This window comes from Bufo bufo, chromosome 3 (assembly GCF_905171765.1).
Source record: "Bufo bufo chromosome 3, aBufBuf1.1, whole genome shotgun sequence".
NCBI lineage: Eukaryota > Metazoa > Chordata > Amphibia > Anura > Bufonidae > Bufo > Bufo bufo.
In genome coordinates, this window is record NC_053391.1 from 415,352,194 (window position 1) to 415,424,282 (window position 72,089).

Sequence of the window (72,089 nt, forward strand, 5' to 3'; positions counted from 1 at the left end):
AAAGTTAAACTAAAGATATAGCCTTACTTACATGTACCCGGTATTGCTTATTCAGTCATTCATTTTTCAATAAGTGTCCCATTTGTCCGCGCTGCCCCCCGGAATATTTCCCTGGCACGGAGCGCATCCAATCAGCGCGCTCCGCTCTTAGCCAGGGAGAAGACGCTCCAGTTCTCGCGAGATGGCGCCGGATGGATGAAATCTCCAGGGAGCGTCTTCTCCCTGGCTAAGAGCGGAGCGCGCTGATTGGATGCCTTCCGTGCCAGGGAGAATAATGACACGCCCGGGAGAACTTTTGAAGGCCCGCCCAATTGAACCGAATGGCTCATTAGCATACAAGGTGGCAAATATTCCGGGGGGCAGAGCGGACAAATGGGGGCACTCATTGAAAAATGAATGACTGAATAAGCAATACCGGGGGCATGTAAGTAAGGCTATATCTTTAGTTTAACTTTCATTTTCAGGTGAAAGGTCCTCTTTAACAGCTTAAACACCCTTAATGACCAGACCACTTTTTACAATTCTGCACTACACTACTTTCACGGTTTATTGCTCGGTCATACAACTTACCACCCAAATGATTTTTACCTCCTTTTCTCACTAATAGAACTTTCATTTGGTGGTATTTCATTGCTGCTGACATTTTAACTTTTTTTGTTATCAATCGAAATTTACCGAATTTTTTGCAAAAAAATTTCACTTTTCACTTATAAAATTTTTCAAATAAAACTACATTTATATATAAATTTTTCTCTAACTTTATTGTTCTACATGTCTTTGATAAAAAAAAATGCAATCAGTGTATATTTATTGGTTTGCGCAAAAGTTATAGCGTTTACAAACTATGGTACAAAAATGTCAATTTCCGCATTTTGAAGCAGCTCTGACTTTCTGAGCACCTGTCATGTTTCCTGAGGTTCTACAATGCCCAGACAGTAAAAACATCCCACAAATGACCCCATTTCGGAAAGTAGACACCCTAAGGTATTCGCTGATGGGCATAGTGAGTTCATAGAACTTTTTATTTTTTGTCACAAGTTAGCGGAAAATGATGATTTTTTTTATATATTTTTTTTCTTACAAAGTCTCATATTCCACTAACTTGTGACAAAAAATAGAAACTTCCATGAACTCACTATGCCCATCACAAAATACCTTGGGGTGTCTTCTTTCCAAAATGGGGTCACTTGTGGGGTAGTTATACTGCCCTGGCATTTTAGGGGCCCTAATGCGTGAGAAGTAGTTTGACAACTTTGTATAAAAAAAATGGGAAAAGTTGTCTTTTAGAGAGATATTTCTCTCACCCAGCATGGGTATATGTAAAAAGACACCCCAAAACACATTGCCCTACTTCTCCTGAGTATGGCAATACCACATGTGTGACACTTTTTTGCAGTTTAGGTGGGCAAAGGGGTCCAAATTCTAAAGAGCACCTTTAGGATTTCACAGGGCATTTTTAACACATTTGGATTTCAAACTACTTCTCACGCATTAGGGCCCCTAAAATGCCAGGGCAGTATAAATACCCCACAAGTGACCCCATTTTGGAAAGAAGACACCCCAAGGTATTCTGTGAGGGGCATGGTGAGTTCATGGAAGTTTTTATTTTTTGTCACAGGTTAGTGGAATATGAGACTTTGTAAGAAAAAAATAAAATAAAAAAGAAATCATCATTTTCCGCTAACTTGTGCCAAAAAAAAAAAAATTCTAGGAACTCGCCATGCCCCTCACGGAATATCTTGGGGTGTCTTCTTTCCAAAATAGGGTCACTTGTGGGGTATTTATACTGCCCTGGCATTTTAGGGGCCCTAATGCGTGAGAAGTAGTTTGAAATCCAAATGTGTTAAAAATTCCCTGTGAAATCCTAAGGGTGCTTTTTAGAATTTGGGCCCCTTTGCCCACCTAGGCTGCAAAAAAGTGTCACACATGTGGTATCTCCGTGCTCAAAATAAGTAGGGCAATGTGTTTTGGGGTGTATTTTTACATATACCCATGCTGGGTGAGAGAAATCTCTCTCTAAAAGACAACTTTTCCCATTTTTTTTATACAAAGTTGTCATTTGACAGAGATATTTATCTCACCCAGCATGGGTATATGTAAAAATACACCACAAAACACATTGCCCTACTTCTCCTGAGTACGGTGATACCACATGTGTGAGACTTTTTTGCAGTCTAGGTGGGCAAAGGGGCCCAAATTCCTTTTAGGAGGGCATTTTTAGACATTTGGATCCCAGACTTCTTCTCACACTTTAGGGCCCCTAAAATGCCAGGGCAGTATAAATACCCCAAATGTGACCCCATTTTGGAAAGAAGACACCCCAAGGTATTCCATGAGGGGCATGGCGAGTTCATAGAAGATTTTTTTTTTTGGCACAAGTTAGCGGAAATTTATTTTTTTTTGTTTTTTTTCTCACAAAGTCTCCCTTTCCGCTAACTTGGCACAAAAATTTAAATCTTTCATGGACTCAATATGCCCCTCAGCAAATACCTTGGGGTGTCTTTCCAAAATGGGGTCATTTGTGGGGTGTTTGCACTGCCCTGGCATTTGAGGGTCTCCACAATGATTACATGTATGGCCAGCATTAAGAGTTTCTGCTATTCTCCTTATATTGAGCATACGGGTAATGATTTTTTATTTTTTTCGTTCAGCCTCTAAAAATGAACGGCACAGATTTCTTCATTCGCATCGATCAATGTGGATGAAAAAATCTCTGCCAAAAAAAAAGAGGAGGGGAAAGGCGTCTGCCAGGACATAGGAGCTCCGCCCAACATCCAAACCCACTTAGCTCGTATGCCCTGGCAAACCCGATTTCTCCATTCACATCAATCGATGTGGATGAATAAATCATTGGCAGGATTTTTTTTATTTTTTTTTATATACAAAGTGTTTGCCAAAGCATATGAACACCGCCCCTCAGCTCATATGCCTCGGCAAACGTATCTTTTTTACTGAAGAGGAGAAATCTCTGATCACTGATCACTTTTTTCCCTTTCACTAGGTGATTGACAGGGGCGATCAAGGGATGATCAAGGGGTCAATTGGGGTGATGGGGGGTGATCTGGGGGCTAAGTGTACTGTTTGGTGTACTCACTGTGATGTGTGCTCCTCTGCTGTGACCAACCGACGAAAAGGACCAGCTAAGGAGCACAGAAACCATTTAACACCTTATATTTATAAATATAAGGTGTTAGATGGCTTCTGATTAAATTTTTTGAAAATCACCAGCCTGCCAGCGATGATCATTGGCTGGCAGGCTGGTGACGAAACGCTCCTTTAACTTTTGCCGGCCCACAATGCGCATGCGCAGGCCGGCTCTGCCCAAAATCTCGCCTCTCGCGAGCCTGCCAGCGATGATCATTGGCTGGCAGGCTTGTGACGAAACGCTCCTTTAACTTTTGCCGGCCCGCAATGCGCATGCGCAGGCCGGCTCTGCCCAAAATCTCGCGTCTCGCGAGAGGACACGCCGGCGCGTCCAGGAGGATTAACAGGGCTGCCGCAAAGACGCAATCCTGAGTACGGCGGTCCTGTAGTGGTTAAAGGAGTTGTCCAAGTTTTTGATATTGCTGGCCTATCCTCAGTGGCCAGCAGTATCAGCGGGAGTCTGACTCCTGACACCCCTGCTAATCAACAGTTTGAAGAGACCACGGTGCTCGGTGAACACTGTGTCCTCTTAGGCCAGCGACGTCACGCTCATCTGTCACATGGATTAGGCTCAGCTCATTCCCACTCAATTAAATGTGGATGTACTGCAATACCAAGCACAGCCACTATCCAATAGACAATACTGTGGATAATAAGCTGCAAGGAGCTCTATGGTCTCTTCAAAAAGATCGTTGGGGTTGCCGGGAGTTGGACCCCTACTGATCTGTTATTGATGATAGGTTATCAATATATAAAACCCAGAAAACTCTTTAATCTAATGAAAACCCTTAATGATTATGTTTGCATTCCCGCTGTAGTCCTAAAGAAGGAATATGGGCTAACTTACCCATGTATACTATTCTATATGGCCACAGAGGGTACATCATAGTGACTATGGGTGTAATAGATACAACAGGTGTAATAGATATGACTGACATACAACAAATGAGATGTTATAGGGAAGCTTCTATGTAAATTAGAAAAATTGCAAACTTGATCACTGAGACAGTTCTCCAAGATCTTTAAAATGGTTGTTGAAATGTCTTCTCTAACAATCTCTGATCTCTAAACTAATATAACAGAAGCATTCGTAAGTGTATGATCCTCTAGCTCTAACAGACTAGACATTTCTTCTAAGTAAGAATATCTCTATTTTAGGGACCACATGGAGACACCATACACCAGAATATAGATAGCTATGGCTTACAGGGAATTTGTGGGGCTATGAATAGCTTTAGTGGATTGTTTATAGTGAGATTGTTAGTGAGATTTGCTAAAATGAATCATTCGTGTTTTATGTTGTTTTCTGTTTGTAAAAAAAATACCTTTTCAGAACCAACAAATATGTTATTATTCATTTTAATTGAAAATCATCTCTTGTGTAATCAGAGACTTCCTCTGGAGTTTAAATTGACAATATTTCCATACTTCGTATCAAAACAATCTCTGTAAGTCATTCTTTATAGACATTACATATGTCTTCTAGTGTCTTGGGATGGTTTCCTGGTAACAGTGAGAAGATGTGAACTGTAGCCATATATATATTTGATGGTCATGGCATATGTAGAGATAGATAGCAGCATTAAGTCAAGAGATTTTGGGAAGGTGGACAAAAAGAGGTTTTGTTAAGATTCAGCAGAATTAGTACACCGCAAACCCATATGCACAAAATACGTTATAACCGCACACAGAATCCCCAGGGTTTCATAGCAGTATGCCACTGTATGGTGCCTCCGTGAGTCACTGTATTCTTTTCCAGAGCAGTGCTTTAGGAGGTGATAAGTCCATAACATTGCAAATACTAGAAAATGTGTTGGCTGCTGGATTGCAGAGTGGTCATAATTCCTGGATATGAGCAGGGTATTCTCTAATGGAAAAATTAATCATGAAAAATGATGGACATCTGTCCATCCATTTCAGCCTGTTATCCTGCAAGTTGATCCAGAGTTTTTTTTTTTGCCTTCCTCTGGATCAACTTGCAGGATAACAGGCTGAACTGGATGGACAGATGTCTTTTTTCAGCCTTATAAACTGTTACATAGAAACATAGAATGTGTCGGCAGATAAGAACCATTTGGCCCATCTAGTCTGCCCAATATATCTGAATCCTATTAATAGTCCCTGGCCCTGTCTTATATGAAGGATAGCCTTATGCCTATCCCATGCATGCTTAAACTCCTTCACTGTATTTGCAGCTACCACTTCTGCAGGAAGGCTATTCCATGCATCCACTACTCTCTCAGTAAAGTAATACTTCCTTATATTACTTTTAAACCTTTGCCCCTCTAATTTAAAACTGTGTCCTCTTGTGGTAGTTTTTCTTCTTTTAAATATGCTCTCTTCCTTTACCGAGTTGATTCCCTTTATGTATTTAAAAGTTTCTATCATATCCCCTCTGTCTCTTCTTTCTTCCAAGCTATACATATTAAGGTCCTTTAACCTTTCCTGGTAAGTTTTATCCTGCAATCCATGTACTAGTTTAGTAGCTCTTCTCTGAACTCTCTCTAGAGTATCTATATCCTTCTGGAGATATGGCCTCCAGTACTGCGCACAATACTCCAAGTGAGGTCTCACCAGTGTTCTGTACAGCGGCATAAGCACTTCACTCTTTCTACTGCTTATACAGTAGGTGTTTGTGAGATTGTGCTTTTAGCACGACAGCGTCGCGCTGATACTCGGCAACATGGTGCCGAGATCTCGCACTCACTGGAATAGTGACAGCACATCCCAGCAAGCGCGTCATAGAAGCGACGGGAGATCCGACTTGGATTCCCGCCAATTCTACACGTGTGCGGCGTTTGTTATGAATCCTGAGGGGGAAGTCCCCGCCGGATTTTAAATAAAAATCCGGCCTGGGTCCCCCCCTCAGGAGCATACCGGGCCCTTAGGTCTGTTATGGGTTGTAAGGAGAGCCCCCCCTACGCCGAAAAAAACGGCGTAGGGGGTCCCCCTACAATCCATACCAGACCCGTATCCAAAGCACGCTACCCGGCCAGCCAGGAAGGGAGTGGGGACGAGCGAGCGCCCCCCCCCCCCCCTCCTGAGCCGTACCAGGCTGCATGCCCTCAACATGGGGGGGTTGGGTGCTCTGGGGCAGGGGGCGCACTGCGGCCCCCCCACCTCAGAGCACCCTGTCCCCATGTTGATGAGGACAGGGCCCCTTCCCGACAACCCTGGCCGTTGGTTGTCGGGGTATGCGGGCGGGAGGCTTATCGGAATCTGGGAGCCCCCTTTAATAAGGGGGCCCCCAGATACCGGCCCCCCACCCTAAGTGAATGAGTATGGGGTACATCGTACCCCTACCCATTCACCTGCAAGAAAAGTGGTAAAAACACAAATAAACCACACAGTGTATTAAAATATTTTATTTTTCTGCTCCGGAGGCCGCCCCCTGTCTTCTTTATTAGCTCTTTTACCAGGGGGGGGCTCTTCTTCTTCCGCTATCCCGACGGGTCTTCTCCGCTATCCGGGGGGTCTTCTCAACTCTCCGGGGTTCTCCTTCTGTCTTCTCCGCTATCCGGGGGGGTCTTCTCAACTCTCCGGGGTTCTCCTTCTGTCTTCTCCGCTATCCGGGGGGGTCTTCTCAACTCTCCGGGGTTCTCCTTCTGTCTTCTCCTTCTGTCTTGTTGACTCGGCGCACCCCGGTTCTTCGTCTCGCGAGACTCGGCGCACCCCGGTTCTTCGTCTCGCGAGACGTCTCGCGAGACGAAGAACCGGGGTGCGCCGAGTCAACAAGACAGAAGGAGAAGACAGAAGGAGAACCCCGGAGAGTTGAGAAGACCCCCCCGGATAGCGGAGAAGACAGAAGGAGAACCCCGGAGAGTTGAGAAGACCCCCCCGGATAGCGGAGAAGACAGAAGGAGAACCCCGGAGAGTTGAGAAGACCCCCCGGATAGCGGAGAAGACCCGTCGGGATAGCGGAAGAAGAAGAGCCCCCCCCTGGTAAAAGAGCTAATAAAGAAGACAGGGGGCGGCCTCCGGAGCAGAAAAATAAAATATTTTAATACACTGTGTGGTTTATTTGTGTTTTTACCACTTTTCTTGCAGGTGAATGGGTAGGGGTACGATGTACCCCATACTCATTCACTTAGGGTGGGGGGCCGGTATCTGGGGGCCCCCTTATTAAAGGGGGCTCCCAGATTCCGATAAGCCTCCCGCCCGCATACCCCGACAACCAACGGCCAGGGTTGTCGGGAAGGGGCCCTGTCCTCATCAACATGGGGACAGGGTGCTCTGAGGTGGGGGGGCCGCAGTGCGCCCCCTGCCCCAGAGCACCCAACCCCCCCATGTTGAGGGCATGCAGCCTGGTACGGCTCAGGAGGGGGGGGGGCGCTCGCTCGTCCCCACTCCCTTCCTGGCTGGCCGGGTAGCGTGCTTTGGATACGGGTCTGGTATGGATTGTAGGGGGACCCCTACGCCGTTTTTTTCGGCGTAGGGGGGGCTCTCCTTACAACCCATAACAGACCTAAGGGCCCGGTATGCTCCTGAGGGGGGGACCCAGGCCGGATTTTTATTTAAAATCCGGCGGGGACTTCCCCCTCAGGATTCATAACAAACGCCGCACACGTGTAGAATTGGCGGGAATCCAAGTCGGATCTCCCGTCGCTTCTATGACGGCTCTGTCTCCATCGCGGCAAGCCAGCTCGGCGCTGGCTCCCGCGATGGGGCTCGTAGGTGCTCAATCTCGCCGAGAAAGAGAGCGAGATTGACACAAAATCGGGTTCACCTACTGTACCTCTCCCTATACATCCAAGCATTCTGCTGGCATTTCGTGCTGCCCTATTACATTGTCTTCCCACCTTTAAGTCTTCTGAAATAATTACTCCTAAATCCCTTTCCTCAGATACTGAGGTCAGGACTGTGTCAAATATTCTATATTCTGCCCTTGGGTTTTTACGCCCCAGGTGCATTATCTTGCACTTATCCACATTAAATTTCAGTTGCCAGAGTTCTGACCATTCTTCTAGTTTTCCCAAATACTTTTCCATTTGGCGTTTCCCTCCAGGAACATCAACCCTGTTACATATCTTTGTGTCATCAGCAAAAAGACAAACCTTACCATCGAGGCCTTTTGCAATATCACTTATGAAGATATTAACCGCTTCACGTCCGCCCATAGGATATAAACGTCCTATGGGTGGACGTCTATTTCTGAACGGACGTTCCAGAACGTCTTTTCAGAAAGTGCAGCTGCACGCTAATCGTGCAGCTGCTGATCGGGTTGCCCGCTGTCAGTGACAGCAGGGCAACCCTAAGACAAGGCAGGGACTGTGCCCAGGTGTCCCTGCCTTCTAGATCGCTGCAGACACAGCGCTCACCGAGCGCTGCGTCTGCAGAGAAGGAAGCGCTATGTGACCGCCGTGACCGGAGTGTGCAGGAGCTGTGTGAGGTCTTTCACAGACCTCGATCAGCCCTGCTGTGAGGCTGTACAGCGCTGGATTGCTGCTGTACAGCCTCTATAGGGGTGCATTTGTCCTGTAACTGGGGCTACTATGTCAGCCCCAGTTACAGGAGTAATCAACACTGAAAAAAAAAGAAAAAGTGAAGCAAATGTCCCCCAGAGGTCTTGTATGACCTTATGGGGGACGAAAAGTGTAAAATAAAATAAAAAAAATAAAGGGTTGAAAAAATAAAATAAAAAAAGTTTCACATGTAAAAAAAAAAAAAGTTCCTAAGTAAGGAATAAAAAAAAAAAATTAAAAATAGAAAAAATAAAATAAAATAGACATATTTGGTATTGCCGCGTCCGTAAAAAACAGCTCTATAAAAATATCACATGACCTAACCCCTCGGGTGAACACCGTAAAAAAATAAAAATAAATACTGTGTCAAAACAAGCAAATTTTGTCACCTTGCATCACAAAAGGTGCAACACCAAGTGATCAAAAACGCGTATGTCCCACAAAATGGTACCAATAAAACCGTCACCTCATCCCGCAAAAAATGAGCCCCTACATAAGAAAATCTCTCAAAAAATAAAAAAACTATAGCTCTTAGAACATGAAGACACTAAAACATCATTTTTTTGGTTTCAAAAATGCTATTATTGTGTTAAAGTGAAACAAATAAAAAAAGTATACATATTAGGTATTGCCGCATCCGTAAAAACCAGCTCTATAAAAATATCACATGACCTAACCCCTCGGGTGAACACCGTAAAAAAAAAAAAAACTGTGTCAAAACAAGCAATTTTTGTCACCTTGCATCACAAAAGGTGCAACACCAAGTGATCAAAAATGCGTATGTCCTACAAAATAGTACCAATAAAACCGTCACCTCATCCCGCAAAAAATGAGCCCCTACATAAGAAAATCTCTCAAAAAATAAAAAAAACTATAGCTCTCAGAACATGGACACATTAAAACATAATTTTTTTGTTTCAAAAATGCTATTATTGTGTAAAACTTTAATAAATGAGAAAAAGTATACATATTAGGTATCGCCACGTCCGTAACAATCTGCTCTATAAAAATGTCACTTGACTAAACCCCTCAGGTGAACGCTGTAAAAATAAATAAATAGAAACTGTGCTAAAACAACCAATTTTTTGGTCACCTTGCCCCATAAAGTGTTATAATGAATGATCAAAAAATCATATGTACCCAAAAATAGTACTAATAAAACTGGCACCTTATCCCCTAGTTTCCAAAATGGGGTCACTTCTTGGGAGTTTCTACTGTAAGGGTGCATCAGGGGGCTTCAAATGGGACATGGCATCTAAAAACCATGTGGAGTTTCTTTTCTTCTGCACCCTGCCGTGTGCCCATACAGCAGTTTATGACCACATGTGGGGTGTTTCTGTAAACCGCAGAATCTGGGTAATAAATATTAAGTTTTGTTTGGCTGTTAACCATCGATGTGTTAAAGAAAAAAATTGATTAAAATGGAAAATCTGCCAAAAAAGTAAAATTTAAAAATTTGATCTCCATTTTCCTTTAATTCTTGTGGAACGCCTAAAGGGTTAACAAAGTTTGTAAAATCGGTTTTGAATACCTTGAGGGGTGTAGTTTCTACAATGGGGTCATTTATGGGGGTATCCACTATGTAGGCCCCACAAAGTGACTTCAGACCTGAACTGGTCCTTAAAAAGTGGGTTTTGGCAATTTTCTTAAAAATTTGAAGAATTGCTTCTAAACTTCTAAGCCTTCTAACGTCCTAAAAAAATAAAATTTCCAAAATGATGCCAACATAAAGTAGACATATGGGGAATGTTAAATAATAAATATTTTATGAGGTATCACTTTCTGTTTTAAAAGCAGAGAAATTGAAATTTAGAAAATTGCGAATTTTTCAAATTTTTGGGTAAATTTGTTTTTTTTTCATAAATAAAGGTGAAATATTTTGACTCAAATTTATGACTATCATGAAGTACAATGTGTCACGAGAAAACAATCTCTGAATGACTTGGATAAATAAAGGCGTTCCAAAGTTATTACCACATAAAGTGAGATATGTCAGTTTTGCAAAATTTGGCCTGGTCAGGAAGGGGGCAAATGGCCCAGATGGGAAGTGGTTAAACAAAATTGGTCCCAGTACAGATCCCTGTGGAACCCCACTGGTAACATGACCTTGTTTTGAATGTTCTCCATTGACTACAACCTTCTGCTGTCTGTCACTCAGCCACTGCCTAATCCACTCAACAATATGGGAGTCCATGCTCAATGACTGCAGTTTATTGATAAGTCTTCTATGTGGGACAGTGTCAAAAGCCTTACTAAAATCTAGATATGCGATGTCTACTGCACCTCCACCGTCTATTATTTTAGTCACCCAGTCAAAAAAATCTATAAGATTTGTTTGACATGATCTCCCTGAAGTAAACCCATGTTGTTTTTCATCTTGCAATCCATGGGATTTTAGATGTTCCACAATCCTATCCTTTAATAGGGTTTCCATTAATTTGCCTGCTATTGATGTCAGACTCACTGGTCTATAGTTGCTCGATTACTCCCTACTACCTTTCTTGTGAATGGGCACGACATTTGCCAATTTCCAATCTTCCGGGACGACTCCTGTTACTAATGATTGGTTAAATAAATCTGTTAACGGTTTTGCCAGCTCACCACTAAGCTCTTTTAATAATTTTGGGTGTATCTCATCAGGCCCCTGTGACTTATTTGTCTTCACTTTAGACAGCAAACTTAGAACATCTTCCTCTGTAAAGACACATGCATCAAACGATTTATTAGTCATCCTTTCTAGTGGAGGTCCTTCTCCTTCTTTTTCTTTTGTAAAAACTGAACAGAAGTATTCATTAAGGCAGTCGGCTAGCCCTTTATTCTCTTCTACATACCTGCCGTCCTTTGTTTTTAATTTAGTTATTCCTTGTTTTAATTTCCTTTTTTCATTTATATATCTGAAGAATGTCTTATCCCCTTTTTTCATAGACTGAGTTAGTTTTTCTTCTGCCTGCGCTTTAGAAGTTCTTATAACTTGCTTGGCCTCTTTCTGCCTAATCTTGTAGATTTCCTTATCTTCATTGCTCTGGGTTTTTTTATAATTACAAAATGCTAGCTTTTTATTTTTAATGATTTGGGCCACTTCTGCTGAGTACCACAGTGGTCTCTTCCTTTTTTTGCTTTTACTGACAAGTCTAATGCAATTTTCTGTTGCCTTCAATAATGCACCTTTTAAGTAGTCCCATTTCTCCTGGACTCCATGTAATCCGTTCCAGTCTGATAAGGACTCATTTATGACTAATTTCATTTTTGAAAAGTTTGTTTTTCTAAAATCTAAAACTTTTGTTTTTGTGTGGTGGGACTCTTTCACAGTTCTTATATTAAACCACACTGACTGGTGATCACTAGATCCCAAGGTTTCGCCTACAATGACATCATATACCGAATCCCCATTTGTGAATACCAAATCCAAAATGGCCTCCCTCCGGGTTGGCTCCTCAACCACTTGTTGTAGAGATAACCCCAGTAGGGAATTTAGAATATCTGTACTCCTGGTAGAACTTGCTATTTTGGTTTTCCAGTTTATATCTGGAAGATTGAAATCTCCCATAATGATAACTTTTCTTTTCATTGTCATTTTAGCTATTTCTTCAACTAGTAGATCATCTAGTTCTTTAACTTGACCAGGTGGTCTATATATCACACCTACACGAGTTACTGCATGGTTAGCAAACTGCAACGTAACCCAAACTGACTCTATGTTGGCCTCACCAACTTGTATTAGGTTAGATTTAATGCTATCTTTCACATACAGGGCCACTCCTCCTCCTTTCTTGCCTTCTCTGTCTCTTCTGTATAAAGAGTACCCTGGTATGGTTATGTCCCAGTCATTTCTTTCATTAAACCATGTCTCCGTAACAGCCACTAAATCTACATTCTCAGATGCCATTATTGACCCAAGTTCATTGATTTTTTTTACCTAAACTGCGAGCATTAGTAGACACTATTTTTACAATTTTTTTTCCCACTATACACATACTTGCTACTTTGTGTTGGTCTATCATGTAAAATCCCAATAAAATACATTTAAGTTTGGTGCGATAATGTAAAAAAAAATGTGGAAAAGTTCAAGAGGTATGAATACTTTAAGACAATGTGAATGCCATTTGTTGAAGTGAAACAACCTCTTTAAAATAGAATAAAAATGTATATGATGTATAATATTTTTTAATTCAACACCCCTCTCTCTTCGATAAAGAAAAAATAATAATATTTTGTAAATGTATATAGATTTGTAGTTATGATTTGATTACATTGTTTTATTGGAAACTGCCTAATAAATATAACAAATGTATCACTTTCAGAACATTAAAACTTGAATTATGTTCTTGTATGCTTTTAAAATATCTGATTTGATTGCAGGCTGATTAAGTACATAATCTTTGTCGGCTTTTTAGATGAATAAACTAATTAAATCTTCTGTCTGTGCTTAATGATTCCTTTCCATATTACTACATTGAAATTATATCAACATTTTTATATAATTAGAATGATTGTAATATTGTAAAGTAGATTAATGTGTTCATTATATTAGGTATTTCATTAAGTTGCTATTACATTATGTTCTTTGAAACTCAGTAAAGGTGTGAGCACTATTCACATGTTGTGGGTCTGAAATCTATTAAATATTTTTTATATGTATTATGAAGTATGACTGGTAGAAATATTACACTTATGATTGTCTTCATTCATATTTCTATAAATACATATTTAAAGAGTTTCTGTCACCAGAATTATCAATGGTAAAATGTCTGACATTAGCGATGTGCTAATGTCAGTTGAACCTAACTAGCCTATTCTTGTTTTTATTCATGCCCCCGTTACTTCAGAATTTGTACTTTTATAATAGGCAAATAAGCCTCTAGGAACAGGAGGGGGGGGGGGGAATTGCTTCTGCTCCTAGATGCTCAGTTCTCTCACCTCATTCTACATCCTCAAAGTATTGATTGACAGGGCCAGGGCAGCGTTTGCCTCATCCTGACGGCCCTGAGTGCGGGATATTCGGCGTAGGCGTAATGAAGAAAGGACGCTCACCGATAAAATGTTTATTTCTATTTTTTTTATATTTATAAATTGTACTGAGGTACTGTTTTTTTTGCCCTATGAGGTCACAGAGCGCCGACATCTTCACACCGTGCGCAGGACACAGCACAGTGAGCAGCCGAGGAAGACCAGGTTGTGGTGAGTACAGAAACTGGGGAGAGCTGCATTCACCACTTTCCGGTATTCTTGTACTAATGAACGCTTCCATAATGGAAGCGCTCATTAGTATTCGTTCCATAGGACGCACTGACTTTTCCCCCCAAATTTTGGGCGGAAAAGTGTGCTTTATGGGGTGACAAATTTTGTGATTTTTTTAATGCTATCCTCTGGTATATATTAAATTTTGTATTTTATACTAACTTGGTTCATTATCATCATAAGTGCAGCAAAACGTTGGAGTTTTCAGTAGTATTATTTAATGAGGAGGCTTATTGTCTGATTAATCAAACACAGGAAAAGGGTCTTGCAAAGGCAATTTTTAAGGTAAGGTGTCATAATTTCATATAAAGAATTTACATAGTAGGTCTAGATCATGTAAAATAATTTTCAGATTTTTATGCTATATGAAAACGTACAAAAAAGGTATTTTCACTCTCTAAGGTATGATAACTTTACATTTTCTGTTATGTTTCTATCACTAGGGAAAATATAAAATAAGCAAAATATGAAATGGATTTGGTTTAGGGTACTTTCACACTAGCGTTAGAAGAATACGGCAGGCAGTTCCATTGCCGGAACTGCCTGCCGGATCCGGAAATCCGTATGCAAACGGATATCATTTGTTCCAGATCCGGATGCGGATCCGTCTGACAAATGCATTGTAATACCGGATCCGTCTCTCCGGTGTCATCCGGAAAACAGATCTGGTATTTATCTTTTTCACAGATTTAAAGGTCTGCACATGCACGTTTTTCCTGAACACTTGGTACATTTCAATGGAAATTAATGCCGGATCTGGAAATCTTCTCTGGCCAAATACCATAAAAGGGACTGAACTGAAGACATCCTGATGCATACTGAACGGATTGCTTTCCATTCAGAATGCATTGGGACAAAACTGATGCTTTTTTATTTTCCGGTATTGAGCCCCTATGATGGAACTCAATACCGTAAAACTTTAACGTTAGTGTGAAAGTAGCCTTAGTCCTCATGCACACAGTCGTAGTTTCCATCCACATCCAAACCACGTTTTTTGAAGATCGGATGCGGACCCATTCATCGAAATGGTGCTGCAAAAGATGCGTACAGCACACAGACAGTCTGTTCTAGGACACCGCAAAAAAAAAAAGTAACATGTTCTATTCTTGTCCATTTTGCAGACAAATATAGGACATTTCTGCAGGTGAAAAAAAAACTTTACTTGAATAGTTGCCTTGAGGTAGTTATAATCCAGTAGTAGTGCTTTGTTATACAATAATATGGCATAGCTGCAAATCCCAACAACAGGTTCAGTAGGGCTGGTTAATACAGGCTTAGGCTACATGCACACGACCGTATGTGTTTTGCGGTCTGCAAAAAAAACGGATGACGTTCCGTATGGCATCCGTTTTTTTTTTGCAGATCCATTGTAATACTGCCTATCTAGAAAAAAATAGGACATGCACTATTTTTTTTGCGGAGCAACGGAACGGACATACTGATGCGGACAGCACACGGTGTGCTGTCCGCGTTTTTTGCGGACCCATTGAAATGAATGGGTTCGCATCCTAGCCGCAAAAAAAACGAAACGGGCACAGAAACAAAATACGGTCATGTGCATGAGGCCTTAGATTTGGCTGATGTGAGAGAGATACTTTCCTTAGCTGTGGCTTCCCTTCCATAACCCAGACTTTCGGTACCTGGATCTTGATCAGAACTTTGCAACCCACAGGGAGGTCTCCCAGGTGGTACGCATCAGTCTTCTGCTCCTTTCTTTGGACAGGTTGCCTTTACACACAAAAGTCCACTTCGTCACTGGCTGGACAGTGGAACTACAGAAAGGATCCAGTAACCTTGGCCTTGATTCCCTCTCTTTATTGCCCTACTGGAGAGTGCCCCGGGCACACATCAGTAGCTACAAGCTCCACTTCTCTCCTCTCCTCCACTAACCTCTCATCTTCAACTTCCGGTGACTGACCTGTTCTATATATATAATGCTATGGCACCTAGTGGTGAATATGTGTAATGCAGTTACCAGCCTGCTGTGAGGAATTTGTAGATATTACAGACAGAATTTACATTAGCATAACATGACATTATAAAAGGTTTAGGGGCCCACTTCTAGCACAGGGTGGGAAACTGCAACTCAGCCAGTACATGTGTTTTGCAGATCCGCGATTTGCGGACTGCAAAACACTTAATACTGTGTGCATGCGTCCTTACAGTTCACATGACCATTTAGCTTTCTTCTAGTCCATCAGAAAAACAGAAAAATAAATAAATAAATTCAGTTGTTTTGAGCTTCAGTTATGATCAGTTTGCATCAGTTTGTATCACTTCCGTCAGAGATCAGTTATTTTTGATAGAAGAAAAAAGTCCTGCATGCTGTATTATTTCTCCCATCAAAATAACTGGTCTCTTATGGAAGTGACAAAAACTGATGCAAACTTATCATAACTGATGTAAAAAAAAAAATTTTTTTTGCAAAATGATGCTAATTGAGCATAACTGTGCGATTCTCAAAATAACGGATTCATTTTTTATTTATTTCAGTTTTTCTGACAGATCAGAAGAATGGAAATCTAAACAGTAGAGTTGAGCTGACACCTGGATGTTCGGGTTCAACGGGTTCGGCCGAACTTCGGAAAAAAGTTTGAGTTCGGGACCCGCACTTGACCCGAACTTGACCCCGAACCCGAACCCCATTGAAGTCAATGGGGACCCGAACTAGAGGGCTGCAAATGGCGTCAAAATGTGGTTAAGAGCATGGCAAGTGCTCTGCAAACAAATGTGGATAGGGAAATGACTTTAAATAGCATAAAATACGTAAAAATAAAAAATAATAATCTTGATCTAGGAGGACCAGGTCCATATGGAGTAGGAGGTTTAGGAGACGGTGGATGTGGCGGTGTAGGTGGAAGCGGTGGTGGAGGAGAAGGTAGCCTACACTGGTTTTTGGTTTTAAATTTTATTTTTAAAATTAGGGTACACCCCAAAACATTGGGAAATATAACCTGTGATAACCCCCTCCAGTCATGCTAAACACACGTTCAGACAATACACTGGCTGCAGGGCAGGCCAGCACCTCCAAGGGGTAAAGGGCAAGCTCAGTCTATGTGCCCAATTTGGAGACCCAGAAGTTGCAGGGGCTGACCCCTGTCAGTCAGTTCGTGTAGCTGTGTGCACACTTACTGCCCCACCATCTCGCACGTCCCCGTGATGTTCACGATCCAATTTGATATCTGCTCTATCAACTTTTGATGTTCTTTTATGTGCCTACCATGGTAATCACGTGTGGCGGGGAATCAGGGTTCCAGGCCAGAGAGATAGTGTGAGAAAGAGAGACCACATCCAAGGGAGGATTCATTTTTTCAAATTTTAAATTCTAGAGTTGAAATATGGTAGAAATTATTAAAGCATAAAAGTGTGACAACTTTTCAAAGTTTAAGCATTGAATGAAAGGATGTGGTGCGCATTAATTACTGAATAATATATAAAATTTTATTCCCTGTCACCTATGCATAGCAGGTGTTTATTCACGTCTAAAATTGTATAATATGTCAACCCAAGAATGTAACAGAAAAATTATTGAAATTTATTAAGCTGTCAACTAGATAGAGGAGGGGTATATTACACCCAAAAATTGGTGAATTTCACCATAAAATGTAACTGACAATTATTATTTTTATTTTCACCGGTCCACTAGGTATAGCAGTGGTACTATACACCAAAAAATGTGTTAATTTCACCTGAAAATGTAAATGACAAAGTAGTGAAATGATATAAAATAAAACGTACAAAAAAAAAAAAAATGGATTTATGAGGTGGAGTTCCATATGGAGTAGGCGTTTGAGGAGACGGTGGACATAGCGGAGTAGGTGGAAGCGGCGGTGGAGGAGGACGAGATAGCCAACACAGGTTTTTGGTTTTAAATTAAATTTTGTAAAATTAAGGTACACTCCAAAAGAGTGTGAAATATCCAAAATACAAACATGAGCAATTGCGCTGCAGTATAACAATGGCTGCTTAGTGCCAGTATACATGTTTATTCTACACAAGGTACGGACAAGTCCTGAGGGATCCATGCCTGGTTCATTTTAATGAACGTGAGCTTGTCCACATTGGCTGTGGACAGGCGGCTGCACTTGTCTGTGATGACGCCCCCTGCCGTGTTAAACACACGTTCAGATAATACACTCGCTGCAGGGCAGGCCAGCACCTCCAAGGCGTAAAGGGCAAGCTCAGGCCATGTGCCCAATTTGGAGACCCAGAAGTTGAAGGGAGCAGACCCGTCATTCAGTACGTGTAGGCGTGTGCACACATACTGCTCCACCATGTTGGTGAAATGCTGCCTCCTGCTAAGACGTTCCATATCAGCTGGTGGTGCTGGTTGTTGTGGCGTGCTGACAAAGCTTTTCCACATTTCGGCCATGCTAACCCTGCCTTCTGAGGTGTTGGCGGTGCCCCAGGTGCGTTGGTGACCTCTTCCTCTGCCTTCGCCTTGTGCTTCCACTGTGCCCCCGCTGTCAGGTGGGAATGCCACCAGCAGCGCGTCTACCAGCGTGCGCTTTTACTCGCGCATCTTATGATCACGCTCCAGTGACGGAATTAAGGACGGTACGTTGTCCTTGTAACGGGGATCCAGAAGCGTGGCCACCCAGTAATCAGCACAAGTTAGAATGTGGGCAACTCGGCGGTCGTTGCGGAGACTGCAGCATGTAATCGCTCATGTGTGCCAGGCTGCCCAGAGGCAACGAAAAGCTGTCCTCTGTATCCCCCCATCCACGCACCAGTGATGGCCATGAGCTGGTCTGGGTACCACCCTGCTGTGAACATGGTTCATCCTCCTCCATCTCCTCCTCCTCATCCTCCACCTCGTCATCCTCCTGAACTGTGCCCTGGCTGGACAATTGTGTACCTTGGGTTTGTGGGTGCAGGAACCCACCCTCGGAGCCACTTGGGAATGACTGGCCGGAAACCCTACGAAATGATCCCTCTTCCTCCTCCTCCTCCTGTGCCACATCCTCTTCCACCATCGCCAGGAGCGTTTTGTCAAGGAGGCATAGAAGTGGGATAGTAACGCTGAGAACGGCGTTATCGGCACTGGCCATGTTGGTGGAGTACTCGAAACAGCGCAACAAGGAACACAGGTCTCGCATGGAGGCCCAGTCATTGGTGGTGAAGTGGTGCTGTTCCGCCAAGTGACTCACCCGTGCGTGCTGCAGCTGAAACTCCACTATCGCCTGCTGCTGCTCGCATAGTCTGGCCAGCATGTGCAAGGTGGAGTTCCACCTTGTGGGCATGTCGCATATGGGGCAGTGAGCGGGAAGGCCGAAGTTACGCTGCAGCGCTGACAGTCGAGCAGCAGCAGGGTGAGAACGCCGAAAGCGCGCACAGACGGCCCGCACTTTATGCAGCAGCTCTGACATGTCGGGGAAATTTTTAAAGAATCTCTGCACCACCAAATTCCAAACCGGCTAGTCCCAGAGCTGCTACGAGATTTTGCCCATTATCGCACACCACCAGGCCGGGCTTGAGGTTGACTGGCACAAACCACTCATCGGTCTGTTGTTCAAGGCCCGTCCACAGCTCCTGCGTGGTGTGGTGTTTGTCCCCCAAACAGATATGCCTGCTGTCGTTTACCCCTGGCTGTGCTGAAGTTGGTGGTGAAGGTGTTACGCTGACCGGATGAGGAGCTGGTAGAGGATGAGGAGGCAAACTGAAGCACCCTGCAATCCTCGGTGGTGGAAGGACATGCGCCAAACTGCTATGCGCCTCAGTCCCAGCCGCCACTGCATTTACCCAGTGTGCTGTTATGGAGATATAACGGCCCTGACCGTGCTTACTGGTCCACGTATCCGTAGTCAGGTGCACCTTGCCACGGATGGCGTTGCGCAATGCAAACCTGATTTTGTCCCCTACTTGGTTGTGCAGGGAAAGGATGGCACCTGTGTTTCGTCATCATCCGAGACGTGCTGCGATGGTCCTTCCATGTACTCATCTTGAAAGATTAGTGGTTGGGCATCGGTGCACTCAATCTATTCCACTTTTGGGGCAGGGCTAGGTGGATGGCCCTGGGAAACCGTGCTAACAGAGTCATCAAAAAGCAGAAGAGACTGCTGCATGACTTGGGGCTCAGACTGCTTGGCTGATTTGCAAGGGGGTGAGGTGAAAGACTGATAGACACCGGGTGCAGGTGACAACTGTGGTCTTTCAGCAGGAGACTGGGTGGGAGACAATGTGAAGGAACTGGATCCACTGTCAGCAACCCAATCTACAATCGCCTGTACTTGTTCAGGCCTCACCATTCGTAGAGCAGCATTAGGCCCGACCAAATACCGCTGCAGGTTTTGTCGCCTACTCGCACCTGAGGAAGGGGTTTCACTTGTGCGTGTAGCTGGCACAGATCGACCACGTCCTCTCCCTGCAACAGGAGCTCCACCAGCAGCACCACGACCTGGGCCACGTCCCTTATTTGACGATCTCCTCATATTTTTCAAATTTAGGATCTTGCCCTAAATGGGTGTTAAATTAATAGTAGAATAGAACGACACTATGTAAAGGGAGTATCTCACAGGGCCTGAACCAGTGTAGGCCTGAAGTAAATATTTATTTGCCCAAAATGGCTGTATTTTAAATCCCTAAATCAAACCCCTGTATGTAGAGAGAGTATCTCACACGGTCTGAACCACTGTAGGCCTGAAGTAAATATATCTTTGCACAAAATGTCTATATTTCAAATGCCTGATTCAAACCCCTGAATGTAGAGGGGATTTCTCACACGGTCTGAACCACTGTAGGCCTGAAGTAAATATATCTTCGCCCAAAATGGCTGTATTTCAAATGGCTGTATTTCAAATGCCTGATTTAAACCCCTGTATGTAGAGGGGGTATCTCACAGGGCCTGAACCACTGTAGGCCTGAAGTAAATATATCTTTGCACAAAATGGCTGTATTTCAAATCCCTGAATGTAGAGGGAATTTCTCACACGGTCTGAACCACTGTAGGCCTGAAGTAAATATATCTTTTCACAAAATGGCTGTATTTCAAATGCCTGATTCAAACCCCTGTATGTAGAGGGGGTATCTCACACGGTCTGAACCACTGTAGACCTGAAGTAAATATATCTTTGCCCAAAATGGCTGTATTTCAAATGCCTGATTTAAACCCCTTTATGTAGAGGGGGTATCTCACAGGGCCTGAACCACTGTAGGCCTGAATTAAATATATCTTTGCACAAAATGGCTGTATTTCAAATCCCTGAATGTAGAGGGGATTTCTCACACGGTCTGAACCACTGTAGGTCTGAAGTAAATATATCTTTGCACAAAATGGCTGTATTTCAAATCCCTGAATCAAACCCCTGTATGTAGAGGGAGTATCTCACACGGTCTGAACCACTGTAGGCCTGAAGTAAATATATCTTTGCCCAAAATGGCTGTATTTCAAATCCCTGAATCAAACCCCTGTATGTAGAGGGAGTATCTCACACGGTCTGAACCACTGTAGGCCTGAAGTAAATATATCTTTGCCCAAAATGGCTGTATTTCAAATCCCTGAATCAAACCCCTGTATGTAGAGGGAGTATCTCACACGGTCTGAACCACTGTAGGCCTGAAGTAAATATATCTTTGCCCAAAATGGCTGTATTTCAAATCCCTGAATCAAACCCCTGTATGTAGAGGGAGTATCTCACACGGTCTGAACCACTGTAGGCCTGAATTCAATATTTATTTGCCCAAAATGGCTGTATTTCAAATGGCTGTATTTCTAATGCCTGATTCAAACCCCTGTATGTAGAGGGGGTATCTCACACGGCTTGAACCAGTGGAGGCCTGAATTCAATATTGGTGCACCAAATGGCGGTATTTAAAATCTCTAAATGTAACCCAAATGTATTAAGGGTGTATCTCACAATGACATCTGCATCAAAGGCTGCCAACTAAATTTTTTGTGCCCAAACGAGTGTTTCTTTAACAACTGAATTTGACAGCAGTATAAAGGCCTGTAAATTCACACGTGCTGATGATGCAAGGCCTGAAAATAGTGTTTTTTGTCAAAAAAGTGTGTTTTTCAAACCCCAGAAAATGATGGGTGTATTTCTACCTTAAATTGCACACTGACTAATACAGATGTTGTAGATTGCCAAAAAAGTCTTTTTTTGGTAACAGAATATGAAAGCTGTATATATTAAATCTGAATTTAACACTTGCAGATCTGAAAAATACAGTTTTTTGAAAATAAAAAGTGTTTTTTTTTCAAACCCCAGAAAATGATGGGTGTATTTCTACCTTAAATTGCACACTAACTAATCCAGATGTTGTAATTTGCAAAAAAAAAAAGTGATTTGCAATGTCCCAAAAGCTCAGATGCAGTGCTGGTGCACTGAGCTTGCATAAAATGGCCACCGCCGCCACCCACCTAACTAACAGAATTATAAAATATATATTTTTTTTTGGTCAATGGCCTCAGGGCAGGGTAAAACGATTGTGCCCTGCACACACACAACTGTTTCCCTGTAGATCGCTGAGTTAGATTCTCTCCTATTCTCTCCCTGAAATCACAAGTCCAGCAGCATCCTCTCCCTACACTTGTAACAGCAGAGTGATGTGCAGCGCTACGTGACTCAAGCTTATATAGGGCCTGTGTCACATGCTGCTCTGGCTAATCACAGCCATGCCATTAGTAGGCATGGCTGTGATGGCCTCTTGGGGCAAGTAGTATGACGCTTGTTGATTGGCTGCTGTCCAGCCTTTCAAAAAGCACCAAGAAAGCACCGAACACCGAACCCGAATTTTTACGGAAATGTTTGGGTTCGGGTCCGGGGTCCAAAAAACCTAAAGTTCGGTACGAACCCGAACTTTACAGTTCGGGTTCGCTCAACCCTACTAAACAGTGATGTGGACTCAACCTTAGGGCTCATGCACATGACCGTTGTCTGTTTTGCGGATCCACAAAACATGGATACTGGCCATGTGCGTTCCACATTTTGCGTAATAAAATGTCCAGGCTGTGGCGAAACCGACCTCGCCACTGGGGTTTTGGAGAGGACTGGCTGCTGGCCTCTTGCCCCAGGATTATGGGCCATATACTAACTTTTAAACCCCTGAACCGATTCAAGTGAATTTTGGATAGGTTTGTCCCCAAGTTATACTGTTTAAATTGATGTTAGTTATATGTATGGCCAATGTAAACTCACAAAGTTGTAACAATTTATAATAAGTGTAACTTGTCAGCTTGGGAGGAAATGCTGGGTGTGTTTCTATTGTGCCATTGTCCCATTGTGTGTTTAAATGGTGATGTCTGTTCTGTTGTCCTCACATGTGTATTGGCAATCTCCCTTTGTCCTCAGAGATAATTGGATTGCTCCTCAGGTTGTCTCCGGGACAGAGAGGAGGAGACCATGATGCATTGTGGGGATATGTTGTCCTATGTCACAGTCTTCATTCTGGTCCTCTGGGGGCGTGAATGATTGGTTGCTGTAGTTACATTGTATGTGTTGTAAATTACTGATTGGTTGTATTTCAAACCCCTGTGGGCAGTACTATGTTTGTGGTTTATGAATAAAAGAGGCTGTACGTGAAGTACAGTCAGACCACTGCTTGACCCTCAACACGGAGCCTTGTCTCGTTATTGGGGGGATTCGCTGTATGCTGTTAGAAGACCGATTGCCAGAAGTGTAAGCTGATTCCTGTTCGTCTGCTAGCAGCTATTCGTGAGGTTCCAGTTTGGAGTGCTACTTTGTATCCAGTTCGGGAATTTGGTGTATCCTGCAGTAGCTGTGCCTGTCTCTCAGAAAGGGGCTTATCGCCTAAACGGATTTTAACCCCTTGTCTGCTGAAACGGTCTGTTACACAGGCCATAATAGAACTGTCCTATCCTTGTCTGTAATGTGGACAAGAATATTACATGTTCTATAATTTTCCAGATTCCATGGAACAGATCACGGAAAAAAAGATACAAAACATCCTGCACAATATGATAGTAAATATGTGGATGTGCATGGCTACATTGATAAAGTCACAGAAAATAATGCACTATATTAATAGATGCAAACATAACATATGAACTAAGCCCTCACTCTAATGATAAAATCTCTCTCAGCCAATATAGTTTGATCAAAACACTTCTGTGCCCACCTACCCAGTGCCACGGTGGTCTCAACTTGCCATGGAACGGACATACGGATGTGGACAGCGCACAGTGTGCTGTCGGCATCTTTCGCTGCCCCATCGAAGTGAATGAATCTACTTCATTTGGATCAGATGTAGACAAAAAATGTGTGTACATGAGCCCCTAGTTGAAAGTTGCAAGTCATTAGTCCTCTGATTGCAAATTGCATAATAAACTCCTAAAACAGGCAGAAGTATAAATGATATATAAAAAAAGGAGAAAAGAAAAGAAATGAATCGCACATCCAGCTGCTATGCTTTGGTCTCATCCCTGCTACTTATACAACACTAAATAGCGCATGTGTACCACCTCCTATGCTACATGCTGAATGAGGCATTAGTATACAGTCGTGGCTAAAAGTTTTGAGAATTACATAAATATTGGAAATTGGAAAAGTTGCTGCTTAAGTTTTTATAATAGCAATTTGCATATACTCCAGAATGTTATGAAGAGGGATCAGATTGCATAGTCCTTCTTTGCCATGAAAATTAACTTAATCCCCAAAAAACTTTTCCACTGCATTTCATTGCTGTCATTAAAGGACCTGCTGAGATCATTTCAGTAATCGTCTTGTTAACTCAGGTGAGAATGTTGACGAGCACAAGGCTGGAGATTATTATGTCAGGCTGATTGGGTTAAAATGGCAGACTTGACATGTTAAAAGGAGGGTGATGCTTGAAATCATTGTTCTTCCATTGTTAACCATGGTGACCTGCAAAGAGACGCGTGCAGCCATCATTGCGTTGCATAAAAATGGCTTCACAGGCAAGGATATTGTGGCTACTAAGATTGCACCTCAATCAACAATTTATAGGATCATCAAGAACTTCAAGGAAAGAGATTCAATTCTTGTTAAGAAGGCTTCAGGGCGTCCAAGAAAGTCCAGCAAGCACCAGGATTGTCTCCTAAAGAGGATTCAGCTGCGGAATCGGAGTGCCACCAGTGCAGAGCTTGCTCAGGAATGGCAGCAGGCAGGTGTGAGCGCATCTGCACGCAGAGTGAGGTGAAGACTTTTGGAAGATGGCCTGGTGTCAAGAAGGGCAGCAAAGAAGCCACTTCTCTCCAAAAAAAACATCAGGGACAGATTGATCTTCTGCAGAAAGTATGGTGAATGGACTGCTGAGGACTGTGGCAAAGTCATATTCTCCGATGAAGCCTCTTTCCGATTGTTTGGGGCATCTGGAAAAAGGCTTGTCCGGAGAAGAAAGGGTGAGCGCTACCATCAGTCCTGTGTCATGCCAACAGTAAAGCATCCTGAGACCATTCATGTGTGGGGTTGCTTCTCATCCAAGGGAGTGGGCTCACTCACAATTTTGCCCAAAAACACAGCCATGAATAAAGAATGGTACCAAAACACCCTCCAACAGCAACTTCTTCCAACAATCCAACAACAGTTTGGTGAAGACCAATGCATTTTCCAGCACGATGGAGCACCGTGCCATAAGGCAAAAGTGATAACTAAGTGGCTCGGGGACCAAAACGTTGACATTTTGGGTCCATGGCCTGGAAACTCCCCAGATCTTAATCCCATTGAGAACTTGTGGTCAATCCTCAAGAGGCGGGTGGACAAACAAAAACCCACTAATTCTGACAAACTCCAAGAAGTGATTATGAAAGAATGGGTTGCTATCAGTCAGGAATTGGCCCAGAAGTTGATTGAGAGCATGCCCAGTCGAATTGCAGAGGTCCTGAAAAAGAAGGGCCAACACTGCAAATACTGACTCTTTGCATAAATGTCATGTAATTGTCGATAAAAGCCTTTGAAACGTATGAAGTGCGTGTAATTATATTTCACTACATCACATAAACAACTGAAACAAAGATCTAAAAGCAGTTTAGCAGCAAACTTTGTGAAAACTAATATTTGTGTCATTCTCAAAACTTTTGGCCACGACTGTACATTTTGATCAAAAGGCATAAGCCCACTCACCGCGCCAAGGTCCAGCATCCAAACAGCACCTCTGCTGCCTGACTATGCCATACCTAGCACTGGGCCCCACCAACCAGCCAGAAAAACAGCACAGTGGCCCCCGTGCAGCACCGCACAAAGCTCACCTTACCTGAAGCTCTCAGGAACTCCAACTGAGAGCATGGTAGGTTAATTAACCCCTACTGCAGAATACTTGGCTAATTAAAATCACCTGGCCGAATGGAAGGAGTGCTGATCCAGGGGTAGAATCTCTATACATATATAAAAAAAAAAGGGAGAAAAGAAAAGAAATGAATTGCAAATCCAGCTGCTATGCTTTGATCCCATCCCTGCTACTTTTGCAGAAGACAGCACTAAATAGCGCATGTGTACCGCCTCCTATGCTACATGCTAAATGAGGCATTAGTGTACATTTTGATCAAAAGGCATATCACCGGGCCCCAGAGCAAGAATCTAAATTGGGCCCCCATTCCCATTTTATAGTCCCTCCCACTACCCATTCCAGGCCTCTCCCTTTGTTCCATGAACTATTCTTGCTGCTTTATCATTTATGCCATCAGGGCCGGATTGGGATTACAAAACAGCCCTGACACACAAAAGAGCTATAATAGATGCAGTGTGTACAGATGTATAGTTTATATAGCAGTGTACTGTTATGTGAGGTTCGAGGTATAATATATGCAGGGTGTACAGGTATATAGTATATACTGTAGTGTAATATGTGAGGTACAAGGTATAATGGATGCAGTGTGTACAGATATATAGTATATACAGCAGTGTACTGATATGTGAGGTACAAGGTATAATAGATGCAGTGTGTACAGGTATATAGTAAATACAGCAGTGTATTGACAGCTCGTATCTCACATATCAGTACACAGCTGTATATACAATATATCTGTACACACTGCATATATTATACCTCATACCTCACATATCAGTACACTGCTGTATATACTATATAGCTGTACACACCTCATATATTATACCTCATACCTAACATATCAGTACACTGCTGTATATACTATATATCTGTACACATTGCATATTTTATACCTCATATCTCACATATCAGTACACTGCTGTATATAATATATACCTGTACACACTGCATCTATTATACCTCGCCCTTCACATATCAGTACACTGCTGTATATACTATATATCTGTACATATTGCATCTATAATACTGTGTATATATATATATATATATATATATTTATATACAGAGCAGTGTATTGATGTGAGACATAGAAGGTATAATACTGTAGATGCAGTGTTTACATACAGAAATATGTGGTCAGTTATACATTATGGTCACTGTGTGTGAGGACGGGTACATGATGTAGTGGTCACTGTAACTTTCTGAGTTAGCAATGAGTAAAAACAGGGCATGGGTGAGGGGAAAATGAAGATAAAAGTGGAGGACCTCCTCTTACCACTCCTTTCCAGTCTGTATAGATCGATGCAGAGCTGATCGTGAACTTCTAATACTTTCTGTTAGGGGTTGAAGGACCTGTGAAGATGTCATCACAGGACCTGGCAGATGTACCTTTCAAACATAGGAACTACACATTTTTGGTGCAGTTCCTTTGCTAGATTCTGCAGGACCTTTGATGTTGAAGATGATGTCATCACAGGTCCGGGCACATGCACTGTTCTAACCTGGGAACTACACTTTACACTGTGCAGTTCCCTTACAGGACCTCTGATGACATCATCAAAGGTCCTTTAGCTTTAGAAAGATAGACAGGAGCAATTAGGTTGTGGGACCTCTCCTCCACTTCGGGCCCCTCTTTCTCACGGGCCCCATAGCAGCTGCGTGGTCTGCCTATATGGTAGGTACGCCACTGTAAGAAACAAAGAACACCAATAAATGGATGGTAAAAATTAAGAGGATTCTACAGATGCAACCAATGTTGCAATTGTAAAATCACTTCCTTTGAGAAAAAAACTGAAAAAATATGTTTCACAACCACCTCATTTGAATATGAAATAAGGGAATTTCTTACTTTTAGCAGCACAAATGTTATCTACATTATACAATGCTCCTGTAAAAAACTGTACATTGGTAGAACAAAAAGATCCCTGAAAAAACGAATATCAGAACATATAAATAATATAAAGAAAGGTTATGAAAACACTCCCTTTCCAAACACTTCAAGATACATCATAACCAAGAGCCTTCAGGTTTATCTTTTGTGGCCCTCAAAAGAGTATAAATTGATTGGAGGGGAGGAAACCACATCACAAAAATGTCACGTACAGAATCTAAATTTATATTTGAATTTAATACACTCGCACCAGAAGGATTGAACACAGACTTTGAATTGTTTGGCTTCCTATAGACCCATCTGGAGTGGGTGCCTCTGGCTGACTGGGGATAGGCGTCCGGCTGTTTATCAGCACTCCTGCCCCCCCAGTGGGATGCCTTCACTCCCTATCTATCCACTACAGCGTAATAATGAAGATTCTTTTAAAATTCTGCATATAACACTGTGTAAAAAGAGAAAAGAAAAGGGAGGTAAAAAGGAAAAAGAAAAAAGAAAGGAAAAAGAAATAAATTAAAAATAAAAAATATTTTCTATATTCCATACTTTACATAAATATAGATCACGTATATGGCGACCCTATGCATATGTCTGAATCAGGTTTTATAAAAATTCGCTATGGAATGTTCATAGTGCAATATTTAAGATGTCATATACAGTATAAGAAACGCAATGGTATAAAGAAAACGCAGCGTTACCGCAATTATAATACAACATTGTTCCCATGACTGAACATTACAGCATTAATTTTATTGGTTACAAGGATTCATGTTGAAAGTACTAAAACAGGAAATAATCACAAAAACAAAAACAATAATTTGCTGCCAAATGCATTTGAAGATCATTATCCATTCCAGATTTTTTGGACAACCATAGATGGGGTATAAAAGTGCCTTATGGGGAAATTGCGGGTGACCACTGAGGAAGGAGGCAGACTGAGACTCTGAAACGCATCTGGTAGAAGTTCACCGGTACTCTTATAAACCGATGGAAAAATAATCAATCCCCCATCTTTGGAAACGCTTCTATCACTAAATATCTCTGTCAATTGAACTGTGAGAACCGTGCTGGGAAACCCGTGTACAGACTGGCACACAACACGTGGGACGCTGAACACGGTGACGTCACACCCACGTGGGAGGAGATCTAGACGGGGTACCAGCCATAACCCAGCCAGCCATAATCCAGCAGTCAAGGCCCGCAAGATCGCTAGAAAAGGTACCAGCAGTCAGGGTATCATTGCCACGTGGGATGCCACAACAGGCACAATACCCGACTGCCTTCATTAGAACTGTCTTGGATTTACAGACTATTGATGCGCTCACAGCATCAGTATTGGCCCAATAGATTTGGTGAAATCTACTACTAGATTATGGATGGAGGACTCCATCTGATTATATCAAGTCACCTATGAACACACTAACTTTCATCCAAGTAAACGGTGATTTAAATTGCCACATACAAGCAATTAAAATTGCCACATAGTAACAACATTACCATTACTACATTGTGGCAACAAAGTTGTGACATTTTTCATATGGTGGTAACACTTTGATAACATAGGGATACTGCATCTATTTTCAACAGCTATTTATTAGCCTCTAGCAGAGACTTTTTAGTATTTCCTCCCCTTTATATCTATTTTTTATATATTTTTTAGTTTTTATTATTTATTTTTTATAATGTTATTTACAATGTAATAAGACAGTAATGTATATACTATATATTTTTTTATCCTTTTATCGCTATATTTCGATACCATTGATAAGATACAGTAGTGTCATTGCATGTATATTTTTTGGGGATATTTTTTATGACATAAAATTAACTGAGTTTATACATATATTGCTCTCTGCCTGGTGCTAGTTGTAGAGTGCCGGTTCACAATATTTACTTACCTTGTGATAATAATATTCTAATTTACCAGGCATCTAGTTTAGCCTAAATTTGATCATACACATTGATCTAACATTGAATGAAACTGATTTCAACCAAAAATTATCAGAAAATTATTTCCATCCAAAATTGTTGTACTGTGGTTCGATGAAAGATTGTTTGTGAATGGAAGAACATACTGAGGTCTTTGAAAGAGCGTTTGAAAGAACATACTCAGAAAGATCTTTCATCCATTGCCTGATTTCATTGAACATATACGGTCAGTTTGAATAACTGTAAGATCCAATATAGACTAAAATGTGTGTGGTCGTGTCTGTGAAATGGTTTTCCACCAGATCATGGTATGTTCATCTGCTGTTTACCATTAACCAACTTGTGTCTAATGGGTATGGGTAGTTTGGACTTGTTGTGTTCGTTGGTATACTTTTTTATGAAGTTTATTTTAAAAAAAAAGGCAATTGACTGGGCATTTCATTATGAAAAAAACAGACCAAGCAGTATTTTCTTCAAGCAAATATGTGCCACTGTTAGGCTAGTTTCACACTAGCGGCAGGGGAGTCTGGCAGGCTGTTCCAGCAGGTGAACAGCCTGTTGGATCCGTCCTGCCGCTAGTTCACGTGCGCTCCTGGATTGCCGCTCCATCCCCATTGACTATAATAGGGGCGGAGTTCCGGCGGCAGCGCACGGCAAGAGGCAGCCGGACAAAAAGTACGACATGCAGTACTTTCAGTCCGGCTGCCTCTCGCCCTGCACTGCCGTGCTGCCGCCGGAACTCCACCCCCGCACCCATTATAGTCAATGGGTACAGAGCGGCAGACCGGGGGCACACGTGAACTAGAGGCAGGACGGATCCGACAGGCTGTTCACCCGCCGGACTCCCCTGCCGCTAATGTGAAAGTACCCTAAGCTTTCATTGCTCTTTTTGTACAGTATCAGTCACATAAAAATAAAGAAAATAAGAACTTCTTTTGTAACTTGTACTCATTTTTATAACTTTTACTGTATCTGGGTCATTGAACTGTGCATGCATATTGTTACTACTGAATATAAATTGCCAAAAGAGAATTGTTGTCTCCTGACTCACAGTCTTTTACACTGCGTGCAGAATTATTAGGCAAATGAGTATTTTAACCACATCATCCTCTTTATGCATGTTGTCTTACTCCAAGCTGTATAGGCTCGAAAGCCTACTACCAATTAAGCATATTAGGTGATGTGCATCTCTGTAATGAGAAGGGGTGTGGTCTAATGACATCAACACCCTATATTAGGTGTGCATAATTATTAGGCAACTTCCTTTCCTTTGGCAAAATGGGTCAAAAGAAGGACTTGACAGGCTCAGAAAAGTCAAAAATAGTGAGATATCTTGCAGAGGGATGCAGCACTCTTAAAATTGCAAATCTTCTGAAGCGTGATCATCGAACAATCAAGCGTTTCATTCAAAATAGTCAACAGGGTCGCAAGAAGCGTGTGGAAAAACCAAGGCGCAAAATAACGGCCCATGAACTGAGAAAAGTCAAGCGTGCAGCTGCCAAGATGCCACTTGCCACCAGTTTGGCCATATTTCAGAGCTGCAACATCACTGGAGTGCCCAAAAGCACAAGGTGTGCAATACTCAGAGACATGGCCAAGGTACGAAAGGCTCAAAGACGACCACCACTGAACAAGACACACAAGCTGAAACGTCAAGACTGGGCCAAGAAATATCTCAAGACTGATTTTTCTAAGGTTTTATGGACTGATGAAATGAGAGTGAGTCTTGATGGGCCAGATGGATGGGCCCGTGGCTGGATTGGTAAAGGGCAGAGAGCTCCAGTCCGACTCATACGCCAGCAAGGTGGAGGTGGAGTACTGGTTTGGGCTGGTATCATCAAAGATGAGCTTGTGGGGCCTTTTCGGGTTGAGGATGGAGTCAAGCTCAACTCCCAGTCCTACTGCCAGTTTCTGGAAGACACCTTCTTCAAGCAGTGGTACAGGAAGAAGTCTGCATCCTTCAAGAAAAACATGATTTTCATGCAGGACAATGCTCCATCACACGCGTCCAAGTACTCCACAGCGTGGCTGGCAAGAAAGGGTATAAAAGAAGAAAATCTAATGACATGGCCTCCTTGTTCACCTGATCTGAACCCCATTGAGAACCTGTGGTCCATCATCAAATGTGAGATTTACAAGGAGGGAAAACAGTACACCTCTCTGAACAGTGTCTGGGAGGCTGTGGTTGCTGCTGCACGCAATGTTGATGGTGAACAGATCAAAACACTGACAGAATCCATGGATGGCAGGCTTTTGAGTGTCCTTGCAAAGAAAGGTGGCTATATTGGTCACTGATTTGTTTTTGTTTTGTTTTTGAATGTCAGAAATGTATATTTGTGAATGTTGAGATGTTATATTGGTTTCACTGGTAAAAATAAATAATTGAAATGGGTATATATTTGTTTTTTGTTAAGTTGCCTAATAATTATGCACAGTAATAGTCACCTGCACACACAGATATCCCCCTAAAATAGCTAAAACTAAAAACAAACTAAAAACTACTTCCAAAAATATTCAGCTTTGATATTTGATACATGGTTGTTGTTCAATAATAAAATTAATCCTCAAAAATACAACTTGCCTAATAATTCTGCACTCCCTGTATATGGTGAATGCATGGCACACAATCACTCCTAGATATCAGGTTCACATTTGACACCAGAATTCATACAGCTGACATTGCAGAGACAAACAAGAATCAAAAACATACAATGACATACCGGATAATGCAACTATTAACAGTTCAACGTCGATATAGCTGGGCTCGACTTGATATGAGGCTGGAGGTGAAATTTTACGATATGTTACTTTGTTTCCAAAAAGTTTTAAAGAGGACCCATCATCTCTCCTGACATGTCTGTTGGCTACTTTCACACTAGCGTTGTTTAAATCCGGCGTTCAATTCCAACACCGGAACTGCCCGCCGGATCCGGAAAAACGTGTGAAAATTGATTACATTTGAATCCTGATCAGGATTTTGATCACAATGAAAAAATGCATTGTAAAAAACGGATCCGCCATTTTCACATTTTTCGGGTTTAACATGCAAAAGCCGGATCCGGTTTGACTGAACACAGGGATCCGGCGTTAATGCAAGTCAATGGGAAAAAGACCGGATCCGGCGTTCAGTCAAAGTGTTCATGATTTTGGGCCGGAGGTAAAAATACAGCATGTTACGTTTTTCTGAAAAGCCTGATCAGTCAAAAAGACTGAACTGAAGACATCCTGATGCATCCTGAATGGATTCCTCTCCATTCAGAATGCATTAGGATAAAACTGATCAGTTCTTTTCCGGATTTTATCCCCTAGGACGGAACTCAGCGCCGGAAAAGAAAAACGCTAGTGTGAAAGTACCTTAAGTAACTATTTGCATTCCCCATTAAATAACAATGTTGGAGCATCTTTTCATATAGCTCTATATTGTGCCATTCCTTTATTATTCCTTCTAGAAGTTTATAAATAAATTGCCAACTCCGTGTGCACAGTCTAATGCCTCATTCACACGTCAGTGTTTCGGTCAGTGACTTCCATCAGTGTTTGTGAGCCAAAACAAAGATTGGAGCCTCCACAGACATATGGTAGAAGGGAAAGATCTGTACTAGAGATGAGCGAAGTTTTAAAAAAATGTATTTGCCCATTTCGCCGAAAAGAAATTCAATTAGTTCCGAATTCATTTGTCACAAATTTAGGCATCAGTTACACCCAGGTCACTCAGCCTAATCATATTCTTCCAACTTAGTGCCCCAATCTCAGTGTGAAGGCTTGGAAGTTAACCCTTTTTCCAATCGCCGACAGTAAGTTTATGTTGGCAGCTGGGGATTTAAAAATGGCAATCACTGGTGCTGTTTTAAAGAGTAGACACCTGGCACTAATGCCTGCGATCAGCGGTAATGCCAGTCGCAAACTTTTAACCCTTCACATTCCGCGTCATTCCGGTGTACTTCAGCTCCCCTCAGAGGGGAATGGGGGAGCCGGAGCATGTATGCAGCAGCCCCTGTCCTCCTTTGTGATGGTAACAGAGATGGAACACAACATTGAGGCAGGAAAACCTTCTTCAAAGCATAGAATTGAGGGGTTCACAACAGGGATGACCATAATCCCATGTGGATCCCTCCATAAGGTACAGGATCCCTCCCTACTATGAATTTAATGGTATTTCACAATTTAAAAGAAAAAAAGGCAGAACATGGTGGATGGATCAAACATGGCCACTGAATTATTGCTGCAACATTGTCCCTAATTCATGAGCACTTGACACATCTCTCCCTATGCTCAGCTCACAGGACAATGGTAGAGACCACGCGGGATGAGGGTTTTATTGGGCTGGCTACCTGCGGATTGGCTTGCTACACAGTTTATTATGGGTGTTCTCACGTTCCAGGGCTTCATGATTTCACTTTTTAACACATGCAGCTGCCATTTTAGCAAAACTTGATTGGTTACCAAAAAGCACAAGGAAATTCGACTTTGTTGTGAATCAAAGTTTTCCTAACTTCGGACCTAATTCCGCTTCAAATGCTTTGCTTCACTCAACAATAATCTGCACCTGTTGTACATTTACAGTTACACCAGGTTTTGGCTCGAACTCACTGATGGAAATCACTGACTGAACACTGTGTGAATAAGGCATAACACTGGCAGCACTAATAGGGCAGTGTCAGATTGTGAAGGGACACACCCCCAACTGGTAACACCCAGTTGTACCTTTATTCATAAATTTCTGATGGGGATAATAGAGGAATAGCACAACAGAGAGTTATTTTATAAGAATAGATGCAGAAAACAAGCTCTGTTATGTGTCGTTATATTTCTTTAAGTTCAAATGAGTCTTTGTAATTGTCATGTGGCTTTTCCTCTATAGGTAAACATTCTGGTTAGTCAATGGTCACAGTAACTATCACAAATGTATAAAAAGTGGGGTAAAGGACGGCTCTACCCCTGACTCAAGATGGCAAGGTGCACCAGACGGATGTCGTACCCCGATCACCAAGAGAAAATTGTAATATAGAAAAGAATGGGCACTCTTATAGCTGGACCACAATGTAAGTAAAGTGACACTGATTTATTAGTAGCAGTGTATACACTCACCTAAAGAATTATTAGGAACACCTGTTCTATTTCTCATTAATGCAATTATCTAGTCAACCAATCACATGGCAGTTGCTTCAATGCATTTAGGGGTGTGGTCCTGGTCAAGACAATCTCCTGAACTCCAAACTGAATGTCAGAATGGGAAAGAAAGGTGATTTAAGCAATTTTGAGCGTGGCATGGTTGTTGGTGCCAGACAGGCCGGTCTGAGTATTTCACAATCTGCTCAGTTACTGGGATTTTCACGCACAACCATTTCTAGGGTTTACAAAGAATGGTGTGAAAATGGAAAAACATCCAGTATGCGGCAGTCCTGTGGGCAAAAATGCCTTGTGGATGCTAGAGGTCAGAGGAGAATGGGCCGACTGATTCAAGCTGATAGAAGAGCAACGTTGACTGAAATAACCACTCGTTACAACCGAGGTATGCAGCAAAGCATTTGTGAAGCCACAACATGCACAACCTTGAGGCGGATGGGCTACAACAGCAGAAGACCCCACCGGGTACCACTCATCTCCACTACAAATAGGAAAAAGAGGCTACAATTTGCACGAGCTCACCAAAATTGGACTGTTGAAGACTGGAAAATTGTTGCCTGGTCTGATGAGTCTCGATTTCTGTTGAGACATTCAAATGGTAGAGTCCGAATTTGGCGTAAACAGAATGAGAACATCTATCCATCCTCTGATGGCTACTTCCAGCAGGATAATGCACCATGTCACAAAGCTCGAATCATTTCAAATTGGTTTCTTGAACATGACAATGAGTTCACTGTACTAAAATGGCCCCCAGTCACCAGATCTCAACCCAATAGAGCATCTTTGGGATGTGGTGGAACGGGAGCTTCGTGCCCTGGATGTGCAGCCCTCAAATCTCCATCAACTGCAAGATGCTATCCTATCAATATGGGCCAACATTTCTAAGGAATGCTATCAGCACCTTGTTGAATCAATGCCACGTAGAATTAAGGCAGTTCTGAAGGCAAAAGGGGGTCCAACACCGTATTAGTATGGTGTTCCTAATAATTCTTTAGGTGAGTGTAGATTGGTACAGATGATTACCTATTGTCACTATACACAGATTAAAACTAAATAATATATCCTTAACATACAATAAAATGATGAATAAAACACTATTTAAAACAAAACTATTCAATCTAATATCAGTCCACTGATATAGCTGATAAGTAAATAGGTCTGGTTTCCCGGCCAAATAATATCTGGAGTCTGGGACAAGTCTATTCAGGCTGAAAACTGGCTGTGAACAATTAACTACAGCAATGACTGGTACCAAATGAATATCCGTAGAATGCACAATCCCTGTTGGAACACAATCCAAAGTGTATAAGTGTTGATATTGAGTGGTGACAAAAAAATCAATAAATCAATAGTAGCAATACATAAGTGCTAAAAATAAGATGATGATGATCATAATAAATAAATCTTAATATCATTATTTTTTAATCTAATATATATTTTGTATAAGAGAAATTGGACCATGAATAGTTGATAGTTTGATTTATATCTAAAATCTAAATTCATACTATATTCCCCTTTTTATACATTAAAACTATAAAATACCCACAATAAGTGGAATAAGATGCCATACGGTTATAGCTAAATGACTATATTTTATATGCAGCTATGTGTTCCTGAGATCATGCATCATTGAGTTAGGTATTACATTATTGGACATAATTATTTATATAAGATGAAAATGCAATAAGGTATAACAAAAATAAAATATGGGTAATGCTCCTGTTGAATTTAAGAATTAGTAATACAAAAAACGCATGAATACACAAAAAATCGCAGATGAACCGCACGAATACCGCAATATATGGAAGACTGCATCTGTGAATATTAGATCCTCTAAATCCATCCCGGGTTTACTATAGAGTCTCTTTGGAAGCTAAAACGAATAAAAGCCGGCAAGTTAGTCAGATCCAACAAAGAGACTGAGGAAGAAGGTGGATAACCTTCGAAACGCGTCTGGCGTGGAGGAATTGGACCTGACAAAAACCGGCTAACCTATAATCATAACAGCTTACTATTATTTGCTGTAATAAGAAAGCGCTTTTAAAGAAAAAGGAAACCGCGGCCCTTCTGGATACAGTCCAGCGATCTACGGGTGGAATAGAATCACCTGTGTTGCCAAAGACAGGTGGAACACCTATCCCAATCAAAGAAGCCTAGTGGGAATCTGCGTTGTGATAGAGCAAGCGCTCTCACCTACAGCCGGACCTGCAAAACCACAAGACCGGACTGCATAGTAACTTCATTTAGCAGTAAGGCAGCCTTGTTACCCGCTGCCAAAAGGTAAGCTTACCCTAAACTTACACTACGTGGGACACCACGGTGTGAACAGCAGGACTGAACGTGAGTAACAAACCGATACTGCTTCAATTGCATTGAACGTTGCTCAATTAGTTTACCGCATCTATACCGCATAGGTGCTGCTGAATCTATAACCCTGTGGACAGCAACTGCTTAATATTTAGCTCACTCCTAGGAATTGCGTGGATTGCAGCATTTTAATATAAGGTCAACTCCCAGGAGACTCATTATATTATAACATAAAGACTGAGTTTTAGCTATAGTTAATCAGTGAGACGGACTGTCTGCTTGTATTGTCGATCTAGCTACATTGGTACTGAATATTCTCAGGACTCGAGCACTGTTATATTTATATTTATATATCACAGATATTTGCACGTGCACCTTCTTGTAGTATCAGAATCAGCTAGACTGCTTCATGATACTATTTTATTATTATTTTTATATCACGTTTTTCATCATCATCTTATTTTTAGCACTTATGTATTGCTACTATTGATTTATTGATTTTTTTGTCACCACTCAATATCAACACTTGTATACTTTGGATTGTGTTCCAACAGGGATTGTGCATTCTACGGATATTCATTTGGTACCAGTCATTGCTGAAGTTAATTGTTCACAGCCAGTTTGCAGCCTGAATAGACTTGTCCCAGACTCCAGATATTATTTGGCCGGGAAACCAGACCTATTTACTTATCAGCTATATCAGTGGACTGATATTAGATTGAATAGTTTTGTTTTAAATAGTGTTTTATTCATCATTTTATTGTATGTTAAGGATATATTATTTAGTTTTAATCTGTGTATAGTGACAATAGGTAATCATCTCTACCAATCTATATACTGCTACTAATAAATCAGTGTCACTTTACTTACATTGTGGTCCAGCTATAAGAGTGCCCATTCTTTTCTATATTACTATCACAAATGTACCTGTCTGGACTCCAGCAGCAAGATCTACAGCGTCATTAGCAACATGCAATGTTCTTTCTACCTACAATGGGCATGTGCTGGAGGAGACTAGTGGTGGGCTGATTTCTCAGCTAATCTATTCCTGTGTGCTATTGTTCTGATTAATGGAGTGCTGAGTAATGACCTATCAGGTTCTAACCCTGGGACTCGTTGATCTATTTAAACCTCTTTCCTGGCCTTATACCAGTGCCAGTGATAATCTCTGACTCACTAGCCGTGTTCCTGGTTGCATATTTTGGATTACTGGTGTTTTGATCTCAGCTTGTCCTTTTGATCACTCTCTGATCTGAGTTTCTGAGTTTCCTATCTGGCTCTGATCTCAGCTTGGCTATCTGACTACTCTCTTACTCTGTCTCTCTATTTGGTACGTTGTTGTTCTCCTGGTTCTGACTCATTTCAGTATGATTCTGTCTCTGTGTCTTGTTTTTGTACTTTGGTGTTGTTTGTCTTGCGCCTTAGCAGAGTAGGGAACGTCGACCAGTTGGGGACTCGCTTCTTAGAGCTTGCTTTTCGAGTAGGCAAGGAAATAGGGTGGGGTCCTAGTTAGGGCTCACTATCCATTTCCATCCCCTCCTACTGACATTACAGTAACTACCAATTTTTCTACAATATTGTGACCGAAATTGGCAGCAGAGCCCTAGCCTAAAGGAACATTAACTCTAGAAATAAATGCTGGTTTATATTAATATAAATGAAAGACTGTTAAATGCAACCAAATCAGATGTCTGGAACCAAGAAAAGTATAATATTCTAATTACAGCATGTATGCTTTAGCACCACTTATTAATGTATTTTATTTACTTATATAATGCTGACATGTCCTGCAGCACTTTACAGACATATTCATTGCTTGCTGTCTCTAATGGATCTTATATCTACATTTATTATCAGTATGTCTTTGGAGTGTGGGAGGAAACCCATTAAACAGAGGGAGAATATGAAAACTCTATGCAGATGTTGCCCTTGATTGGATTTGAACCCAAGACCTCAGTGCTCTAAAATTAGATAGGTATTAATTTGGGTTGAGCGAACCCAAACTGCCGGTACTCGGCAATGCTGATTTTTATAAGTGTATTGGAGATATTCAGGAGACTAACTTAGTCTAACTCAGAGCTTTTCCACTGTAGCAGAACTTCAGTGGTGTTTCTGGTGGATACTCAGACACTGTGTTTCAAAACAGGTAAGGAATTTGTTAGACAGGTTTTCACTATTGTCTGATTGCAAATGAGCATAGGCGAGTAAGGTGTTAAATGGCTGTTGGGGGAGGAGCCTATGTGGGAGTGTGTGTATATATAGCAACATAGTATTAGCTTGCCTAATTATAGCTTGCTGAATTTTCCAAGTGCTGATTTTATAAGTGTATTGGAGAGATTCAGGAGATACTCAGGAGGTAATCTGGAGGTGGATACAATCTAAACAAGTAAGATTTGTTTGTTTAAAATCTTTCCCCTCTTTACAATGGCAGATCTGGTTCTGTGCAGGAATTGTTGTGCTTTTATTTCAGGTTCCACTCTTCAAAGGTTTGGATACTGTCTGATCTGTAGACAGCTCTCCATAATGCAGCAGGAAACGCCTTTTTGAAATATGAGATTTGTAAATTAACCGTTAAACAAACTCAGGCTGAGAACGTTGCAATGCCACTGCCACAGAGGCCCCCTAGAAATGGAAGATGGGTTACTGCAGGTTCTGGTAGACTGAGAGTTGTGGATAGAAGACATGTCCCACAGTCTGTGGCTCTCCATAATTCATTTGCGGCACTTTCAGAGTGCAAGAGCAACATGGAGGATGGCTCAAGCACAGTGGGTGAGGAACAATCATCTCCCATGCCTAAAGTATGCAAGACTGCAGCCAAAGACAAAAAGGAGAAGGTGAGGACTGATAGTAAGTAGCTGTTGGTGGGCGATTCCATCATAAGAGGTGTGAAGTTTGAGGAAAATGGTGTTGTGAGATGTCTCCCTGGTGCTACCGCTAGCAGGGATAGATGACGGATCCTTAATATTGTTAGGCAAGCAAAGCAGGAAAGGGAGGTGGATGTTATTGTCCATCTTGGGACAAATGATCTGGCTTGCAATGAGGTTTCAAAGGTGAAAGAAGCTTTTCACACACTTGGAAAGGATATACGGGAGGTTGCATCAACTGTTTCATTCTCTGCAGTTTTGCCTGTGCATAACCTTCAGTATGACAGGAAGATGCGCATTAAGGAATTCAATGTATGGCTTGGTGAATGGTGTCTGAACCAAGGGTTTGGCTTTGTGTCTCATGTCAGCTCTTGTTGGAATGGAAAAGAACTGTACAAGAAAGATGGTTTGCATCTTTCTCTCAAGTGAACGAATGTCCTCGGTAAACAGTTCCAAGTATTTGCTAAGGAGCATTTAAACTAGGAAAGGGGGGCAAAAGAGTTATAATCCAGCAGTCCAACTGCCCCCTGGAACAATGCCAGAAGATGCCAGTAGCACAAAGGTTAAGAAATGACAAGCTCAGATTCTTGTCTACAAATGCAAAAGCAGTTTAGGGAATAAAATCAATGAACTTGAGGCTATAATGGCATCTGAGAATATGGCATTTGAGACGTGGTTCAATGGGAGTAATGACTGGGATATAACAATACCAGGGTTCTCTCTATACAGGAAAGACAGAGAAGGCAAGAAGGGGGAGGGGTAGCCCTGTATGTGAAAGATAGCATAAAATCTAATTTGATACAAGTTAGCGAGAACAATTTAGAGTCAGTTTGGGTTACCTTGCAGCTTGATAATCATAAGGTAACTCGTGTAGGTGTGATATATAGGCCACCTAGCCAAGTCAAAGAATTAGATGATCTACTAGTTGAGGAAATAACTAAAATGACATTGAAGGGGGAAGTTATCATTATGGGAGACTTCAATCTTCCTGATGTAAACTGGAAAACAAAAATAGCTAGTTCTGCCAGGAGTACAGATATTTAAAATTTCCAACTGGGATTATCTCTACAGCAAGTAGTTGAGGAGCCAACCCAGAAGGAGGTCATTTTAGATTTAATATTCACAAATGGGAATTTGGTATCTGATATTACTGTAGGGGAAAGCTTGGGATCTAGTGATCACCAGTCAGTGTGGTTTACTATAAGTACAGTGACTGAGTCACACCACACAAAAACAAAAGTTTTAGATTTTAGAAAAACTGACTTTTCTAAAATTAGATTAGTGGTATACGAGTCCCTATCAGATTGGAACAGTTTCATTGGATTCTAGGAGAAATGGGACTACTTAAAAGTGGCACTATTGAAGGCAACAGAAAATTGCATTAGGCTTGTCAGTAAAAGCAAAAATAGGAAGAGAACACTGTGGTACTCAGCAGAAGTGGCCAAAATCATGAAAAAAAAAAAAGATAGCATTTAGGAATTATAAAAACAAAACAAAACGAGGATGACAGGCAAATTTATACGATTAGGCAGAGAGAGGCCAAACAAGTTATAAGAGCTTCTAAAGCACAGGCAAAAGAGAAATTAGCTCAGTCAAGGAAAAAAGGCAATAAGGCATCTTCAGATACATAAATGAAAAAAGGAAACTAAAACAAGGAATTACAAAATTAAAAACAAAAGAAGGAAGGTATATGGAAGAAGATAAAGAACTAGCTGACTGCCTCAATGGGAGGTGCTCATGCCGCTCTACAGAGCTCTAGTGAGACCTCATTTGGAGTATTGTGCTCAGTACTGGAGACCATATCTCCAGAAGGATATTGATACTTTGGAGAGAGTTCAGAGAAGAGCTACTAAACTGGTACATGAATTGCAGGATAAAACTTACCAGGAAAGATTAAAGGACCTTAACATGTATAGCTTGGAAGAAAGACGAGACAGAAGGGAATCAACAAGGTAAAAGAGGAGAGAATATTTAAAAGAAGAAAAACTGCTACAAGAGGACATAGTTTTAAATTAGAGGGGCAAAGGTTTAAAAGTAATATCAGGAAGTATTACTTTACTGAGAGAGTAGTGGATGCATGGAATAGCCTTCCTGCAGAAGTGGTAGCTGCAAATACAGTGAAGGAGTTTAAGCATGCATGGGATAGGCATAAGGACATCCTTCATATAAGATAGGGCCAGGGGCTATTCATAGTATTCAGTATATTGGGAAGACTAGATGGGCCAAATGGTTCTTATCTGCCGACACATTCTATGTTTCTATGTTTCTATGAACCCAGACTTTTTCACTGAAGTTCGGGTTCGGTGTTCGGGTGATTTTATTATTTTCTATTATAACATGGTTATAATGGAAAATAATAGCATTCTTAAGACAGAATGCTAAATAAAATGGCCATTGAGCGGTTAGAAATAATAAAAAAACTCACTCATCTACTTGATCACACAGCGGTATCCTCTTCTTTCTTCAGGATCTGCAAAAGGACATGCGATGACGTCACCGCGCTCACCATTCGGTGACGTCATCGCAGGTCCTGCTGAAAGAAGATAGAAGGACTTACGGTGACGTCAACGCGTTATGTTGTAACGGAAAATAATAAAGTAAAGTTCGGGTCCCCATTGACTTTAATGGGGTCCGGGTTCGGGGTCAAGTTCGGATCACGAACCCGAACTTTGACTTGAAGTTCGGCTGAACCTGGCGAACCCAAACTTTCACGGGTTCGCTCATCCCTAGTATTAATGTGTTAAGTTAACCCCCCCCAACAATCACATTACGCATCCGTATGTCTGTTCCGTGGCCCCGCAAAAAAAATAGAACATGTTCTATTCTTGTCTGTGTTGCGGACAAGAATAGGTAGTTCTAAACAAGGGCAGGATGTAGTGATCTGCAAAATGCGGAACACACATGGGTCATCTGTGGCTTGTGGATCCCCAATTTTCGAACCCCAAACATGGCTATAGCGGTGTGCATGAGGCCAAAAATTGGAAAAATCCTCCTGAAAATGTAACTTTTTTATTTATTGTGGATTTGAAATTTTTGCCTGAAGTTGATATAGTTGGTTCACAACTCAGGTGACTGACATGCATTTTAACCCCTTAGTGACATAACAAATTTTAACCTTATGGATCAGTAACATTGTTTCCCCTCCTATTTAGCTATATGAGACCTTGGATTTTGTGCAATTTTTTTTTTGACTATTTTGGGGTACATATAATTAATTTAATAGTTTTTATTATTATATTTTTGGGATGGAAGATAAAGAAGCATCAATTTTAACATTATTTTGTTGGATTAATATTTATGGCATTCTCTGTGTTGTATAATTTTACTCTGTGGATCAGTATGTGATGATGATGCCCAATTTATGTACTTTCTACTATGTTATATTCTACTATGTTATATTACTTGGTTTTACAAACAATGGACTACTTTAAGTCTTCAAATCTCAGGCTCTGTAAAAGATAGGGCCTGTTCTTGTTTGAAAGATGATAATATCTTTACACGGGACAATTTAGCAGGCAATTGTTTGGAAGGAAGCGTTGTTCATCAGTGTATGGAACGATCCATAATGCCATCGTTCCCCCCATACAGGATCGTTGTTTGCCAGTATCAGAGCGTTTTTAGACAGCGCGATAGGCTTCCAGCAAACTATTTAGGTGACCGCATGAAAGATGTGATATCCTGATGAACTACCATTTTGCTAGTTCATCGGGTAATCAGCGGCACCTTTACACCTGCAGATAAGAATGCTTGTTAGTGATTATCTGGCCTATTCTTGGCCTATGTAAAGGCCCTTATTTTTTATTTTATGCACTTATATATATTCCACAGCACTTTACAGACATTAGCGTCACACTGTCCCCAAAAAGGCTCAAAATCTAAGAGTGTGAGAAGAAACTGGAGTACCTGGAGGAAACCCACCCAAACACAGGGAGAACGTACAAATTTCATGCAGATGTTGTCCTTGTTCAGATTTGAGTCTGGGACCAGTGCTGTAAGGTACCAGTGCTAACTACTGAGCCACCATGCAGGGGTTGTCCGTGTCCAGGGCTAAACCCGGACAAATCCCCTTTTTCATCCAGGCAGCTCTTCTCTCTCCCTTGCCCTGCGCTATATTGCTAAAGCATCCCATTATTGCCAGTATTGTCACTGGGAACACTGCTAGGTGGAAGCCTCCACCTAGCAGAGACCTGGTACGTGCCCGGATCTGCAGAAAAAGTGCTTGCCCTGCGTGATTTAGCGCAGGGCGAGGGAGAGCATCGGAGCATGAAAAGCTCCGATGCTCATCTCAGAGGGGCTGCCTGGGTGAAGAAGGGGACATGTCCAGGTTCAGCTCTAAACCTGGACAACCCCTTTAAGCTTTATGGAGTCACAGCATTATCATCTCTACTTTGGCAGATAAAGCCCTTAGAAATCAGGTCACGAGAGAACGCAGTTGACACCTGCTTTCACTTTCAACTGCTGTCATTCCTAACTCTATTTGTAAAGTCTATATCTCTAGATGTAGACGAGATTCAGTTTTTTTCAAACAAGACCCAAATATTTATCTTCTACAAAGCCAGAGATATGAAGGTTTAAAGCATCCGTTCTGCCCACATCCTGCTGCCTGAGTTCTGCTAGGACTGAACTGTTAGGTCCTTTTCCCAAATCCCCAGCAGAGCTCAAGCAAAACTGTTAGGGAGTGAATAGCCACTTTCAGAGCATCAGGGTATAACCACGTGTTCAGGTTTAGTCATGCAGTTTCGGAAGCCATAACCAGGAGATAATTCAAAAAGAGAAGTATTTTCTTTATATTTTCTCTCTTTTTATGCTCCAGTCCTGATTTTGGCTTCCAAAACAGAATCAGGCAACCTGAACATGTAGCTGTGACCTTAGGGTATGTACAGACAAAGCAGATTTGTTGATGAAATTTCTGCGATCACTTATATTCATCTGAATGGTATTGTTTTGGTGGCAAGCATATACAGTGACTTGCAAAAGTATTCACCCCCATATGTTGTTACATTACAGCCTTGATTTCAATGTTTTTTTTAATCTGAATTTTATGTGATGGATCAGAACATAATAGTCTAAGTTGGTGAAGTGAAATAAGAAAAAAATATAAATAAAACTATTGTTTAGAAATAGAAAACAGAAAGTTGGCATGTGCGTATGTATTCACCCGCTTTGTTAGGAAGACCATAAAAAGCTCTGATGCAAACAATTACCTTCAGAAGTCACATATTTAGTGAAATGATGTCCACCTGTGTGCAATCTAAGTGTCACATGATCTGTCATTATATATACACACCTATTTTGAAAGTCCCCAAAGGCTGCGCAACACCTAAGCAAGAGACATCACTAACAAAACACTGCCATGAAGACCAAGGAACTCTCCAAACAAGTAAGGGACAATGTTGCTGCGAAGTACAAGTCAGGGTTAGGTTATAAAAAAATATCCAAATCTTTGATGATGCCCAGGAGCGCCATCAAATCTATCATAACCAAATGGAAAGAACATGGCACAACAGCAAACCTGACAAGAGACGGACGCCCACTAAAACTCATGGACCGGGCAAGGAGGGCATTAATCAGAGAGGCAGCACAGAGACCTAAGGTAACCCTGGAGGCGCTACAGAGTTCCACTGCAGAGATGGGAGTATCTGTACATAGGACGACAATAAGCGGTACGCTCCATAGAGTTGGGCTTTATGGCAGAGCCATTACTTTCAGCTAAAAACAAAAAGGCACATTGTGAGTTTGCAGAAAGGCATGTGGGAGACTCCCAAAATGTATGGAGGACGGTGTTCTGGTCTGATGAGACTAAAATTGTACTTTTCAGCCATCAAATAAAATGCTATGTCTGGAGCAAACCCAACACATCGCATTACCAAAAGAACACCATCCCCAGAGTGAAACATGGTGGTGGCAGCATCATGCTGTGGGGATGTTTTTCAGCAGCCGGGCCTGGGAAACTGGTCAGAGTTGAGAGAAAGATGGATGGTGCTAAATACAGGGATATTCTTCAGTAAAACCTGTACCACTCTGTGCGTGATTTGAGGCTAGGACGGAGGTTCACCTTCCAGCAGGACAATAACCCCAAACACACTGCTAAAGCAACACTTGAGTGGTTTAAGGGGAAACATGTAAATGTGTTGGAATGGCCTAGTCAAAGCCCAGATCTCAATCCAATAGAAAATCTGTGCTCAGACTTAAGATTGCTGTTCACAAGTACAAATCATCCAACTTGAAAGAGAGGGAGCAGTTTTGCAAGGAGGAATGGGCAAAAATTCCAGTGGTAAGATGTGGCAAGCTCATAGAGACTTATCCAAAGCGACTTGGAGCTGTGATTGCCGCAAAAGGTGGCTCTACAAAGTATTGGGGGGTGAATAGTTATGCACATTGACTTTTTCTGTTATTTTGTCCTATTTGTTGTTTGCTTCACATCAAAGTTGTGGGCATGTTGTGTAAATTAAATGATGCAAATCCTCAAACAATCCATGTTAATTTCAAAGTGTGAGGCACCAAAATACGAAAAAAGTCAAGGGGGTGAACACTTTTGCAAGGCACTGTAGGTGTCTTTAGAAGATGGCTTACTTAATATCTGAGTCATGTCTCAAGGCCTATTTAAAGGGTCAAACATTGACTTATAGGATAGCTGCCTTATATCTGGTGGCATTAGACACAGAGCTTGTAAAGAGCTCATTTGCATGCCTTTCTTTCTAGCTACTGTACATTATCTAATTTAGCTAGAATTCAGTTAGAAAACATTTCTATAATCCACAAAAGTACTGTATACTACTGCAGTATTGAGTATAAAACCCCAATATCTGTATATATTTTAGAAAATATTAGACATGTGTATATGCCTTTTTTCCATGCTTCTTTCTACCAATGCTGTATTTCTACCAATAATGCTAGAAGCCATCCTGTTGCTAGGGAACAGTATTCACAAACACAGGGTCTAGCTGATAATAATTCTATAAGTGCATATCAGCATGTTCTAATACAAAAAAGCTGGTTCAAATAAGCCTGCTTGACTTCATGTATCAAGGAAATCACAAGTGCATTTTGAGAGTCCTTCTTTCTTCATTCATAGGAAGGTTTATATGAGTTTAGCAGCAGTGATTTACTGATCTGCACTCATTTTTTATCATTGTTATATCATAAATACTGTTATCCTGCTTTTTTTTACTTTAGTGATAAGAGCGATACATTAAAAATGTAAAGGAAAACAAGATATTAAAATAGAGACTGTTTGCTCTATATTTTATACATCTATATTTAAAGTATGTAATTTAAAAAATAAATAAAGCACACATATGTGCCCTCCCTTATCTTATATCCATTTTAGATAGGGACTGCAATTTTTCATGAAACTTTAGTACAATATCCCAACAGCGCAGCCAATCAACAAGCTTTTAAGCTGTCGGCACTTAGTATTGGCATGGCTGTGATTTGCCGGCACACCATGTGACCCTGCATCAGGGGCGGATTGGCCATAGACCTTACAGGAAAATTTCCCTGTGGGACGATGCCCAGGGGGCCACATGGGCCCTCTTCAAGGTGGTCCAGTGTAATTTTTTGGGGATGTATTTTGTGCTGCGGGTGACCTATAGGCATTTTTGGTGGGTGCAATACACCTCCTTTGCACCAGTGACACAGAAATACAATACATAATCGTACTTTTCACCTGATAAAGCCGTTTAGCGAAATGCGTTGGATAAGTGAGGGACACTGGTATGGCAGAGGAATTTTTGGGTTTGTATATGGCTTTTGGATATATGGTTATACTTACATCATACTAATAGAATTACCCTTCTCTTGTGAATAGTGATGTGTCACTAGGGTTTTTTGCCTGCTCTGATAAAATGATGTATTACTATGGTTTCTCTTCACTCTGATGTACAGACCAAATTTGTTAGCCTTTTTACCAGTTGTCCCTCACTTATGCAATTCACCACTGTAACGTGAACTCTTTTTTATGGTTTTAATATTATGTGATAATGTAATAAAGGAATGATATACAATAAAAAGGATAGGCCTCCCTGCGCTCCTATTGTTTAGATGTGTAAAAATCAGCCTGTGCAGGATGATTCCGCGGCTAAATGTCCTAAAAAGGAGCTGTTGTCCTCCTCAGGATAAAATATAATATAAATACTAATATATCACCCGTAGGTGATGTTGGACATCAGCGCTGGAGTTACAAACTAAACAACTACTACCCTCTAAGTAGATTAGATAAATAGGTAGATGGCACTTAGAAAGAAAAGGGGGGTGGTACAGAGGATTGTATGAAGTCACAGTGTGTCAGCCGACTATCTGTGTTAGAAGGTATGTATATATGTGCAGTGATTGAAGGCATAAACGTTAGATACTTAGAAATAGCAATGCAACCTGTACCTGAAATCCTTCTGCTTTACTTTCCTTATTGATTTTATGGTGTTCCCCTTCCTTCCTTGTCACTTCTTTATTCTTCTTTCTTAACTGTTTTCCTTTGTATGTATTTGAATAAGAGCGTCCTCCTGGCTCACCTACTAGCACGAACGCTGCCCCGGCCGGAAGCACGCGCGGTGCGAGGGAGCTTGTTGTTTCGGTTGCCTGGGAAACCGCTTCGGTGATGTCACCTCTGAAGATACCGTAGCCTCCGTGGGACAAAAAAACCACCTACGCGTTTCGGGGCCTCTCGGGCTCCTTCGTCAGGGATGGTTTGTTCAAAGTGCCCGTGGAGGTTAAATAGCTGGTTCGGTCTCCATGGCAACATGTGTCAACAAGTTTTAAAGTGACGGACGTCCCATTTTCTGGTCCTGTGTAAAGCGCTACAAGTAGGGCTTTTGTTCGCATACAGGCGATTATGGTTATTATTTCTTTGATTATCCAAAGAGCACAATGAGTGTGCTTAATGTAGGGGTAGTGATTTCTCAATTACTTAATTGTCCAGATGGCCTTATGGATACGGTTTTTATTGAAAAGCAAAGAGTTCTATTTCCTGATTTAACCCGTTTGGTGCCAGACTGTTGTATCTGAAGATCCATTTGCTCTCCATTCTGGACATGAGTTTAATAAAATCCCCCCCCTTCCCCTGCTATTTTGCATTACTCTCTCAATGCCCCCAAAGTTGGATCCCAGGAATTTTCCTTGGTGAAATTCCACATAGTGGCGTGATAGGGGGTGGTGGTCTACTTTTTTATGGATGTTATTGATGTGTTCCCTGATTCTAGTTTTTAGTTCTCTTTTGGTGCGTCATAAAGGAATGGTTATTCTGTGATTGTTTGGACTTCAAATTGTCTGGGTACACATACGTATGTTGTAGGAGTGAGATTTTCATATATATGTGGCCCCAATAGGTTAGTTATATAGGTGTTTTACATAATCGTGCTGTTAATTCTGTGGGTGACCTATAGCCATTTTTGGGGTACAATACACCTCCTTTGCATCCATGACACAGAAAAGCAATACTTAATCTGGCTGTTAATTCTGTCAGTGACCTTTACCCTTTTTTTGTGGTGCAAAACACCTCCTTTGCAATCGTGACAGAGAAAAACAATACTTAATCTGACTGTTAATTATGTCGGTTACCTATAGCCATTTTTTGGGGTGCAAAACACGTCCTTTGCATCCATCACACTGTGATACTATAGTTAATTAGTCTGTTATTTCTGTCAGTGACATAAACCCATTTTTTGGGGTGCAAAACACCTTGTTTGCATCCGTCACACTGAAATACAATAGTTAATCTGTCTGTTAGTTCTGTGGGTGACATAAACCCTTTTTCGGGGTGCAAAACACCCTCTTTGCATCATTGACACAGAAACACAATACTTAATCTGGCTGTTAATTCTGTTGGTGACATAAACCCATTTTTTGGACCCTTTGCATCCGTCACACTGCAATAGTATGGTTAATCAATCTGTTAATTCTGTGGGTGCCCTCAAAGAATGAAGAAAGCATCAAATAAAGGACATGGCTGTGGTGCTGCTGGTGTTGGTGGTGGTGGAGCTCATGTTGCAGGGAGAGGACGTTGTCGATCTGTGCCAGCTACACGCCCAACTAAAACACCTTCCTCTGGTGCACGCAGACGACAGAACATTCTGCGTCAATTTGTTGGCCCAAATACCGGCTCCAGGTTCACATGGGCCCTTGGACGATAAAGCCTCAGTGGGCCCCCTTGTGGCATTTTGCACAACAGACACGGCAATGAAGCTGCATGTGCTATAGATGTTGCCAAATACAATAGACAGAACACGCTACAGAGCGGATATATGTGAATCAATCCTTATACCCCTACTTTTCAATCCCTCAGGTCTGCTCAGTATTCCGTTTTTACTGTACACCCTCTAAAGAGAAACAGACATTGAATATGAAAATACATTTCAATATGAACGCTGATAGCACTATGCTGCTGCCTGCCCCTGTACCCCCAATGCCGAATAAATATCAATATGATGATATTTTAATTCGGAGCACAGCAGGGCAGGCTGCAACAGACTAGGGTTGTCACGATTCCAACATTTTGATTCAATTTCGATACCCTAAAAAAGTATTGCGATACTCGATACCATTCGATACCACGGTAAAAAAATGAAACACCAAAAAAGCCGCGTGTATTCCGCATTTTATGGAACGTCCGACCCATAATCGAACAGCCCTATCCTATTTTTTGGGGGGACAAGTTGACAAAAAAAATGTCAAATTACATTTTTTTTAATTTTTTTTTTCTGTTACGCCGCTCACCGCATAGGAGATATTTTAGATATTTAAATAGTTTGGACTTTTCAGATGTGGCGATATGTAATATGTTTATTTATTTATTGTTTATATATTTTATATGTAAAATTGGGAAAGGGGGTGATTTATACTTAATTTTTCCAGGGGCGGGGGATCATTTTATTGACATCCATGCTCTGCTTGTTTCTGAGAATGTAATGAAGGGGAGGGGCATATTCATTATCACAAAGTATAATAACGCATGAGCTGTGCAGTGGCGGATCCAGAGCCTGGTCTCGGGAGGGGCACTTCCAGATAATTTTCTGTCCGCCGCCACAAAACAATGGTGCTTATAGAACAGACTACACAGTGTAGAGGTATACTGTATATTGTGTGGCACAGTGTAGGCTATATGTGTATAACATAAACATATTTCACATGAAAACTTACAATTACTTGGCTTGGCCCTTGGGGATCTCGGACACCACTTCAACACTTTGCTGGGGGCTCAGCGGAGCTGATGTTGTGTTTTATCCTAATGAGAAAGATTTCATAAAAAGGATTTGGAGAAGGGGCAGAGGAATAGCAGAGCAGAGAGAGGCTGGTGCTGCTACTAGGGGGTCATACCATGTGGGAGTAATAAAGCCCACCATAATGCCCCCCAGTAGAAATAATTCTCCTTATAATGTGACAGTGCAAAAAATACCCCCTTGTAATGCCCCCAGTTGAGCTAATGTCCCTATAGTGCCCCCATAATGTGAGAGTATAAAATACTCCTATATAGTGCCCCCAGTAAATGCCTCCATAGTGCTCCTCTCCCCCCTTCCTCCTAGTGCCCCCCATTATGTACCAGTATAAAATGCCCCAGTAGATGCCCTCAGTGTCCCCCATAATTTCAAGTATAAAATACCCCTTCTTAGTGCCCCCGTAGATGACCCCATAGTACTCCCCTCCCCCCTTCCTCATAGTACCCACCATAATGTGTCCCAGTATAAAATTCTACTGTACAGAGCCCCCCATATAAAACATCCCTTCTTTGTGGCCTCAGTAGATGCCCCTATAGTGCTTCCAACAATGTGCCAGTAATAACAGCCCCCCCTATCATGTGCCAGTAATAACATCCCCCCATCATGTGCCAGTAATAACAGCCCCCCCATCATGTGCCAGTAATGACAGCCCCCCCCTTGTGCCAGTAATGACAGCCCCCATTATGTGCCAGTAATGACAGCCCCCCATTATGTGCCAGTAATGACAGCCCCCCATTATGTGCCAGTAATGACAGCCCCCATTATGTGCCAGTAATGACAGCCCCCCATTATGTGCCAGTAATGACAGCCCCCCATTATGTGCCAGTAATGACAGCCCCCCATTATGTGCCAGTAATGACAGCCCCCCCATTATGTGCCAGTAGCCACAGACCCCCATTATGTGCCAGTAGCCAGAGACCCTCATTATGTGCCAGTAGCCAGAGCCCCCCATTATGTGCCAGTAGCCAGAGCCCCCCATTATGTGCCAGTAGCCAGAGACCCCCATTATGTGCCAGTAGCCAGAGACCCCCATTATGTGCCAGTAGCCAGAGACCCCCATTATATGCCAGTAGCCACCAGTATTGTACACATAAAAAAATAAACACTTATACTTACCTCCTTGGCAGCGATGCGATGGAGGCCTCTTCCGGCCTGTGTCCCGCGCTGTATGGCTCAGGCGGCGCGATGACATCATCGCGCCGCCTGCGCCGGCCTCTGATAGGCTGCTGGCCTAGTGCCTGCAGCCTATCAGAGGAAGGGAAAGGGACATGCCTCTCCCTCCCCTGCCTCAGTACAGTCATCTGTATCGCTGTCCTGAGGACGGCGATACAGATGACTATGGAGATGAACGCTTCCACAATGGAAGCGTTCATCACCCTGTGCCCCGCCCCCCCCCCCCACTTCTGAGCAGCTCGGGGGGGGGGGACAATTGCCCCCCCTGGATCCGCCAGTGCTGCTGGCCCCAGGGGGGGGGCACTTTCCCCCCCCTTGCCCCTCCCTGCGGACGCCCATGGGTAGCAGATTGGATGGCTGACAATGCCTCCAGTTCCTGCACATTGTCTTACACCCGGTTTCCTGCTGAAAGCGCAGACTTGGCTCCCGTGGCCCATGGGCATCTGTCTTCCACCTCAACCAAGCAGTCTGAGCCCCAAGTCATGCAGCAGTCACTTATGCTTTTTGATGACTCTGCTCGCGGGGGTTCCATGGGCCATCCACCTAGCCCTGCCCCAGAAGTGGAAGAGATTGAGTTCACAGATGCCAAACCACTTATGTTTGAGGATGAGGACGTGGGACCACCGCAGCACGTCTCTAATGATGATGACGAAACACTGCTACGGCTTCCTGAAATGTGCAGACCGAAAAGAAGGGCAGGGGTGAGGAGTGGGTGGAAGATTATGTGGAGAATGATAAGGTCCTAGACCCCACATGGAATCAAGCTCATCAGAGTGACGTGTGCAGTTCAGAGGAAGAGGTGGTGGTCATGCAGCACCAGCCGCATGGCACAAGGGGGAGCAGGGACATAGCACACCAAAGCCAGCTCAAAGGAGTTCCCTGCCATGGCAGTTCTTCAGGCAATGTGTAGTGATGTCGCGAACATAAAATTTTCCGTTCGCGAACGCGATTTTTTCGCAAATGTTAGCGAGCGGGCGAACCGGGCGAACCGCCATAGACTTCAATAGGCAGGCGAATTTTAAAACCCACAGGGACTCTTTCTGGCCACAATAGTGATGGAAAAGTTGTTTCAAGGGGACTAACACCTGGACTGTGGAATGCCGGAGGGGGATCCATGGCAAAACTCCCATTGAAAATTACATAGTTGACGCAGAGTCTGCTTTTAATCCATGAAGGGCATAAATCACCTAACATTCCTAAATTGTTTGGAATAACGTGCTTTAAAACATCAGATATGATGTTGTATCGATCAGGTAGTGTAAGGGTTACGCCCGCTTCACAGTGACAGACCAAACTCCCCGTTTAACGCACCGCAAACAACCACGAACAGTCCATTTGCACAACCGCAAACTCCCCATTTGCACAAGGTTGGATACCAAGCTAGCCATGTCCCGTTCCTTGTCCTCACTGATGTCATTGAAGATCTCTTCCTCCACCCAGCCACGTACAACACCAAGGGTCCCCGAAAGGTGACAAAAAGCCCCCTGGGACGCCTGCTGTGTTTGGTCTTCCACCTCCTCAAAGCCACCTTCCTCCTCTAACTCCTCTTCTTCAGACTCCTCTCTCTGCGTTGCCTCTCTCTGCGTTATTATAAGATGTGTTAAGTAGTACTATTCCTATCAGTTTAATCCCTGTTACGTCCACTAGTATTATTATTATTATTATTATTATTATTATAAGGTGTGTTAAGTAGTACTATTCCTATCAGTTTAATCCCTGTTACGTCCCTTATCAGGGGACGTGTATATGGCATTGATTTTAAGAACCGGGAGACTCCCGGCACAGCCAAGGTGCACCCAAATCAGCTCACTGACATCAATGAAGGGTGGATGAGGGGATGCAGAGGACACAGACAATACACCTGCCACCAAGGACAGCTTGTTGTAACCTCTGGGCAGCCTGGCACACATGAGCGAGTACATGCTGCAGTGCCTGCACAAAGACTTATTTCAATAAAAAACAAAACACAAAAAAAGTGTTGCCTACCTCCTCCGCTTCTTACACCTACACTGTCATGTCCACTCCTCTTCCTCCTCAGACCTCCACCTCCTGGTTCAAGATTATTTGTTATATTGGCAGAGTAGAGAAGTATACCGCCGCACCCAGCCATTGTTATACTCCAACGCAGTATGTTCTGTTTGTCATTTCCCTACTTTTTAGGGCCTCCCCCAAATAAAAAATTAAAAAAATGAATTATAAAAAACAAAACAAAGTGTTGGCTACCTCCGGATGGTATTTCGATTTCAAAATATATTAGGTATTGGGGATTCGCTCTGGTAGACAGGGTATGCGGACGCAATACAGAGGAAAATTACCAGTTCTTAAATCAAACTTCCGTGTTTTTTTCACACATAAGGCAAAAACAAAATGTCACTTTGCAGTCTTAATGTTAGTTCGCACACAATGGAAAGTCCACATAGCAAAAATCACCTTGTTGGCAGTTCTATCTCCAGCATTCCATAGCAGGCTTTTAGGGGGCCTGTTTCCCCTAAACACGGGTCTCAGCCCTCCAGCACGGCACCAGCCTCAGATCCCAGTACACACACACTTTGCTGCTGAGCCCAGCTGTCTTTTAAGGACAGCTAGGTCCTGTCAAATCCCGGACCGGCACTTAAAATTCAGTCCGGTGTCTGACCCCACCTGGCTGCAAATCAGCCCAGCAGCACACGCTTGGAGGAAAATACCTGTTTTCCCAGACAATACCCTTCACTGTGTCACATAGGGTTACAACCAGATGGCTCAAACATGGTGGATGAGTCAACCATGGCCGCTGGATTATTGCCATAAGGGATAAGGAGCCTGAAAACTAGTAGCTGCCATAAGATATGTTAGCCAAAAACGGGCTGGTGCAGGTATGGGGTTTGGCTGGTTAGGTGCATGGCACAATATGCAAATTATTGCTGTTGTTTACCTAATAATTAAAGCTATACTTACCCTTAACCCTTGCATCCTGAAACTACAGTACATATGAAGTGTACCTCGTGGCGCAACAGGTGATCCACGTTGGATCCAATGAACTGATGAAAGAGGAGAGAAAAATGATCATGTGGCATTCCTGGAGTGACAAAAGAAGAAAGACCCCCTACCTCCCCCCCCCCCCCCCCCTCAGTTGCAAACCCACTCCTCCAACCCCAACCGCATTCCTGTACTACAGGTTGAAGAACCCTTCTTCTGCAATCTGCTTTTCTCATTTTCAACATCATCTAATACCAATGATATGTCTTCAGGAATATCCAGCTCAAACACTCTCTGCATCTTGCTGACTTTTCTTGGACATGGAGACCGCAAAGGATGATGTGGAAGAAGTAAAGGCAGCAAAAGATGAGGATGGTCATCATTGAGACCTGACCCCCCCCTAAGGGGTGCGTAAAAAAAGAATGATTTTCATATTCCAAGTGTAAAATTGAAAACTATAGAACTACATACAATGAACCGGATGGTATTTCACTTTAAACATGCATTACAGCTAAGACCAGATGGGCTGAACATGGTGGATGGATCAAACATGGCCACTATATTATGATAATAAGGGACAGGAACCTAAAAACTAGCTGCCATATAATATGATGGCTTTTGCTCGTATGGAGTTTCGCTAGTTAGGTGCGTGGCACAATATGAAAATTATTGCTGTTGTGGCCTGCACTCTCCTGAAAATGCCCCTATTGTATGAGAGTTACATAAAGTGGCCACATGAGGCCAATAGTTGACCACTATATACATTTTACCTAATAATTAAACTTATACTTACCCTTAACCCTTGCATCCTAAAACTACATATGAAAAGTACCTCATGGCGCAGCAGGTGAACGGCAGTTGGATCCAATTAACTGATAAAAGAGGAGAGAAAAAGGATCGTGGGGCATTCGCAGAAACACAAGAAGAAAGCCCCCTCTCCCCCTAGTTGCAAACCAACTTCTCCAACCCGAACCGCTCTCCTGCTTTTCCTCCTTTCCCACATCATCTAACACTGATGACATGTCATCAGGAATATTCAGCTTCTCTATCTGCATCTTCTCAGACATGAAGACCGCAATTTGGAAGAAGTAAAGCCAGCAAAAGATGAGGATGGTCATCATTGAAACCTGGCCCCCCTAAAGGGTGCATAAAAAAAATTATTTCCATATTCTACTACATACTACTACAAGGAAAGGATTGTAGTACCAGCAACTCAGCCAGGTGCACTTTCAGCTTGTGGGTCGTTGGATGAGTGCACCCATACTATTGTCTTTTTGCAATCACCTCAGCGATTGATTGCTGTCGAGGAGAAGGAGGAGGAGCATCAGAAGCAATAGACAACATTGAAGTCAATGGGAAGGAACAACAGCTTCCTTGTGCTGACATTTTCAAGCCCTGATTACTGGAGAGGATGTGTGGGCTGGTGCGAGATTCAGCAGTTGTTGCATCAGGCTGTTAAACTAAACGAGTGTCACAGTTTTCCCACACCACGTTATAGTGACTCTCCATGTGTTGAGGCAGGGCTGCTGTGCCAACATTAGCACCTAGCCATGCTCCACCTTCTGCCCACACATTCTGTATACTGCCACGCCAACATCCCCCAGCAACTTGGTAAAAAATTCGCACACAGGCGAGTATTGCATTTTCCCTCCACCACTATTGTTGAGCGTGAATGTTTGAATTGCGAATTTTAACCTGTTTGGGACTGTAGAGGAAAGTCAGGTGGGCATATGTATATGGATATATATATATATATATATGTATCTGCCCCTTCATTGATATGTGTAGGTATGTATGTATATGGGCTGTATATGTGTATCTGCCATGGCTCTCCCCCAGGTATATATATATCATCTAATACCATATGTGTGTGTGTGTGTGTGTGTGTGTATATATATATATATATATATATATATATATGGGCCTATAACTGTCCATGTATGCCCCAGGTTTATAATGAGTATATATGTGTATATAGATGCTCCCCAAGTATCTATATACATATATATACCTAAATGCGGCCAATTTTATGCCTCCATGTGGCTGGTGACTTCAAAGGCTAAGGTGTCAATAGATCTGTGGCCTTTTGTTGAGTTTCCCCAGCTTATCAGCCTAGTTACTATGCTCTCCCCCACCTTGTGTTTATGACATGGGTGTGTGTGTGGTGCCATGGTGTCTTTGTCTGTACAGATTCTGAGCCTCAGGGGGCCAGTCAGTTTTCCTGCTGCAGTCTGACTGCATGCATTCCGTCACACACACACGATAATGTCATATCCCTGCACCTTGTATGGAGAAGGGGGGGGAAGGGGGGGAGTGAGAGTGACTTATATATCAGTCCAAGACAAAGGGAAGGTCTCTTGGAACTGGACTACAAACAGAGACACATGGGAACAGCTCCCTGAAGGAAGAGAGGCAGAGCCCCACATGCCCCTGGAGATGGCTGAGTATCCATTTCCCTCCAGACCCTAATACCTCTGCCCTGATTTACCCCTATTGCATTGGGTTAACCCTAACCCCTGCATTTAACCCCTTTTCCCTATACCACCAACCATCCCCTAACCCCAGCTGCTGAACTCCTGCAGTCAGTATTTACCTGTCACGAGGGTGTCAAGAGCCACGCCTGACTCCGTTATACCCGGGGTCAGGAAGTCGCAGCGGGTGGCTGCGCGCTCTATGTCTAAAAACAGTACTGTTTATTAATGGTAGCTTTCTGGGTTTGCCTTGCAATCCTTTTTGGCTCACTCAGGGATCCGTAGCTTCTCCTCCTCAGCTGTTTCTTGTTCAGCAATCCCAACCTCCTTATATTCCCATCTCTCACTTCTCTGGTTGCCAGATATAGAGCTTCCTGCCTGGACTTCTATACTGACCCACTGGAGCTGTGTAGCCGTGTTCCCTGGTTGATGTTCCAGAACATTACCCTCCGGATCCCTGTTGGGCCTTGGTGGTCTGCTGTTGTCGCCCACCTGGGATTATATGTTTGTCTGTATTGTCTGTCCTCTCCTTGGTGTTTTCCTCTTAGTGTCAGTGGTGCGGACTAGTGATCCCACCGCCCCGTTCACTACATAGGGCTCATCTTAGGGAAAGCCAGGGTTTAGGCACGTGATCGGCGTACGGGTGAGGAACCCGTCTAGGGACGTCAGGGCAGTCAGGTGCCAGCCGCAAGGTGAGTCAGGGGTCACCATCTTTCCCTCTCCCTTGGACGGGGCCTTCCCATTTCCCTCCCTTTGCGTGACGCCGATCATTACATTACCCCTGCTGCTGACCTGCAGCATTAACCTCAGCCCTGTCTGCCTCTGCCCATATCCTTTACCCCTGCAGAGCATTAACCCCTGCAATCCCTGTACCCCAGTTCCCTGAACCTGTACTCAGGGCTACATCCCTGGCCTGCAAGTATTACCCTTTCTACCTCGTAGGGACAGTGAGTAGCCAGGCGGGTGGGTTGCTGCTAATGAATGTATGTAAGTGTATTGTATAGATTGTGTGTGGGGAGGAATTGGGAATTGTGTATTGTCTAGTGTAGTGTAGTATTATCTGTGTTGTAGGTGTTTATTGTAATAATCTTACTGTACTGTGATGTGTGTGTCTATATGTATGTATATCTATAACCATTGATCTATAGATATATATAGATATAGCGTATTAGTAGACTATTGTGTAATAAATATATTATTTAAGGGCACAGTGTCAGGTCCATTATTATAGTACAGTAAGGCGCAGGCAGTTGGCTTTCAGCACAGTGTGCAGGCAAGGCGAGGGTGCATATGTTATATTATATTAAGGGAATAAATAGGCGGGGTCACAGTAGATGACTCACGCCTATTTAGGAATATTAATTATTGGTGTTGACATAAATATTGGTAATTAATATGCCCCCCTTAACAGGGACATAGGGCATACAGGTACGCCCTAATGTCCTGGTACTTAAGGACACACCTGTATTGTCACAGTAGATGACTCACGCCTATTTAGGAATATTAATTATTGGTATTGACATAAATATTAGTAATTAATATTCCCCCTTAACATTGACGAGCTAGGCCCACTGTTGAGATTTGGTGTCTGTGTTTGGTCTTGGTGTGGGAAATCGCTTATTCTGTGAATTATCGGGCAAGAGAGACGCGGTCATTGGTTTCTGAGCGTCCAGTACCGGATAATTCGGACAGATAAGCGCGATTCGTCCTACAGAGCTAGGTACAGACCAAAATCTATAACAGAGAATCTAAATCTTTCTGATTGTTTTGAGGTGTACTAATATCTTGTCAATTGCTTTGCACGAACGCTGAAAAAACGCTCAAGTGTTGCAAAGGAAGAAGGAGTCATAGTCACGGTCATTGGAGGAGATCCATCGCCGTTGGAGCTGAACAGTCGTCCGGCTGGTCGGAAGAAGGCGTTCCTGGTACTAGAGGACCTTCTCCATGCAGCACACAAAAGGACAAGGAAGGACAGCTCCAGAGAAGATGGCCTGTCAACAAACCATGAGTATGGACTTCCCCACACTGCTACACTTGAGCAAACATAGCACCTTCAACCCCATCATCCCCACCACTTACAAGTCAGCAGAAATGCTGTGGTCCGATTTGTTAGCACAGGCTTGTAGTTATGACAAGCTATGTGTTAACAAACGGACGGTGTTGAATAAGGCCACCAAACAGCTTCAGATGCTGGCCAAACTTGTGCATACATTTGAGGTTAGCATCTGCAAGCCAAAGGAAGTTGCGCTGGTGTCTCAGTCAACGGAGACAATTCCTCCGACCATTCACTGCCAGTGCTGTGCCAGTAATTCGGACCAGGTTTCGGCATTGCGGGCACAGCTGGCAGAGAATGTACAGTCTACCGTAGACCGAGATGCGCGGGTGGCTAGGATAGAGTCACAGTTAGTAGAGCTGCAGAGGCAGAAGGAGGAAATTGAGGCTAAGTTGACTCAGGCTTATACTGAGGTCAAGGCCTTTAAGGAGCGGACTGCCTCTACTGACGTGACGCTAGCCAAATTGAAGGCTCAGGTTGCTGTAAGCTCCCAGCTAATGTCTGGCATGCAACAGGTCATCACCAATTTCGCCAAAATGGTGCCGGCCCTTTCTTTTTCCTTAAAGTCAGGGCCAGAATCTCCCAAAATTTTGCCCTGTGCAGGGCAAAAAGGGGAGAGATTAGTCTGTGACAGACAAAAAGTGGGGAGATTGGTCTGTGACAGGCCGAATCTCCCAAAATCCGAGCCTGTACAGACTAACAGATATTTTTCCCTGACTTTGGGAAAAAGAACTGTTGTGAAGAGTGCGTGCCTGAGAATGGAACAGTACAGGAAAAGGGACCATGGTTGCAGTGTGGACGGACCTAAGCCATGCAGGGCAAACATCAAATGTTTTGCATGTGGTGGCTTGGGTCATATAGCGAAGCACTGCAAAACAAGTAAGAACAAAGCACACAGGACAGAAAGCCCAATCAGGTGCTTCAGGTGTGGGAACAAAGGACACATTGCAAGGAATTGCCCTTGTGACAGTAATTGCAATGTGTCCAGTGATGGGATCCAGGTAACAAATCGTGCAGTGGGGTCTAGTCAGTTTGGCCATAAAGGGGTTACCTCTCAGCGGCACATGCCTCCCCTGGTGCTGAGGGGTCAGAATGGCCAATCTAGGCTGGGTAACATTTGAAACCCCTGTACTATTTGTTACACTGTCTGTTCCCCGTGTATGTCCATGTTGTGTGTTTGTTACCTGTTTGTATGTTTTTTATGTGTACGGCAGAGGTCCTTGTCTATGAATGTGTCTCACCTTGCTGATTGTTGTAGTTTACATTCCCCGCTGTGAGTCCAGTCGCTGCTGTTTTGATTCATTCTTGTGTCCCCTTGGAGTGGAACAGTATTATGCTGTGGATCGGGAAAGTATAGGTTCGCAAGCAGATAATTTCACACAGTAAATCCTGTTGGTCGGGAGAAGGCGTTCCGGATTAAAGGACCTTCTCCATGCAGCACACAAAGGATGGTGTGATATTATTCTGGGCAACCAGGGTCTCAGATCGATACAGATAACACTGTTGTGCTCGAGGTTTTCGGTGGAGCTGTGTTATACTAGGGACTAGGGCGGACAGGCAACATTGGTGTAATGTTGCGCTGCGCACTTAATTCTGGTCCGATCAGGTGGCACAGCTCTGATTGGGATTGGGCACAGGGTGATTGGCAGCGGAGTGTGGACTGTGTTCTTGTGTTGTGGAGTCCTGAAGAGTCTAGGCAGGACTTCTGCCATGGATTCTGCCGGCCTCCACAAAACAGGTTGACAGGGGGAAATCAGCTTGAGTACACATGAGTGGACAGGGATACAGTGCCATCAATTACTAGATGGTGCTTCATCCACAACTCCGCTCGGTTATCCTAACTTACTAAGGTACCTATCCTGATCTGTTGGTGCAGAGGGATGGGGAGACGCGGTAGGGTGTTCTCACACCAGTGTTGGGATAACAAGGGGTCCTGTGAGATGGAGGTCAGCCCAATACCTTTCTCTACTCATGGATCATAGGTATTGGAGCTGGGTAGGACAATTAACTGCACCGTGAGGGGAAATCCCCCAGGAACGCCTGGTATTTTCTTCTATTCCAGGTGTTTGCTATGGAGCAGAGGAAAAATACCCAGATGACTGCTATCTGCCCTGACATTCTTGTGAGGCTCCAGAGGATCCCACTGGATTTTGCCAGTTTAGCGACCCTTGTACAGGAGACAGAGAACTGTGCCACAATCCAGCGGGAGCATTCTAATTGCGCTGGAGAAAGATTTGATTGTGTTCGGGTGGAAGAGCTATTACAGTACGGTTTCTTCTGGTTCTGGTCAACATCATCCACTTGGGACTGTGTCTAATGTACCGGAGGGCCAAGAGACTTGCGGACCGATGAAACCAGAACCAGACAGAACTTCACGAACTCAACCGCCGGAGGCTCAGGACTTAATCTCACCAAAGTCCTGGAGCCAAAAATCCAAGAGACATGACAGTTCGTGTGGGGGTCCAGGATGAAAAATCTCAAATTATCCTGAGACCCCATGGAGTGGAACATTTTCTTATGAGGTTTTGGGATGTAAATATGCCATCCTGAGACCTCATAGTATTGTTTACAAATGTCCTTGGGTTTAGGTGGGTTGGGGGAGGGGGAGGGGAACTGTGTATGTGTTTTGTGTGAATGGGGACAAGAGTAGGGCACACTAGGGACAGGCCCCCTCTGTTCGCTATTTGCCACCTTGAACCCAGGAACGGTGAAGTTCATAAGGGAAGGACTGGATGGGTAGTGTGGCAGAGTTATTTCCCGCAGGTAGAATTTAGATACCATGACATCACCTCACTTAATGAAAAATCTGACCTGCCTTGTAAAGACCTACTCATCTATGCATGGGAGAACCGCACTCATCCTTCAATCAAGACGGAACAAGGGATGTCGGACGAAAGTCTTGCTTAAAGAAAGTTGGCGCAGATGGAAAATTGAGACTGTGAGGGTGAGGCCATTCCAGAGTCATTGGGAGTGGCTGACACCTGAAGATCGTTACTGACGGAAGGAAAGAAGGCCAGTCCACGGTAGCTGCGTGGATTGACCTAGAGACTGAAAAGGTGATGCCATTTCCCTATATTACATTAGGAGGGGCTGATACCAGAAGATGGAAGCAAAAGACATCCAGAAAGTTCCTGCGAAAAGAAGAAGACGCAGGTATATCCTGTGGATGGGGGAGGCTGGTTACGGTGAAGAGCAGGTCGGCGGAAGTAGGTCGGGAAAGGTGATGTCTATGTACTCCAGTTCTTTCTGAATTGTCACCAAGAGTGGGGTTAAGGGGGCAAATACATCCTAACCCTTCCGTCAAGTTATTTTCGTGTAATTCGACAACAGGGGGATTGTAGAGGGAAGTCAGGTGGGTGTATGTATATGGATATATATATATATATATATATATATGTATCTGCCCCTTCATTGATATGTGTAGGTATGTATGTATATGGGCTGTATATGTGTATCTGCCATGGCTCTCCCCCAGGTATATATACAGTACAGACCAAAAGTTTGGACACACCTTCTCATTCAAAGAGTTTGCTTAAGGCCTCCTGCACACGACCGTTGTGTGCACCCGTGGCCGTTGTGCCGTTTTCCGTTTTTTTTTTCGCGAACCCATTGACTTTCAATGGGTCAGTGGAAAAATCGGAAAATGTACCGTTTTGCAGCCGCATCCGTGATCTGTGTTTACTGTCCGTCAAATAAATATGACCTGTCCTATTTTTTTGACGGACAACGGTTCACGGACCCATTCAAGTCAATGGGTCCGTGAAAGAACACGGATGCACACAAGATTGGCATCCGTGATCCGTGGCCGTAGGTTACTTTCATACAGACGGATCCGAAGAGCCGTCTGCATAAAAGCTTTTTCAGAGATGAGTTTTCACTTCGTGAAAACTCAGAACCGACAGTATATTCTTACACAGAGGCGTTCCCATAGTGATGGGGACGCTTCTAGTTAGAATATACTACGAACTGTGTACATGACTGCCCTCTGCTGCCTGGCAGCACCCGATCTCTTACAGGGGACTGTGATCCGCACAATTAACCCCTCAGGTGCAGCACCTGAGGGGTTAATTGTGCATATCATAGCTCCCTATAAGAGATCAGGGGCTGCCAGGCAGGAGGGGGCAGACCCCCCTCCCTCCCCAGTTTTAATTTCATTGGTGGCCAGTGCGGCCCCCCCGGCCCCCCCTCCCTCTCTCCATTGTATTATTTTCATTGGTGGCACAGTGTGCGGCCCGCCAGGCACCACCTCCCTCCATCTATTGTATTATTTTCATTGGTGGCCAGTGTGCGGCCCCCCAGCCCCCCTTCCCTCCCTCTATTGTAATATCATTGGTGGCACAGTGTGCGGCCTCCCACGGCGCCCCCTCCCTCCCTCTATTGTATTATCATTGGTGGCCAGTGTGCGCCCCCCCCGGCCCCCCCTCTATTGTATTAATATCATTAGTGGCCAGTGTGCGGCCTCCCCTCTCCCCCCCCCGATCATTGGTGGCAGCGGAGAGTTTAATCGATGGGGCTCCGATCGGTAACCATGGCAACCAGGACGCTACTGCAGGCCTGGTTGCCATGGTTACTTAGCAATATTACAATATTAGAAGCATCATACTTACCTGCTGCGCTGTCTGTGACCGGCCGGGAGCTCCTCCTACTGGTAAGTGACAGATCATTAAGCAATGAGCCGCACAGACCTGTCACTTACCAGTAGGAGGAGCTCCCGGCCGGACACAGACAGCGCAGCAGGTAAGTATGATGCTTCTAATATTGTAATATTGCTAAGTAACCCTGCAGTAGCGTCCTGGTTGCCATGGTTACCGATCGGAGCCCCAGCAATTAAACTGGGACTCCGATCGGAACTCTCCGCTGCCACCAATGGCCGCACACTGGCCACCAATGATAATACCATAGAGGGAGGGGGGCCGGGGGAGGCCGCACACTGGCCACCAATGATAATACAATAGAGGGAGGGGCCGCACACTGGCCACCAATGATAATACAATAGAGGGAGGGAGGGGGGGCCAGGGTGGGCCGCACACTGGCCACCAATGATAATACAATAGAGGGAGGGAGGGGGGCCGAGGGGGCCGCACACTGGCCACCAATGATAATACAATAGAGGGAGGGGGGGCAGGGGTGGGTCCGCACACTGGCCACCAATGATATTCAAACTGGGGAGAGAGGGGGGTCTGCCCCCCTGCTGCCTGCTGCCTGGCAGCCCCTGATTTCTTACAGGGGGCTATGATGCGCACAATTAACCCCTCAGGTGCCGCACAGGGGCTGCGAGGCAGCAGGGGGCAGTCATGTACACAGTTCGTAGTATATTCTAACTTGAAGCGTCCCCATCACAATGGGAACGCCTCTGTGTTAGAATATACTGTCGGATATGAGTTTCACGATGTAACTCAAATCCGATGGTATATTCTTACATAGAGGCGTTCCCATGGTGATGGGGACGCTTCAAGTTAAAATATAACATCGGATTGGAGAAAACTCTGATCCTATGGTATATTAACTCCTGACTTTACATTGAAAGTCAATGGGGGATGGATCCATTTGCAATTGCACCATACTGTGTCAACGTCAAACGAATCTGTCCCCATTGACTTGCATTGTAAGTCAGGACGGATCCGTTTGGCTCCGCACGGCCAGGCGGACACCAAAACGACATTTTTTTCATGTCCGTGGATCCTCCAAAAATCAAGGAAGACCCACGGACGAAAAAACGGTCACGGATCACGGACCTACGGACCCCGTTTTTGCGGACTGTGGGGGGTTAGCTCTTCTCCGGGGGTGATTCACACAAATATCGTCGCCAGACACCAAGTTTCTGGTCCAAACATCACTTTATTTGGGCTCCTCAGCAATCCAAACATAAATGGTACAAAATAAACACCTGCCCGGCTGGGCTCTAACTAAACATATAATATACTGACTCACCTAAAGTCACAGTTCACACCCTGTGAACACATGCGGCTTTGTCAGCCAATGTCCCACAGCCTCCTGGCTGTACAGAGCACAGTACGCCCACTGTCTCCAGTTCAGTATTTCTTGTGGGGGATTGGGGCTCAGTAGTCTGCCTGACTATGGCCCTGCGACCCTCCCAGGCGTCGCTGCGTCCCCCAACTCCAGGCTATCTCCCAGCCTTGTGGTCCCTCAGCCTTGCCCAGCTGAGACCACACAGACAGAGCCTCCAGGCCTCTGTCCACAGGTAACACACTACCCCCTTTCTGACACTCTGGGAGGTGCCTTATGCCAGGCTGATTACCTCCAGCTTCTCTCACCTGTGGTGGAACAGGGGTGTGGACCACACTACCCACCCCTTCCTTGCCTCTAACCTGAGTGAGACCTGTCACTGTCTCACACGGACCTTAAAAAAAAACGGTCGTGTGCAGGAGGCCTTATTTTCATGACTATGAAAATTGTAGATTCACACTGAAGGCATCAAAACTTTGACTTAACACATGTGGAATTATATACATAACAAACAAGTGTGAAACAACTGAAAATATGTCATATTCTAGGTTCTTCAAAGTAGCCACCTTTTGCTTGGATTACTGCTTTGCACACTCTTTGCATTCTCTTGATGAGCTTCAAGAGGTAGTCCCCTGAAATGGTTTTCACTTCACAGGTGTGCCCTGTCAGGTTTAATAAGTGGGATTTCTTGCCTTATAAATGGGGTTGGGACCATCAGTTGCGTTGAGGAGAAGTCAGGTGGATACACAGCTGATAGTCCTACTGAATAGACTGTTAGAATTTGTATTATGGCAAGAAAAAAGCAGCTAAGTAAAGAAAAACGAGTGGCCATCATTACTTTAAGAAATGAAGGTCAGTCAGTCAGCCAAAAAATTGGGAAAACTTTGAAAGTAAGGGCTATTTGACCATGAAGGAGAGTGATAGGGTGCTGCGCCAGATGACCTGGCCTCCACAGTGACCGGACCTGAACCCAATCGAGATGGTTTGGGGTGAGCTGGACCGCAGAGTGAAGGCAAAAGGGCCAACAAGTGCTAAGCATCTCTGGGAACTCCTTCAAGACTGTTGGAAGACCATTTCAGGGGACTACCTCTTGAAGCTCATCAAGAGAATGTCAAGAGTGTCCAAAGCAGTAATCCAAGCAAAAGGTGGCTACTTTGAAGAACCTAGAATATGACATATTTTCAGTTGTTTCACACTTGTTTGTTATGTATATAATTCCACATGTGTTAATTCATAGTTTTGATGCCTTCATAGTCATGAAAATAAAGAAAACTCTTTGAATGAGAAGGTGTGTCCAAACTTTTGGTCTGTACTGTATATATATATATATATATATATATATGTACAGTCGTGGCCAAAAGTTTTGAGAATTACATAAATATTGGAAATTGGAAAAGTTTCTGCTTAAGTTTTTATAATAGCAATTTGCATATACTCCAGAATGTTTTGAAGATTGATCAGATGAATTGCATAGTCCTTCTTTGCCATGAAAATGAACTTAATCCCAAAAAAACCTTTCCACTGCATTTCATTGCTGTCATTAAAGGACCTGCTGAGATCATTTCAGTAATCGTCTTGTTAACTCAGGTGAGAATGTTGACGAGCACAAGGGTGGAGATCATTATGTCAGGCTGATTGGGTTAAAATGGCAGACTTGACATGTTAAAAGGAGGGTGATGCTTGAAATCATTGTTCTTCCATTGTTAACCATGGTGACCTGCAAAGAAACGCGTGCAGCCATCATTGCGTTGCATAAAAATGGCTTCACAGGCAAAGATATTGTGGCTACTAAGATTGCACCTCAATCAACAATTTATAGGATCATCAAGAACTTCAAGGAAAGAGGTTCAATTCTTGTTAAGAAGGCTTCAGGGTGTCCAAGAAAGTCCAGCAAGCGCCAGGATCGTCTCCTAAAGAGGATTCAGCTGCGGGATCGGAGTGCCACCAGTGCAGAGCTTGCTCAGGAATGGCAGCAGGCAGGTGTGAGCGCATCTGCACGCACAGTGAGGCGAAGATGGCCTGGTGTCAAGAAGGGCAGCAAAGAAGCCACTTCTCTCCAAAAAAAAACATCAGGGACAGATTGATCTTCTGCAGAAAGTATGGTGAATGGACTGCTGAGGACTGGGGCAAAGTCATATTCTCAGATGAAGCCTCTTTCCGATTGTTTGGGGCATCTGGAAAAAGGCTTGTGCGGAGAAGAAAAGGTGTGCGCCACCATCAGTCCTGTGTCATGCCAACAGTAAAGCATCCTGAGACCATTCATGTGTGGGGTTGCTTCTCATCCAAGGGAGTGGGCTCACTCACAATTTTGCCCAAAAACACAGCCATGAATAAAGAATGGTACCAAAACACCCTCCAACAGCAACTTCTTCCAACAATCCAACAACAATTTGGTGAAGAACAATGCATTTTCCAGCACGATGGAGCACCGTGCCATAAGGCAAAAGTGATAACTAAGTGGCTCGGGGACCAAAACGTTGACATTTTGGGTCCATGGCCTGGAAACTTCCCAGATCTTAATCCCATTGAGAACTTGTGGTCAATCCTCAAGAGGCGGGTGGACAAACAAAAACCCACTAATTCTGACAAACTCCAAGAAGTGATTATGAAAGAATGGGTTGCTATCAGTCAGGAATTGGCCCAGAAGTTGATTGAGAGCATGCCCAGTCGAATTGCAGAGGTCCTGAAAAAGAAGGGCTAACACTGCAAATACTGACCTTTTTGCATAAATGTCATGTAATTGTCGATAAAAGCCTTTGAAACGTATGAAGTGCGTGTAATTATATTTCACTACATCACAGAAACAACTGAAACAAAGACCTAAAAGCAGTTTAGCAGCAAACTTTGTGAAAATTAATATTTGTGTCATTCTCAAAACTTTTGGCCACGACTGTATATGTATATATGTGTATGTATATATATATATATATATATATATATATATATATGGGCCAATTTTATGCCTCCAGGTGGCTGGTGACTTCAAAGGCTAAGGGATCAATAGATCTGAGGCCTTTTGTTGAGTTTCCCAGGCTTATCAGCCTAGTTACTATACTCTCCCCCACCTTGTGTTTATGACATGGGTGTGTGTGTGGTGCCATGGTGTCTTTGTCTGTACAGATTCTGAGCCTCAGGGCGCCAGTCAGTTTTCCTGCTGCAGTCTGACTGCATGCATTCCGTCACACACACACGATGATGTCATATCCCTGCACCTTGGATGGAGGAGGGCGGGGGGAGGGGGGAGTGAGCATGACTTATATATCAGTCCAAGACAAAGGGAAGGTCTCTTGGAACTGGACTACAAACAGAGACACATGGGAACAGCTCCCTGAAGGAAGAGAGGCAGAGCCCCACATGCCCCTGGAGATGGCTGAGTATCCCTTTCCCTCCAGACCCCTAATACCCCTGCCCTGATTTACCCCTATTGCATTGGGTTAACCCTAACCCCTGCATTTAACCCCTTTTTCCCTATACCACCAACCATCCCCTGACCCCGGCTGTTGAACTCCTGCAGTCAGTATTTACCCCTGCTGCTGACCTCCTGCAGCATTAACCTCAGCCCTGTCTGCCTCTGCCCATATCCTTTACCCCTGCATCCCCTGCCCTGCAGAGCATTAACCCCTGCAATCCATGTACCACAGTTCCCTGAACCTGTACTCATTGCTACATCCCTGGCCTGCAAGTATTACCCTTTCTACCCCGTAGGGACAGTGAGTAGCCAGGCGGGTGGGTTTCTGCTAATGAATGTATGTAAATGTATTGTATAGATAGTGTGTGGGGTGGAATTGGGAAATGTGTAGTGTAGTGTAGTATTATCTGTGTTGTAGGTGTTTATTGTAATAATCTTACTGTACTGTGATGTGTGCGTCTATATGTATGTATATCTATAACCATTGATCTATAGATATATATAGATATAGCGTATTAGTAGACTATTGTGTAATAAATATTTTATTATTTAAGGGCACAGTGTCTGGTCCATTATTATAGTACAGTAAGGCGCAGGCAGTTGGCTTTCAGCACAGCGTGCAGGCAAGGCGAGGGCATTCACCCGGGGACAATACGCCCCGTGTTGGCGATCGCCGCAAACCGCATGTCAATTCAGACCTGCGGTTTGCAGCTTTTACATGTTGCGGCGGCGGAGGGCGGCGGCGCCATCGGGTCCCAGTGCGGCTGTAGGGGGGACCCGATGACATGGAAGGCAGCGCGATGCCTTCCTGTGACGAGCTTGTGAGATCCCCTGGATCTCACAGGCCGGAAGCTGTATGAGTAATACACACTGTATTACTCATACAGCCAATGCATTCCAATACAGAAGTATTGGAATGCATTATAAAGGGGATCAGACCCCAAAAGTGGGAAAAAAAGTGAAAAAAATGCTGAAAAAATAAAGTTTCCCCCCCAAAAAAATTAAAGTTTCAAGTAAAAAAAAATAAAAAATTATTTCCCCCAAGTAGACATATTAAGTATCGCCGCGTCTGTATCGACCGGCTCTATAAACATTTCTCTACCCCAACTCTGGTAGAGAAAGAATAAACAATAAACCTGCTCCACCTATTGAAAGGTGCGAGCAGTCTTACCAGACCAATATATACGATGGGACCAGCGAAGGTTGCAAGGGAGGCAAAATCCAGAGGATATCAAAGTGTAGGTCCGATGGAAAGCCACTGTATAGATGACGGAGCGCTGTGCCCTGTTAAGCCCTATTGGTAGGGAAGGGGACTGATTTCATTCTACCTATCTATACAGAGAACCCGCCCCGACAGGGGAGACCCCGTCTGGATACCTGTCCCTATTTCGGAAATGGTCCCTAATTCTGAAAATAAACTTAGCCAGCTAGTGCACTCCTGATGACTTCCCAAAGTGGCACGTTTCTGTACGTGTCGACTCTTCAGGGAAATGAGTACAAAAGAAAAGAAACCAGGTATCCAGCCTGCAGTGATAACTGGGTCAGATGTAGAGATAATTATAAATGCTCCCCGAGTGAGCGGGTGCAAATGTGCAAAGGAAATGGTAATCCTATGCTGATTGGTCAGGAGGATATGATAATCCTACACATGGCAGGTCCCCTATGGTTGGGGGAAATAAAGAACTACCAGCCGCGATAATGCACCTAACCAGTGGAATATAAATACAACCTGCGTGCGCTAATCCTGAGGGGAAGGACATTTTCACCCTTTAAACATATCCATCTGGTTTGTTTACACCCTGTATGTAGAACTTCTTGTTGCTGTATCTAATCAATCCCAAGATGTACTTTTCCATTCTGTTACACGGCTCCAGAAATGCCTCTAACAACACCCAACTAGTTTATAGCTCCTCCCACCCAGTTTGTAACAAAGACACTCCCCTATCACTGCCCTTATATGGACATAACGTCACAGGAAATAAGAAAGGGCTACATGCCCATAATCATGTGACCACAACCCAGAACGGAAGATAGGAGCAATAAAGGTGAAAGAAATACATAGCAAAATAACTATTATGTTTATAAATTATGATTATAAATAATGTTGATGCAAACCAGAAAACCCCTTTAAGAAAGTACTCAAATTGTTCTTATGCTATATAAATGTATTTGACTTTGTTTTTAAGAAGTAATGCAAACCAAACCACAAGTAAACCTTATCCTGTACATGATATTGCTAGCAATCTACATATTTGCATTACAAATTAGGCTCTAATTATACAGCATTTAAGGTTTTCATACACTTTTGAAAGTACTTCTGCCATATCACTATGTCTGTTATAATTTTTATTTTATTTTTTCATTTTTATTTTATTGAGGCACTTGATTGTATATGAAAGTAAAGCAGACTGAACTTTCACATTCAGTGGAAAAAAGGCATACCAACATACACCAGCCCAGCAAATGACATATATCACTTGGCATCCATAGACCTATTGGGGCCTATGGATACATTCAGCATGCATGGGTAACACTTTTCTTCTCTGGTCTAGAAACATGAATCATGCGCTGTATAGGGAGATATAATGCTCACCACTCAGCAGGTTGGCCAGTCTTCATACATGGCCTCCATTGTACTGTATTGACCATTCTGTTAGTACTGTATGTGGCAATATTCCCTCAATG